This window comes from Telopea speciosissima, chromosome 1 (genome assembly GCF_018873765.1).
Source record: "Telopea speciosissima isolate NSW1024214 ecotype Mountain lineage chromosome 1, Tspe_v1, whole genome shotgun sequence".
Classification (NCBI taxonomy): domain Eukaryota; kingdom Viridiplantae; phylum Streptophyta; class Magnoliopsida; order Proteales; family Proteaceae; genus Telopea; species Telopea speciosissima.
Genome location: NC_057916.1, coordinates 68,225,430 through 68,288,839, shown reverse-complemented (window position 1 = coordinate 68,288,839; position 63,410 = coordinate 68,225,430). Strand labels below are relative to the sequence as shown.

General features: G+C 38.6%; 3 protein-coding genes across 4 annotated transcripts; 1 reads left to right on the top strand and 2 right to left on the bottom strand.

Moving 5' to 3' along the window:
* Positions 1–2,746: 2,746 nt before the first annotated feature.
* Positions 2,747–4,166, bottom strand: LOC122643435 (UDP-glycosyltransferase 91C1-like). Its single transcript, XM_043837057.1, has one exon. The coding sequence runs from the start codon at positions 4,153–4,155 to the stop codon at positions 2,752–2,754; it is 1,404 nt and encodes a 467-aa protein (XP_043692992.1). The 5' UTR covers positions 4,156–4,166; the 3' UTR covers positions 2,747–2,751.
* A 20,433-nt stretch (positions 4,167–24,599) lies between these two features.
* On the bottom strand, positions 24,600–26,484 carry LOC122668230 (transcription termination factor MTEF18, mitochondrial-like). The gene has a single exon (XM_043864823.1). The coding sequence runs from the start codon at positions 26,350–26,352 to the stop codon at positions 24,643–24,645; it is 1,710 nt and encodes a 569-aa protein (XP_043720758.1). The 5' UTR covers positions 26,353–26,484; the 3' UTR covers positions 24,600–24,642.
* Positions 26,485–26,605: 121 nt separating this feature from the next.
* LOC122668240 (flowering locus K homology domain-like) lies at positions 26,606–52,914 on the top strand. Of its 2 annotated transcripts, none has more exons than XM_043864840.1 (8): positions 26,606–26,949; positions 27,933–28,034; positions 28,706–28,921; positions 41,974–42,032; positions 42,112–42,194; positions 42,289–42,416; positions 48,082–48,144; positions 52,744–52,914. In XM_043864840.1, exons 1-8 carry the CDS (start codon positions 26,644–26,646, stop codon positions 52,813–52,815), a joined length of 1,029 nt encoding a protein of 342 aa, XP_043720775.1. In that variant the 5' UTR covers positions 26,606–26,643; the 3' UTR covers positions 52,816–52,914. The 2 variants fall into 2 exon arrangements, with proteins under 2 accessions (XP_043720775.1, XP_043720768.1); XM_043864833.1 differs by having other exon boundaries at positions 28,703–28,921.
* Positions 52,915–63,410: the final 10,496 nt, after the last annotated feature.

Here is a 63,410-nt window from a genome sequence, read left to right as displayed (position 1 = left end):
TTCAAGGCCCTACTTTGTGTGTTACTTGTGTGGGGGTTAACCAAAGGGCTTTAGCAATATTCACATTAGTTTGGAAAGATGTTCACATTGGTGAATGTAATCCCTATTTAAAATTTTCAAACAGTTGATCTTACCTTATGTAGCATTAGGGTATTCGAATCAATCAAAGGGGTGGTTTAGGATTACCTGATAATCTACAAGCGTAGATTCAATCCAGAGACCACTCAAACTTGAAGAAATTTCCTTCCACAAGCAACTATTGCTTAGAACCAGTAGCAAAAACTCTCTCCTCACAGTCTAGGGTTCAAAACCTAATTACCAAAACCCAGAGAGAGAGAGAGAGAGAGAAAGAGGGAGAATATCCTATGATGGGGATCCCCTCCTCTCTCCCTTATAGCATGTGGTGTCCAATTTTCTTGCATCTCTCAAATTATCAAGTGGTGGGATCCTATTAAGTAATCCTACCAAGGCATCATTGTATGTGTGACTCTTTCTTTATTTCCTAAACAAAGATAATTGTAGATAAAGGGCACCTAAAAATGAGATAACATAAAAGCCCTAAAGAGATAGTTTTATGATTTAGTCCCTCTATTTTATAATATCGCATAGTGGATCTACGGACATGAAATTTATTACTTTCGCCACCTCAGTCAATCACATCATCATATACAAAGAATCTAGACCTTCAATTGGGCATAAAAGTAGTATCTAAAACTTTTAGGAAATAATTAATAATAAATAATAATATTAATTTTAAGGGAAAAAGAACGATGCTTGGTCGCGTGGATTCTGCGCTCAGACACAAGAGTACGCAAAATTATTGTGTGTGCCTCTTGAAATAAAAAATCACATGCATGTTGATGCCCCTGCGCATGCTCTCATTGGTCCCTGTGCTGGTGCAGGGGTTACGCAACCGTGCAACGATCTCTTACCCTAATTTTAAATTATTTTGTAAACTATTTATAAAATATACCACCATGCCCTAGAATTTCATCCTACAATGGTTTGATATATCTCCCTGATGTGGGAATCGATGGCATGCACGTGTATGAAATACAATCTGAACCAACCCTGGACATGAGGGAGAAGAGAAACGGAGATACCTCTTTTCAAGGAACCCTACTCTTAGATTCCCATTCTTATTAACGACTGGACATCTTCTCCCACGTTTGATGTGGGATTAAACTTCTCATATAAAAAAAGCCTCTCAAAAGCAACACCAAAACCAAAAATAAGTGGGAGGGAAAATCCACAAACCACAAAAAAGATATTTTGAAACTTCTTTTAATAGAACATTTTCCAATTAACACTTGTTTTTTGGGCCCTATGGGATTTTAACGGCCTTTCAGAATCAGCCTACAAACCCATGCGATGGAATACAAAACATCCTACCCCTGCAACCAGCCTTGGTCTTCTATCTTGGTTCTCAAACGGTTTCTAAAACTTGTAAATATGGTTAAGCATGCAGTCTTGATTGGCCTTGTCCTTCTATCTTGCAATTTTTTGAACGCTGTCTGAAACTTGTAAACTTGGCCAGGCATGCCGTGTTGAATGGCCTTGACCTTATACCTTGGAATTTCAAACACTTTTTGAAACTTGTAAATATGGCCAGTCGTGCAGCAGTCTTGGACCAGATTACCTGACTGGGAAAACTCGTGGCCAGAAATTTTATTTAGGCCCAACACATTCTACACACCGATTGAAGAACCCATTAATACAACGATGCAAAAAACAAGAATGGAAACCGCAAGCAAACAATCATACATTGCACACTAGGATTTACGTGATTCGATAAAATTGCCTACGTCCACAATGAGATGAGATCTGTTTCACTATTAATGGAGAATAGGGTTACAGCCGCTAGTCCTCACACCTCTCTCAGATTGCGTTACAGAGAAAGAACCCTCACTACAAATTTATAACGAAACCTTACACATAAATTTTACCGAAATACCTATCTAGCCCTAAAAATTTTTTGTCGGCGCTACCGCCTCTGAACCCCTGCATGGACCCACTAGTTCGTTGAGGCCTCGGCAGTATAGTAGATTAACACGAAAGGTAGGTCAATTCCTTTGGACTCTTAACGGCCCTTTGGAGGCCACTAAGAGGCCAGAGTTATTAGTTTTCACAGTGCAGCCTTGAGAGGTGGACTTAATGCGTCGGGGTGCTCTACTACTGAGCTGCCTGTACTGCTGTGTGCGCCCTACACACAGCAAGGCATGAAAAGACCGTCTTACCCCCGCTCGAGCGCTTTGCCCGAGCGGGAGTAAAGCGGTCTTTTTCTCCTTACTATGTGTGGGGCACATGGCAGTAAGGGCAGTTCGGAAGTAGAGGATCCGGATCCAGACTCGGTAGGATATGTAAACTAAAATTATCGAGATCTAACTAATTTAAAGCCGCCACTCGCTCCCATTGCTCCCACCTCTTAAGGGTGGTTTTGTTCATGGATGTATAGTTTTTCTCTTGTGGCTTTCCCCAGCCTTTCTTGTAAGGGGTCCCTTTAATTTATTGTGCTTGGTTGAATATATTGATTATTCAACACCCCCCCCCCCCCCCCCCTCCCCCTTCAAAAAAAAATCTCATTTACACTAAAAACTCGAAAATGGATCACAGATTTAGAATATTTCTATCAATGGTGGAAGCTAGAACAAACTGATAGAAGAAATGATCCAACTTACAACAAATTTTATTCTTTAATGGTAGGGCAATTAGATTCAAAATCAAAGACAATGGATATATAGGAGCTGAGGATCAATTTTGTGTTGCAATCCCATTCTTCAGATACTGAACAAACTCAATTATGTAGTGCCCTTGATGCAGGGTCGGATGGTTGACAACAGCAGCAGCAGCAGCAGCTTCTGCTGCTTTGAGGCCTATCTGGTTCCCTTCTTCTGAGACCATGGCTTGCCTCAGAGACACAGCAATGGCATGCCTAGTAAACAACCCATCTTCATTTTGTTCAACTTGGACAGCCAAACCCTTGTCCACCAACAACCTTGCATTGAAAATTTGATCATAAACCATGGGCATGACAATGAGACGATGAGCATAGAGGAGATTCTCTATGAAAGAACCCCAACCAGCATGGAACAAAGATCCTCCAATGGCAGGATTGGCCAGAATCTCCACTTGAGGAGCCCATCCCCTGCACACCAAACCTCGGCCGGCTGTGTTGTTTATGAAGCTTGGAGGTAAAATGTCCTCCTGTTCATCTGGTTTGATGATGAGTGACCATAAGAATGGCAGATTAGAAAGCTCTAATCCATAAGCTATCTCATGAACTTGATCTTTGCTTAATTTACATGTACTTCCAAACCCTACAAACACAACAGATTTGGGTTTTTGTTGATCAAGCCAATTAAATGTTTTAAGCCACTCCTCACCATAATCCCTTCCCCGTGGCTGATTCGGTGGAAATAACCACCCCACAGGAATAACTGGCTTCTGCAATATCTTGCTAAGTACTTCTAAATACTCACCTTCAATTTCCTTGCAACTACGAATGGCCACGACCTTGCAACTTTTTAGGATTTTACCCACTCGTTCACCCATCCCTCCATTGAAAAATAGATAATAATAGGCATTGGCTTCAGGGCCACGCCGGACTGCAACGGATGATGGAAAATTGACCCACGGAGGTGGTGATGTCAGAGATTCCGGCGACGGACGTACCTTCTTTAAGCCATCTCCCGTCATACACTCCGGTGGTCCGTTAAAGACCATGGTGGCGGCAGAGATGACAGAAAAGCAGAAAACAGGAATATGGAAATTGTCGGCAATTTCAATCGCCCAATTAGGAAAGATATCAACGCCTATCCAATTGGGTGATTCATTGGCGATGAATTGCTTAAAGGGATGACACAAGAGATCATACGCAGCCCTTAAGTCCTTCTCTTTATCTAAAGAAATGTCGAAGGTGGCCTCGGCACCCTCCGGCAAGGAACCGCCGACCAATACTGGCATCGGAAATGCTACCAAGTTTATGAAAGTAGATAGTTCTGATGGTAGTTTGGGGAGTCTTTGGATGTTTCTAGTGGTAGAAATTAAGGAGACACGGATTCCAGCTTTGGCTAAGGCAAGAGAGAGATGGAAGAATGGAACCAAGTGGCCAAGGCCTGCATATGGAACCAGAGCTACATGCAAATCTTTAGCCATTTTGATTTTTGAGAGGACTTAATTTCCACAGCGTAATTGGTTGCTTTTATTAATGGGGTGATACACACCCCCAGGCCCCAACACAAGGGATCACAAATTATTAATTCAGAGATAAGGCTTTCTCTAAAGATAAGGTAATCAATGGCCTACTTTTTTCGTGATACATTACACACCGACATTACTCTCTCCTGAGAGATCAAGCTTTTCTCTCTGTGAGATATATGGTTAATCTTCAGTAGTCAAGCGCTATACGTCCGGGCTTCATCAGGTTGTTTTTTGAGGTTATGATCATAAGGATGTACATGGATTGAATTCGGTCAGATAGTGGCATTATCATATATGTATTCGATTATAATTGAACAGATTCGGATAGTTTTCGGATAGTGATTTTTTTAATACAGATTCTCCTAAATGCATATGACGCTGATGAATACAAATTCTCCTAAATGCATATGACGCTGATGAATACAAATTTTTGACTATACATTGACATCTTAACCGTTTTGTTGATGACGGTTAGGGCTGAGACTTGAGAGTTCAATAACTACCCTTTCTTCTACTCTTCTTTTTTTAATTTTATTTATTTATAGGTCCTACTCTATTCTATTCTAAGGGGAGCGAAGGTGTGAACCAAGAGGATTGAACCCAAGACCTCCTGGTAGCAATGGGCTTTGATTTTCTTACTTTTTTACTTTTGATTTTATCTTGTATTTATTTTAATAGATATGTGATTCCCTGCATCACATTGCATAAAACAATATATATAAACCAATAGAAAACTTGAAAAAGAATCACATTATCTTAACTTATAAAATTATAAAAATAAGAAAACAAAATCCAATAAAATAACTTAATCGGATAGACAGACACATATATATATTTCAAACATTTTATTGACATTGGATTACTAAACGAATCGGATAATAATCAGGCAGATATGGGCATTATCATATTCGTATCCGATTAGTTTTCAGATAGATTTGGATTCTCCTAAACGGATACGAATGCGGCTCGAATATGGATTTTTGAATATCCGTTGACATCCTTATATGATCCTCTCTTTTTGATGTTTGTTTGCTGGTTTCCTCTTAAGCTTGTTTAAAGAAAATCAGGTTATTTTTTGAATTGTAATCTCTAGTGTAATCTGTTGCTGCCAAGATCCACAAGGTGAACCTGCACACCATCAAGAGACAGCGGAAGATCTAACCAGAGTGGGCTTTGGGGGACTCTCCGATGTCTAAGTCAGATCTCAGAGAAACAGCAGTTGCAGAGCTAAGACGTACAAAAAGAATAGTAGACCCACAATAAAATGGTTTCACCCCTTGTCTTCTAGTTATCGCGGTTGTATTTATGTTCCCCAAGAAGGAATGTATTAAGTCCACGTAAGCTTCAGGCCCAAGTGGTTCTGGGCTTATGTTTGGCATGCCTTTCTTTAGTAGAGACTCTAACCATCTTGCAAGTGGCGTCGTGGAGAATCTCAAGTTGAGTGGCCACATGGGATGATTCGGTCATTGTGAACTTGGTTAGGGGAATCTTAGCCTTAATGGCGTCCTCGTGCTCTTAAACCGATCACAAGTGGAGTTATTCACGCGATTTGAATCCTCTACTGCCGCCTGCCTGTCTTGCGCCGTGCTGCGTAGACACAGTAATGTGTGCAATTACCGCCTTACCCTTGCCCGAGCACCTTGCCCCAAGTGGGGGTAAGGCGATAATTGTGCGCCTTGCTGTGTTTGCATCGGACGGACAATCGGCAGTAGAGTGTCTGGATCGGTTTCAAGCTGAGACTCTTGACACGTGCTTTTTTTTTGGGGGGGGGAGGGGTAAAACTACATATAGCAATTTGGAGGAAAGATTTTAGCCACGCATAGGTAATTGGTAGGACTGAAATAAGAAATCCACCTACATATATATATATATATATATATATATATATATATATATATATATATATATATATATATTTTGGGTAAGAAAGCATTCTATTCAGAAACGGGAGTACACATGGTGTTCTAGAGAAGGTCTCCACCAAGCACGGAGTGGAATTAGGCCAAACCTTTGATCCCGTAGTGGCCTTTCGGGTTAAGGAATCCGCAACAATGTTGGATTCCCTAGAAATATGCAAGAAATGGCATTCAAGAAAGTAGGAGGAGAGGCACACAATATCTGATATAATGGGCTGAGAATCAAGAGGAGCCTGAGCTGATGTAGTGATGAGCTTCACCAGATCTTGACAATCAGATTCCACAACGACATAATCTTGGTAGTGGGCAATGGCTTCCAGCATGCCCACATGCATGGCCAGAGCCTCTCCTTCAAGAATTGACTGAATGTTGGAACTCTTGAACTTAGCCACAAGAGGCATTCCTCTATGATCTCTAATGATAACGCCAAGTCCAATACGGTTTTGGGTCTTCTTCCATGAGGCATCCACGTTAATTTTGACAAAGGGAGGCTGAGGGGGGGGTCCAATTCTCCACTCTATCACCTGTAGGAGCTGGCATATTTGGGGTGATTTGTTGCACAGAGAAGGAATCCCAAAATTCTTTATGAGCTCTAGACGGTTCTGTAATGACTCCTACTGGATCCCAGTTCTTTCTGGAAAATATGGAATCGTTTCTGGCTTTCCACAAGGTCCATGCCATAAAAGCGCAATAGCTCTTGGGCTCTCTGCTACCCTTTTCCCCCAACAAGTTGAACTCCCTCCATCCTTCGATCCATTCACCTATACTGACATACACTTTTTTTTTTGGTATAACCTATATTGACAGTCTGACATACACATGGGAGGTGCCCAAGGAGAGGAATGGGGGCAATTATCCCCCTTCATAATTATTTTTGGGTCAAGGATCACGATCACTAGTCGGCACAAACATGGTAAAGGGCTTGTTTTTTGGGGGCATTTTGGACCAAAGGTTACGTGTTTGAGGGTATTTTGGACGTACAATAGGGGCTGGAGTAATGATTCCAACTATGTTGTCTCTTCCAACCAAGAAAATGATTAACTGCATTGTGTGGCTAGAATTAAAAAGCACAAAACTTGATCAGATTTTTCCTACATCATAAGGCCTTGTATGTTTGATAGAAAAGTGGGCTGGGAATAAAGGGGTGGGACCTCTGTTAGTTAAAACGCGAGTAAAACGCCATCCCTTTTTTTAACGTTTAAAACGTGAACTGCCGAACTGATCTTAAAGAGTCGGTAAAAAACGTGAATGGCTGAAGAAGAAGTTCTAAATGTGTTTAAAATGCGTGTTCTGTATTTTTCAATTAAAAAAAAGGCACTTGCAAATAACCATTCCCAAAAGCCCATCGGTTCTTACCCACTTGTCAAAAATTGAAACTCCCTCCAATACCCCATCTTGACGGACCTTGTTGCATATAGGTTGTCATTGTTGGCAACCATGAGCAGAGCAGTGATGAGATGTCCAGTGTTGAGGCTATGACAGTGTCCAGTGGCTTAGGAAATTTTGTTTGGTAGCAGTTCAGAGCATTGCAAGCATGGAAGCAGTGATACAAAGTGTTTGGAGGTGTTTGGTGGGCTATGGATTCATTCTTGTGTCCTAATCCATAGGTCACTGCAGTTGTGGTATCTTCAGGGATTTTTTCAATGGATCCCGTGGCAGAATTTGGAGGAGCTTTAAACTGGAAAAAGTTAGTTCGTCGAGTCATCTTTCCATTGGTTCAAACGGTTTGTTACTCTGATGTCAGACGAGGGAATTATGAATTTTTTGGATGAGTGCGCAGAAAAGGAGCCAACCTGAAACATATTTGAACTCAAATCATGCTCTCGGGTTCAGTCTTTTTGTCTCAGGGGTTTAATTGCAAATCATTAAGAGTTATGTCTACAATGATATACAAAGATGAGGTCAAGGGCTTGATTGTAATTCAAAAAAATTGAAGAAATAAGACCGAATGAATTTAAGGGGTTTGTTTGCAAATACCAAAAAATGATGGAATCAGATTGGCAATTCAAAAATTGCTCGGTGCATAGTCTCCCACACTGTCTTGGGCTCAGCAGAGGTTTGTACTTCGGTGTAGCGTATTACATCTTAGAGTGTCTCAAAGATTCCAAAAGAAACCTTGTAGCTTGATGAAAACATTGAGCTCATTTTTGAGATTCCAATCTAAAGACAAAGGGGCAATCTACTTTTACCAGACAAGATGAATGGAGATCCCTTATTTGAGCTATGCATTCTCAAAAGTCAAAAAAGTGATTTGCTTTTTCAAAAAGCAACTTTATGGCTCATCTTTATGTGTAGCATGTGTGTGGCGCTCTTCATTTGAGATTCTAAATAGAGCTTTGTGATTTTACTACATTTAAAGCCTTTAATCATGGATTCAGATCTAAAAGCTAATTTTGCGCCGTACGAACAATGTGGTCAGACATCATGTTTATCTCAAATCCGATGGATATTAAATGACCGACTTGCTAGATCTTCATCCAATGGTCAGAATTGGTTTCTACCTGGTACATCCTATGGTCCAATAATTCCATGCATCAGCAGTTCACCATAGACATGTGAGGAAGATTCTATTTGGAATTTTTTGATTGGCCATATCTCAGCCATCCGATATCGGTTTGAGCTCCACCATATATCAAAATCTCCAGCTCAATGAGCTCTACAATTCTCCAACTCAAGAACAGAAAAAAGGAGAATGAAAAATAGAAAAACAGAGGAAAAAGGGGTAAGAATGGAGTTTTGGTCTTGAAAAATTGTGTGAAATGCATTGAGCTTTCTTCCTCTACCTTGTGTGAGTATTCTTGAATATACAATGAAGGCCGAACATGTGAGTAGAAGTTTTTGGAGGATTTATTGATGGCTTGAGTGAGTTTGTTGAAGAAGACAAGAAGAAAGGAGCTATTGTGGTCCCCTTATGGCAGTGCTTACTTGAAAGCTCAAATCTCTCCACAAATGACAGAGTTGATACTTCTAGTGGGCTCCAGCTGATCTCAGTAAAGCTCGAACCTCCTGTGTGAGGGTTGTAAGAATTTTCATCTCTCTTAATTTATTTATGCTTCATCCCTGTTAGTGATGTATGCTAGAAATAGGTGAATATTGTTGATAGATCTATTCTGGTTTGTGCTTACTTGTAGGGCATTGCTATAAGCCCAAAACCCTATTGATTTTATACTGTATTTAGTGGGTACTAAATACTGGGAGTGGGTGCTCTCAGGTAGTGGGTGCTATCTTGTACTTGCATTATTTGCCCTCTCAGTTCTATGCTGAGAAAAATTCGGTGTGGGTGCTCCCAGCTGTAGGTGCAGTAAAGTTGAGTATTGAGCAAATGCGAAGCCCATAGTGGCATTGCTTCGTGGATGTAGGCAATTTGCCAAACCACGTATATCTTGTGTTGTGCGTGTGGAATTGTATGTTTGTTCATTCTTGCATTTGAAGTGTGTGGGCTGCAGGATGGGTGTACACACTTGGTAGAGCCTTTGAGTCTGGCTAGGGTGTGTACACGACCTTGTGAGTTGTATTCAGTTTCTGCCAGTAACTATCAGTATCAGTGGGGAAGAAATTGAAAAAACTTCAATCACTAATTCACCCCCTCTCAATGACAGCCATCGAACAACAATTGGTATAGGAGCCTGGACTCAGTTACAGTCTCATCGGCATCTGAGTGATCAGGGTCAACATGGCTACAGGTGAAGAGAGTTCAAAAGACTCAGGGAAGGTTCCAATTTTTTATGGTACTGAATATGTTTTCTGGAAGAGAAGAATGCAGATATATGTTGGGTCTCTTGGGTATGATGTATGGCAGTCAGTAGTAAATGGATATACAAAACTAACCACTCCACTTATAGATAATGAGGCCAAGAAAGCTTTTGGAAACAATCTCAGAGCATTGAATGCTACAATGTCAGGGTTGAGTAAAGATGTCATGGTTAAAGTGATGGATTGCAATACAGCAAAAGAGGTCTGGGACAGGTTGAAAAGCATCTATGAAGGAGATGTCAAAATTAAAAAGGCTAAACTGTAAATTTTTAGAGCACAATTTGAGAGTCTTAAGATGACTGAAGAAGAAGACATTGATAGTTACATTGTTAGAGTTAATGAAGTTGTGAACTCCATCAAGGGAGTTGAAGAAATTATTGACAACTCTGTGGTATGTCAAAATATTCTTAGATCTATATTGCCTAGATATGATGTCAAAGTCTCAGCTATTGAAGAAGCCAAAGACTTGAATACAATAACACTTGATGAAGTACATGGCACACTGAAGACTTATGAGATGAGAACAAAAAAGCGCAAGTCAATTGACAAACAGACAGCATTCAAGGCAATGAAAAAATTAAAGTTGAAGGAGAAATCTGAGAGTGAAGAAGAGGAAGACAGTGATGATGATAATGAGGTCATAGCCCACTTCACCAGAAAGCTGAAAAAAGAGACAGGGAAGTATAAAAACAAACTTCCATTTAAGTGTTTCAACTCTGGTAAAATTGGATACTTTGCATCCAAATGTCCTCACAAGGGTAAAATAGAAAGTGATGATGATGAGGAGGATAAAAGGAGCAAAGTCAAAGGAAAGAAGAAATCTGTTTCCCATAAGACCAAAAAATTCAAGCCCAAGAAAAGAAGCTTTATCTCGAAGAAAAGCAGTGACACATCTGAGGAAGAATCTGAGAATGATTCAGATGATGTAGATGATCATGTCATGTTCATGGTGTCTGAAGAAAAAGAGTATGGTTCACCTAGAACAAGTACAACCTCAGAAGATAAAGAAGAATGAGAGGTGGATTTTGAAGCTGAGTTGAGATCTGCTCTCAAAGAGCTCAAAAAAGAAAGAAAGAAGGTTAAACAAGTTTCACAAAATCTTAAGGAACAAGAACAATTAGTTCTTCAGTGGAAAAAGCAAGCAGATGAATCAAAAAAAAATTCTAGAAGATCTTGAAGAGAAGATATCACAGAAAACTACGGAATGCCAAAGCTTGAATCAAAAAATCTATCTCTGAAGGCTAAATTGGAAGAAGAGTCCAATATCCTAGCTGAATATTCTAATTATCAGAAGAAGATTGATGCTCTCAAGGCAAAGGTAGCAGAGTTTGAGAATGACTCAAGTATACATGACATAGAAACATCTTCACAGGTGCATCCTAGTAGCAAGAAGCTTGATGAGATCCTTAGTTCTCAGAGATCAACTCATAACAAATTTGGTCTTGGATTTGTAGGAGAATCATCAAAGAATGCCAAAGGAACAGGAAAAGGCACAGCACAGAATCCCATTACTGTGAAAGACAAGAGAGTTAAGAAAAACCAAACTCCACCCCATAAGACTAACCATGTTAGACAACAAAAAATGGTATGGCCAGGTGGGAGAGTAGAGAACTTTGGTTATTACTATCCTTCTCAACAGAAAGCTTGAAAGGTTGTTGATCACAAGGCTCAGTACAAATGGCAAAGAAAGCCAATGAGACAAAGAAAGTTCTTTCAAGGTCATTGTTTTAAGTGTAATACTTTTGGACACAAAATTTCAAATTGTAAATTCAATCTTGGTCCACTAAACTTTGTTGACAGGAATCCTTTTGCACCCTTGATGGTTGTGATGGTTGAGTGCTACAGATGTAGCAATTATGGACATATTGTCAGGGATTGCAGAACTATATTCATAGAGATCATATAACAGAGATAGATAAGGCAATGTCAGAAGTGTTAAAACAACCAAGCCTAAGAAACAGATTCCAAGAGAGAAGCAACTGCAGAAACCTCAATTAAGAAACAGAGTTTGGGTTCAGAAGAGCAATGCAGAAAAGGGCCAGTTCTATGGTTGTACAAATAGCTTTCAGAGCTCAAGGGGACTCAACACCATGGATTCTTGATAGTGGCTGCTCAAGTCACATGACAGGAGACAAGAAGAGGTTTGAGAAGTTAGAGACCTATGCAGGTGGATTAGTGAAGTTTGGGAACAATGATGGTGCCAAAATAGTTGGAAAGGGTACCATTAGTCTCAACAATGGGAAGGTGCAATCCCAAGATGTGTTGTATGTGGAAGGGCTTAAACACAACTTACCCAGTATCAGTTAAATCTGTGATAGGGGACATGAAGTGGTGTTTAACAGCCAAGGTTGTGAAATTAGAAGAACAAGCATAGGGAAGTTGATGGCTACTGGAAAGAGAACTTCAGGGAATCTTTACACTTTGACAGAGACAGTTAAAGACACTTGTATGGTAAGCATGTAGGAAGAGACATGGTATGGCACAAGAGGCTTGGACACATTGGGTTTAACAGTCTTGGAAAAATTTCTTCAAAGAAGGCTGTTAGAGATATACCTATTTTGAAAAAGCCATTAAACCATATTTGTGGTTCTTGTCAGAAAGGAAAACAAACTAGAACATCTTTCAAGTCAAAAGAGTACCATACCAGTCAACCATTGGAGTTGGTACACATTGATATATGTGGTCCTATGAGGACTCAGAGCATCACAAAAGAGAGATATTTTATCTTATTTATTGATGACCACTCCAGGATGACATGGGCATATTTCTTGAAGCACAAATCAGAAGCACTAGAAGTATTCAAAGTCTTCAGAAAGCAAGTTGAGAAACAGACAGGAAAAGTGATTAAATGTCTAAGATCTGATAGAGGAGGTGAGTACACCTGAAAAAACTTCAAAGAATATTGTTATGAAAATGGCATCAGAAGACAGACCTCAGCTACAAGAACACCTAAGCAAAATAGTGTTGCAGAAAGGAAAAACAGGACTATTCAAGAGATGGCCAGGACCATTTTGATTGAAAATGACATGGGTAATAAATTTTGGAGAGAAACTGTACACACTGTAGTATATATTCACAACAGATGTATGTTGAGAGCTCATGAGAACAAAACTCCCTATGAGATTTGGTTTGGCAAAAAAGCTATAGCAAGACATTTCAAAGTCTTTGGTAGCAAGTGCTACATAAAAAATACAAATCAAGATTTGGGGAAGTTTGATGATAGAGCTGATGAGGGCATCTTTTTAGGCTACTCCACCACAAGTAAAGCCTACAGATGCTACAACAAAAGACTTGGCAAAATTGTGGAAAGTACAGATGTCAAGGTTGATGAGAAAATAAATTTCTCTACTAGCTCAGGAGTTGATCTTATTGAAGTTGAAGACCTTACTGAGGTGAGTGAAGCAGGTGAGGATAGGCAAGAAGGAAGAGATGAACATGGGAATGAACATGACAAGCCTGACACTGAGGCAGATGAGCAGGAAAGGCAAAGCAGAACTGTTAAGAATCATCCAAAAAATCAAATTATAGGTGATCCTAGTACAGGGATGAGAACCAGGAGTGGAGGTAGGCAAACTAGAAGAGTGTACTCCAACACCTACTCTCTTCTCTCACAAGTTGAGCAAAAAACTGTTGAGGAGGCAAGTAGAGATGAGAGTTGGATGAAGGCCATGAATGAAGAGCTTGACCAGATTGAAAGAAATCACACATGGGATTTGGTTCTTAGGTCAGTTGACAAAAATGTAATTGGCACAAAATGGGTTTTTAGAAACAAACTCAATGAAGATGGTCAAGTTGTAAGAAACAAGGCTAGACTTGTATGCAAGGGATATGCTCAAGTAGAAAGTATTGATTTTGAGGAGACTTTTGCTCCAGTGGCAAGACTTGAGGCAATCAGATTGTTTCTAGCACTAGCAGTTCACAAAGGCTTCAAGGTTTATCAAATGGATGTTAAGTCTGCTTTCTTGAATGGCACACTGGATGAGGAAGTTTACATAGAGAAACCGGATGGATTCCAACTTAGTGAAGATTCTACACTTGTCTGCAGGTTGAGGAAGGTTTTATATAGGCTGAAACAAGCTCCTAGAGCTTGGTATGCTAGATTGGACACCTATTTATGTCATTTGGGTTTCAAAAAGGGTATGGTGGACAGTAATTTATATGTGAAATTGACTGTAGATAGTTAGATTGTGGTAATTGTGTATGTAGATGACATCATTTTTGGTGGCCACAAGGATGAGATGTGTAGAGACTTTGCAGAGAAGATGCAGGCATAATTTGAAATGTCTATGTTGGGTGAACTCTCATTCTTTTTGGGGCTGCAGATTAGTCACAGCTAAAAGAAGGAATTTTTATCTATCAATCCAAATATGTGAGAGAAATGTTGAAAAGATTCACCATGGAAGACTGCAAACCTGTCAGTACACCCATGATGACTGGATGCAAGTTAACTAAAGATGATGCATCCCCATCAGTTAATCACACCACGGTCAATGATTGGAAGTCTCATGTACTTGATAGCTAGTAGACCTGATATTTTGCAAGCTGTGTGTATGGTTGCAAGATTTCAAGCTGGGCCCAAAGAAACTCATGTAGCAGCTGTGAAGAAAATTTTTAGGTACTTAAAAGGTACCAGTGACTATGGCCTATGGTATCCCAAAACCAAAAACTACACACTGTTAGCTTTTTCAGATGCAGACTGGGCAAGTGACGTGGATGACAGGAAAAGCACCAGTGGTGGTGCATTTTATTTGGGTGGTAGTTTAGTGGCTTGGCAAAGTAAAAAGCAAGATTTAGTCTCTCTTTCTACTGCAGAGGTTGAGTATATAGCAGCCACATCATGTTATACACAGGTGTTATAGATGCAATAGATGATGAAGGATCTAAGTGTTGAGGTTGATAGGCCTGTGGTGATTTATTGTGATAATACAAGCACTATCAACATCTCAAAAAATCCAGTCATGCACTCCAGAACAAAGCGCATTGCAATCAGATATCACTTCTTGAGAGAGAAGGTCACAGAAGGAGTATTGAGATTGGAGTTTATCCCCACAGCAGAACAGTCAGCAGATATCTTCACAAAATCATTACCCAAGGAGTAATTTGAGTTCCTCAGACAGAAGTTGGGAGTGGTTCTTATTCCCAGGCACTGAGGTGCAATGGGGCAGGGGAAACATGCTTATTGTAGATGATTTGCTCCCATTATGGGCTTAGGGGGAGTCCTTGTACATCCCTTTGTACTTATTGTCAAAGGGGCAGAGAGAGTCCTCATCACTGTATGGGGAGAATTCTTGTCCTTAGTAGGGGGAGAAAATGCAGGTTTTGCAAGCAAGGGGAGTTTGAGTATATGTTGTGTATGATTGTAGATGCAGGCACACAGTTGATGAGAAGGTTGCCAACAACTCCAAAGGGGGAGATTGTTGCATATAGGTTGTCATTGTTGGCAACCAAGAGCAGAGCAGTGATGAGATGGCCAGTCTTGAGGCTATGGCAGTGTCCAGTGGCTTAGGAAATTTTGTTTGGTAGCAGTTCAGAGCATTGCAAGCATGGATAGCAGTGATACAAAGTGTTTGGAGGTGTTTGGTGGCCTATGGATTCATTCTTGTGTCCTAATTCATAGGTCGCTGCAGCTGTGGTATCTTCAGGGATTTTTTCAGTGGGTCCTGTGGCAGAATTTGGAAGAGCTTTGAACTGAAAAAAGTTAGTTCATCGAGTCATCTTTCCATCGGTTCAAACGGTTTGTTACTCCGATGTCAGACGAGGGAGTTATGAATTTTTTTGTATGGGTGCGTAAAAAAGGAGCCAACCTGAAACATATATGAACTCAAATCGTGCTCTCGGGTTCAGTCTTTTTGTCTTAGGGGTTTAATTACAAATCATTAAGAGTTATGTCTAAAATGGAATACAAAGATGAGGTTAAGGGCTTGATTGCAATTCAAAAAAATTGAAGAAATAAGACTGAATGAATTTAAGGGGTTTGTCTGCAAATACTAAAAAATGATGGAATTAGATTGGCAATTCAAAAATTGCTCTGTGCACAGTCTCCCACACTGTCTTGGGCTCAGTAGAGGTTTGTACTTCGGTGTAGCGCATTACATTGTAGTGTGTCTCAAAGATTCCAAAAGAAACCTTGTGGCTTGATGAAAAGATTGAGCTCATTTTTGAGATTCCAATCTAAAGACAAAGGGGCAATCTACTTTTACCAGATAAGATGAATGGAGATCCCTTATTTGAGTTGTACATTTTCAAAAGTCAAAAAGGTTATTTGCTTTTTCAAAAAACAACTTTATGGCTCGTCTTCATGTGTAGCATGTGTATGGTGCTCTTCATTTGAGATTCTAAATAGAGGCTTGTGATTTTACTACATTTAAAGCCTTTAATCATGGATTCATATCTAAAGGCTAATTTTGCGCCGTACGAACAATGTGGTCAGACATCATGTTTATCTCAAATCCGACGGATATTAAATTACCGACCTGCTAGATCTTCATCCAATGTTTAGAATTGGTTTCTACCTGGTACACCCTATGGTCCAATAATTCCATGCATCAACAGTTCACCATAGACATGCAAGGAAGATTCCATTTGGAATTTTTTGATTGGCCCAACTTTGATTGGCCATATCTCAGCCATCCGATATTGGTTTGAGCTTCACCATATATCAAAATCTTCAGCTCAACGAGCTCTACAATTCTGCAACTCAAGAACAGAAAAAAGGAGAATGAAAAATAGAAAAAATAGAGAGAAAAGGGGGAAGAATGGAGTTTTGGTCTTGAAAAATTGTGTGAAATGCATTGAGCTTTCTTTCTCTACCTTGTGTGAGTAGGGGTGTCAATAAAGCCCGGCTGGCCCGAACCCGCCCGAACCCGCCCTGAGCCCGGCCCGGGCCCGACCCTGATTTTTTGACCCTGAGGGCGGGTTTGGGTTTAGTTATAGTCTGACCCTGGCAGGGTCGGGTCGGGTCAGGGTTTAGATCCTCGGCCTAGCCCGGCCCGGCCCGACCCGACCCTGTATTAATTATAGGTATATAATATTACATATATATATATATATATTATATACTTAATATAAGTATTTTCTTGACAAAAAAAAAAAACAGAAGAGAATTGTACAGAGATAACTACTAGCTTTGTCATCATCATGAAGTGGGAACCCATAAAAAGAGTAGATCATCTACTATTTTGATCAGGACCATAAAAAGAGTCACTGACATGATTGTTATTTAGTTGTAGCCCTTATAAGCTTCCAGGCCTATTGAGGGGACACAGCATACAATCAGAGAGAGAGTTTATACACACGCCATTTTTTTCAACATATTTATTAGTTGTCCCATAGGTTGAGATCCTATGTTACAAAAACATGTTCTAATGAGACACGTGGACGGTGCCATAAATCAAGACCAACCCGACCCGGCCCGACCCTGGCAGGGTCGGGTCAGGGTTGAGAGTTTCTTGACCCTGACAGGGTCGGGTCAGGGTCAGGGTCAGGGTTAAGGCCTCTAGGGTCGGGTCAGGGTTTAGGCAGGCCCGGCCCAACCCGACCCATTGACACCCCTATGTGTGAGTGTTCTTGAATATACAATGAAGGCAGAACATGTAAGTAGAAGTTCTTGGAGGATATTATTGATGGCTTGAGTGAGTTTGTTGAAGAAGACAAGAAGAAAAGAGCTATTGTGGTCCCCTCATGGCAGTGCTTACTTGAAAGCTCAAATCTCTCCACAAAGGACAGAGTTGATACTTCTAGTGGGCTCCAGCTGATCTTAGTAAAGCTCGGTCCTCCTGTGTGAGGGTTGTAAGCATTCTCATCTCTCTTAATTTATTTATGCTTCATCCCTGTTAGTGATGTATGCTAGAAATAGGTGAAAATTGTTGATAGACCTATTTTGGTTTGTGCTTGCTTGTAGGGCATTGCTATAAGCCCAAAACCCTATTGATTTTGTACTATATTTAGTGGGTGCTAAATACTGGGAGTGGGTGCTCTCAGGTAGTGGGTGCTATTTTGTACTGGCATTATTTGCCCTCTCAGTTCTATGTTGAGAAAAATTGGGTGTGGGTGCTCGCAGCTGTAGGTGCAACAAAGTTGAGTATTGAACAAATACGAAGCTAATAGTGGCATTGCTCCGTGGATGTAGACAATTTTTCGAACCACGTATATCTTGTGTTGTGCGTGTGGAATTGTGTGTTTGTTCGTTCTTGCATTTGAAGTGTGTGGGCTGCAGGATGGGTGTACACACTTGGTAGAGCCTTTGAGTTTGGCTGGGGTGTGTACATGACCTTGTGAGTTGTATTCAGTTTTTGCCAGTAACTATTAGTATCAGTGGGGAAGAAATTGAAAAAATTTCAATAACTAATTCACCCCCCTCTTAGTGACAACCATCGAACAACAGACCTAACTCCTCAGTTCTCGGACTTCCTCCCAAAAACACTTTCAAAAACCCTAACGTCTCTCCAAATCCAATTTGGATCCTCTGCTACCGCCTGCTCCTGCGGCCGGCGTGCAGCCTCACACAGGCATGGGCGAAATGACCGCCCTACCCACTGCCTAAGCACCCTACCTGGGTGGGCACAGGTCATTTTGCCCCTGCCTATGCGAGGCTGCACGTCAGCCGCATGGGCATGCGGCAGTAGAGGATCACGATCCCTACAAGTCTCCTTCACTCTCAACGGCAAAGCAACCTATGGAGCTCGAACGTCGAAGGGGGGCTAGCAGCCGGGAACCTGCAGCGCTCGAAGGTATGTTCCGATTGCTGCTCCTGCACTCTTGCTGCTCCACTCTAAGTTCTCTCTGCCCTCTTTCACTCCCAACGACACTTGAATGGCTTGAATGTGCTTGATATATGTTCATTCTTGTTTGCAACTGTTACCCACCACACATTTGTTACCATCATAAGCTTGGTTGTTAGATTTGTTTGATTACTTACCCTATTCTTGGGTCTTCTTGACCCTCTTCCATGGCTATCAATTAGTTTCAGAATCAGAATCAACCTCCAAAATGGGGGGGGGGGGGGGGAATTCATACAAATAAAATTAAAGGGTTTTTGAGAGATTTTCAAACTTTGGTTTTAGATTGTCCATTTCAAAACGGAATCAGTGGCACCTGATTCTGATTCTGATTCAAGGTTAGGAGGTTTGAAAAAAGATGTCTTTGGAGTTTGGAATCTGCATATTTGTTTGTGAGACTTTTGGATATAGTTTTTATTTTAAAAGATTATTTTGATTGTATAGTTTTGTTTTGTTTTGTTCTCTGCTTTGGATTTATTTTCATTGGGGAATGGGGTGGGGAACTTGAATGGAGTTCTCTGCCTTTATGGAGTCTCACAGGTTTAATTGAGTTAATTCCTGAGTAGACTACATGCAAATAAATATCCTAGTCACTTCTTCTGAAGTTGGCTAGAGATGTACTCCTAAATTTAACTGACCCTCTTAAGCCTAATTGTGACAATTTCAAGTCCAAGCTTGATGCTTTGTATATTCCTCTCTTTAGCTTAATATATTTCTTTTTAACATCAAAAAACCAAAAAAAAGTCCAAGCTTGTGCATTGGTGAGAGATTGTATACCCATTATGTTAGGCTATCAACTTCTGCTTTTTCCACACAGATGAAATGGAATCCACACTTTTCCAACAACAAGGGTTAATATATATTTGGCAGAATGTTCTCTGTGCTACAGCGCAGGCTGCGTCCAGGCACATGGGCCGGGTGGTCATTGCGCCCACCCCCATGTGCCTGGGCGCAGCCTGCACTGCAGCACAGAGAACAGCACCCGAATATATTTATATGATTCTTTCTACCTTCCAAAAATCACAAATTTAACCACGTCTGTTTCAGCATGAATGGATACATCACCACCACCAACCAATATGAGAACCTCATGAACATCCATAACTGATACTCTTGATGCAATTTACAATTATTTCCTGCAATCTACAGTAGTCACCCCTTCAAACTTGTTTTGAACTACATTAAATAATCCCATTTTGTGGAAATAGATGCAAATAATACTGTACTGAATGATGAGAGAAGAAAGGGACGAGTAGGGTTATACACTTATACGTATATTTGGCCATATTATTTCTGTTTTCTCTCCTCGATCATCTGTGCCTCTACTTGTAAGTAGCTTTAGTGGAGGGCCAGTTTCAAGGAGCTGGTTACCATGAAACTAGCTTCACTTTTGTGGGATTCACTAAAGCATGGTTTGGCACTGTTATGCGGATCACAAGGAACTTTCATAAGTTAGGGGCTAACATGGCCTTGACATCTATAAGAAGCCCACCATGAGCAAGGATACCAAAAACAGAACTAAAACCTTCCCAACCTTCCCTACCAAAAGAAAAGGTAACAATTCTAACAAGAGAAACCATGCATGGAGTGGATCCAAGTTGATTAGATAACCTTTTCTTATGCAAAAAAAAGGCCAGAACCTTATGAAATTTCAAAAGAAAGAAGAAACAAATAAAAAGAGGGAAAATGTTCTCTGAGCTGCTAGTGAAGGTTAAGCTAGCACCCTCTCTCTCTATGTCTTTCTTTCTTATATGAAATGACCTTGATTAGTGACTATTCTCTGTCTTTACTCTCTACTTTTTTTTCTTTGTTCTGCATTAGATTCGTAGAAAACCCATGAGGTTCCTTATCTGGGTATTCTACAGAAGAGGCTCTGTTTGCTAAATTATGTGTTCTGCTCCTGCATTTATCAACTATAGACTCTAAAGATTAACATCTAAATAAATAAACCACCAGGAAGTTAAATACAGAAGGAGAGAAAACATGCTCATCTGCTCTTATTTTATTCACATTTGTTTATGACCTTTAATCCTTTTTTGTTTTCTGATTACTCAGCTATTAGATTTCCTCTTTTTTTTATTTTTTGGTTTCCTGTATGAATAAACTATTTTATTAGAAAAGAGGAGAAACAAGGAAGATCACACATTATCTAATGGAGAACAATAAAACACCTAGTTTATGCGACAGATCAATCAATTCAATGAAATCAACAATAATAAAGGAGCAACAACGAATGGAACGAATATTAGGTGAGGCTAGAACCCATAACCTTAGAGATCTTTATATTAGGTGAAATCCTCTAGTGATATAACGATGAAATGACAATCAAACAAAGTCTAAGTATGGAACGTGAAAAAGAAGAAGAAGAAGAAAAGGAAAGAGATGACAGCAGTGGGGAAACCTAGGGTTTTTTTTTTCCACTCATTGAAATCGATTTATTCTATTTAGATTTAAATCAGAAAAATACAAATGATCTATACCTGATTAGAGCAGAGTTGTTCAACTTATCTTGCTCAGAGCAGCTTCCGAGCTTCTCAAAGACAGAAATAAAGCTGCTAAGATTTTTGATATTTCAATCCAGAGAACATGACTTGATTTTACTTCCAATTTTGGTCGGGAAATAAAAAATGCAATATCTATTTGCATGGGAAATTTATTCTCCATGTAAAATAGATGTCACTGAAGACCAATTAAAAAAATTCCCCTTATGAAATAAATTTCACTTTACCTCGAAAATTTGCATTCCCTGACAACCAAACAAAACTTAAGGTTTGAATAATGGGGCTGGTCTCTTCCCTAGCCACACCTTGTACTCTTGAGTGGGATAGGGAAGAAGAGACAAGTCCAGGAAATTGATTCGAGATCACCAGCATCTCTTTTTATGGCTAAAAGTAAGCAATGAAATAAAATCTAATTGTACACCTTAATCATGTTTTCAAATCTTAGATTGATCCTGAAAGTTTAATGTCTGGCAAATAAAACTTTAAAAGAATCTGATTTTCTAAAGCTTCAGAACTTGGAAAGTATTTTTCTAACTGAAAAAAGGAATACGACTGAGCAGCTATGAACTTCACAGTTTTTCTGATCATTTTAAAGTTTACCATTTCACTGATGACTTTTCTCATGAAAGGGTGGGCGTTCACGCTCCACACTACTACCAACTGTGCTAGGTAGTTGTTCTCGTGATTTATTATTGTTCAAGTAACATGATCTTATTATTTTGTTTGGGGGGGGGGGGGGGGAAGTTGGGGGTACGAGATTAGCTAAACCAAGCTTGCTGCCAAGGATGCAATATCTGGAATTGCAAGAAAGTATCCATGGGTTGGATTTTTTAAGTATTAAGAGGAAACGATTACATAATGTACAGAATTATCAAAAGTAGGTATCCCCTTCAATAAAGCCTTAACAGCTCACCCCTTAATCCACTTAACAACATTATGACAAGAATATACACAAGAACAACTAGCCCTAAACAATTCCATCAAAAAAAAAAAAAAAAAAAAAACAACTAGCCCTAAACAAGCAAAAAATCTGCCAAAAGATATAAAACAATTCCCATGGCCAAACAGTAGATTTCGGAACCAGCACCATAGCCTGCAAAACCTTAGAATTAGTCCAAAATTCAGCAATCTGCTACTCCCTATTAGCTGCCTTTGTTAGTCCCTGAAGGAGACCGTGAGCCTCTGCTTCAACTTCATGGTCTGTCACAACAGAACCCGTACCTATCAAAACAAAATGGTCTTGGAACAGAACCCCATACGCCCAACCTGCTTTGTTCAAGATGTCATTAGTAGTTCCTGCGCATATCAAAATGGGATAGTTCAAATTGGGTGTTAATTGGTTAGATCTTATAGCATGAAAGATTTGATCTTTCTCTAAATTTCATTCCACTTGAAGGTATCAGAAAGCTCCCCTAGGGCTCAAATCCTAAGCTAACCTTTCTCTAGGCCACTTTCTCAGTATGACTTGTATCTATAATGCTGTAACTACTAACTAGATCAACTCTGCATGCATTTTATAGTTGGTTGGCTGAAAGATATGTGACCTGTCCAATACAACTTGTTTCTGGTCCAGCAGCTACTGCTTGCAGTGAAATCAATAATCTAATTATCAGTGGCAACCGTGTAGCTACTTCTACCTCATCTGTTATAAGACCATCATGGAGGTGAAGGATCTTGTTGATTGGTAAAGCCTCAAGATTGTCACCCTAGAGGGCTGAGGCATGAGTTTGAATCCTGCCTTCATCAGTTCATCCTCCTCACAACCCCCATGTTACTGAACATGCTGACCAAAAATTGGCTAGAACTTGATGACTTGCTCTTCTGACGCTACCAAGGGGCCTCTAGTAGACAGTGGTACCCTTTTTCTGTTGGTTGGCAAAAGGTTTAAACCTCATTGATCAAGTCTCTCCAGCAAAGGTGACTGCTCAAGCTTTGAGAATATTAATAAAGAGTGACTGTACATGCAATCAGTGGAAAGACTTGTTCAGGCTCTTCTGTTTTAGGTAAAACCCATGTAGAAGGAAATTTTCAGGTTATGTGAAAAACTATTGATGCGCTTGTATGGACATCCAAGTGGTTGCATCCAACAAGACACTCTCTGATGTAAAAAACCATGGTTCTGTCTCGAACAGCAAACTAACCAACTAAAAGTATTGATGATTCTGAGAGTATAAAAGCGTCTGCAAGTTGAACATTTTATTTATTTATTTTTTTGGATAAGTGTCTGAAAGGTGAACTTGGTCTGTTGGGAAGTAATGTCTTGGAGTTCCTATGGGTGTAGCTTGACAGACTACTGTCAGGATCCTCTACGGATTCCTTATCTCATGGAAGAAAGCATGCTGATTGGCTCTATGTGATTATTTCTTTATTTTCCCAAATCCCCTAATACCCAAGTTAAATACACCAATGTGAGGGTGTTCTGGATGTTTCTGTGAGTATACATCTGTGCAATGTTCAGTATCGATTGCAATGGATGTAGTTCCATCAATACAAACATCGTTGAGAAGCTAGACCCTCAACTCTGCTTAAGTGCTTATATAACAATTGTAAACAACATACTGATTGGAAATTGTAGTTGACAAGGATAACATGCAAAGAGAAGGGAGTGAAGGGACATACATCTCTAATCAAACTCATTTACAAAAAAAGAATGCCTGTTTTGAGCATGAAAATCTTTTAAATGACTGTAGCAGATCAGAGATAAATGTGGCTGCAAGAACCAGTAAGACATAATTCTTTTTGAACCAATGTTGCATTGATGCCCTGAGATCATTTTGAGGTTTCTCAGTGACAGATCAATAAAAATTCTACAAATGCAGAGCTAGCAATTGTAAACAACATAGTGATTGGAAATTGTAGTTGAGAAGGATAACATGCAAAGAGAAGGGACATACTAATCAAACTCATTTACACATAAAGAATGCCTATTTTGAGCATGAAAGTCTATTAAATGAATGTAGCAGATCAGACGTAAATGTGGCTGCAGTGGGGCTGCAAGAACCAGTGAGACCTAATTCTTCATGAATCAATGTTGCATTGATGTCCTGAGACCATTTTGAGGTTTCTCAGTGACAGATCAATAGAAATTCTACAAGTGCAGAGCTAGCATGAAGCTAGAATCAATAAACAATCAATTGGTACAGGACTCTTAGCCTTCCCCCCATCCAAAAAAAGGAAAAAAAGTGACTCATGAAGTACAAGCATACCTCTTGGATCGTCCAGATAATTGAATGTGGGGAATCACGGATTGTTACACAAATCTGACTAAGCGTGTATACTTCAAGTAAGCCTATTTTGTCTTGATCCAGAAGTTCTTTGGAAATATACCATGTAACCTTCACCCTGTAATGGTTCTAAACGACCCTAACTGAGACTCCTAAAGAAAGTGTTGGTTCTCATACAAAGTTTAGTATATGGAATCATTGGAAAAATAAGCTAAAAAACGAGTCTGCAGTTAATCAACGATGAACTGCAAATAGTCTGGGATTGCATAATCTATGTCTCTTGATCACTGTCAGATGTTTTTTCAGAAGAAAAACACTCCAAGAACTGTTTTGGAGCAGCTGGGTGAACTTTGTGAAGACGAGCAAGGAAATTCTTTTCAGAAGTAGCGACCATGCTTGCAACTGAATAGTCACTTTCAGCCAAACCCTTATCTGTAAGCCACATATAGAATCTAATTCTAGGCTTGATCCTGTTCTCTAAATCGAAGCACAGGTAAGATGGGAAAACATCAAGGTATTCTAGAGAGCTCCCACAGTCCTTGCAGAGGAAGGTGACCTTCTGTTCAAGCATGTCTGGATTCTGGTTGAGGATACTAGGCCTCGAGCTAACCATCTTACAGAGATTGGAGAATTTAATACCTAGTTGCAGAAGGCATTCAAACCTCTCCTGCAATTCGAAGCTTGAGCCATGCAATGAAGAAAAGGCCTTCATGGTGGAAACATTCTCCCCAAATCCAATTCCAAGTAAGAAGTCCAACTTCCCTATCATGTATCTGTGATTCCGAGCAGATTGAATTCTCTCCAAGTGATGTTTAAACTCATTATCCAAATAGGTATCAGGACTACTAAAAACAAAATTAGTTAACAGGTGGTGTTCCCCATTCATGATCTTTTTGAAGAACCACTGGTGAAGATCCATTGCTCTCATCACATGAGGCAAATTACCCAACTTGTTCCTGCCCAAAGCATAAGGGTACTGGTGAGAAACAGAATTCAGTTGCTCTTCGCTCAGTCCAATATATTTCAGAAAATCTAAAACTGAAATCATAGGGCTCTCCAAGTCATAATTCAGAATCTCGGGGTACTGGAGAAGCAACAAAGCCACATCAGCTTTCTTTACACCAAATCTACAAAAGTATTCCACCTTTTGCACCAGAAACTCTTCTGAGTACTGAAGAAAAACGTCCTGTCCCATGCCAAACAGTTCTCCCATCTTCCCCTTCTCACATCCCAGATCATAGAAAACCCTAATTTTTCTGCAAATCTCATACCATGAATCCGCATTCCACTCTACATGGCTCGCCAAACCAAAATTAAAACAAGCCCTTCTCAAATCATCAAATAACGCATCAATTTGCCCAACCAATTCATCGTTCCCATTCAGTACGAAAGGGAAAGCCAAACATATACCAGCCACAGAAACATTATCAAACCCAAACTCTCTCAAACGATTAAGCCTAGCAATCAAAGCACCTGGGGTCTCACCAAAAATTGAAAAAATTTCCTCCTTGTACAGATGTCCTAGCCTGTTCCATGGGAATCCAAAAGCAGAAAGCACATGAGCTACCTTCAAAATATTCCCGTCTTCGGATAGGAAGAATTCATGGCGCGACAAGAAACCGTTAATTTCGGAAGGAGGTATACCGATACTCTCGAAGAAGAACTCAATTTCGTTGATGGGATGGTAGCTGAGGAACTTCTGGAAATTCCTGAAGAAGTTGGAGGTCGAGAATTCAACCCTTGAAATGAGATCAGAAAGGGAAACCACGGAATTCTTACTTATGTGCTCAGCATGGGTGAAGGATAAGGATCTGGTGGTATGAAGATACTCAGTTAGAGCTTGCTGGGCTTGTTGGATAGCTCGAGCTCGATACTTGAATGGGATTTTCCGAAGCTTTGGGAACTCAGAGAGCGTAATTGAAGAACTGAAATGCCGCGAGATGAAGCTGCAGAGCGAGACAGAGATGGGAACGAAACGCATAATGATAATGAGTTTCAGTAGCGTTTAAGTCTGAGGGTTCTCAAGGAACCGAGTAGGAGCTCTCATGGAGTTCTGGGCTTCTGGCAAGAACACATCCTGAGATGCTCGAGCTTCGAACTGCCACATTGAAATTCCATCTGCAATGGTAGATTGGATTCGTAAGGACAAAAGGGTAAGGAAAGGTACAAGTAAGGGCATATTTGTAATTTAAAAGATGAAAAACCCTTCTTCCGTTTACCTATTAGAGCCTTCCTCTCTGTCCCTCGGAGGTCGGAACGCGGCTTTGCGACGATGGCACTAGAAGGGGAAGTGCAGATAATCTCCTCTACACTTCTTACGGAGGAGAGAGAAGGTGAAATAGATAGAGGAACGAAGCGTCGCCGGGAGGATGAACCGAATGCTGGTCTCGGCGGAGCTCCTCCAGATTCGACGGCGGATCACCAGTCACCGAAGCGTGTGGCGAAACCTCAGGATGTGTTGTTCAGGATAGTCCTCCCCTCGAGGCAGATAGGGAAAATTATTGGTAAAGGTGGTTGTCGAATCCAAAAGATCAGAGAAGAGACTCGAGCCATGATTAAGATTGCAGATGCTATTGCGGTGAGTTGAATTTCTCCTCTTCTTTTCACCCTAAATGGTTTAGCTTGCAAATTAGGCTCTTTTTTTGGTTTGGGGGTGGGGTTGGAAAGCTTATTAGTCTTAAAGGACGGTTTATGTACATGGGTCTGTGGTACGAACTCAGCTGAGTTTATCATGTTAACAAGCTCGCTTCTTCGAAAAAGATTTCACCTTACGTAGACTTGTTTATGTTCGTTTGCTTCATTTTTCTCTTTTCTGGGTTTGTGCTTGGAATTTGGTTCTTCCCTGTTTGAAGTAATTTAGTTTGTTTAGACTTGGATGTAGAGTTAGTTGGGAAACGAGAGTGCTGATTGAACAGAAAGTTGTTTTAAGGTTGAGATGACAGCATAAATAGAAGCTACTCTTTTACTATACCGCTTTTTAAACTAATGCTTCGGTAGTACTGGAAATATATACCCTTTGAGGGAACTTAGGAGTAGCATCAATGGTTGGGAAATAAATGGCATGTAGGGCAAATTGGATGTTGTGGTGAAAGAACAAGTGAAGGCCAAAGATGTTCTAGGTTGGATTGTTGAGAAAGGGCGTGAATGCCTATGAATTAATGGTTGCTATGGCTCTAAATAGAGTGGAAACATGGAACATGATTTGTCTAACTAATCCCAATTAGTAGGGAAGTGGCGAAGTTGAGTTATTTAGAAAAGGCTATCTAACGTAAGCACTAGAGATAATGTTCCTAATTCCTTGACTATTGTCTGCCTTTTAGTTGTTACTATGTCCTTTCTTTTGTTGTTTAATATTTTAATGAAATCAAAATATAATAAAAAACTATTTTTCTCATGCCTTGGAGAGCCATATTGGAATCTGAAAACAAGTTTTTGGAGGTCATCCTGTTTGTCTGTTTGGGAGCCCATCTAATAAGAAAGTCTCTAGGTGACAAATATGCTAGATTGTAATATGTTAATCTAAAGTAGTGGTATCGCTGACTTTGCTTTCCCATTTTGCAGCCATATGAAGAGCGTGTAATTATTATCAGTTCTGTGGACAATGATAGCAAGGTTTCTGATGCAGAAAATGCACTTCTTCTTATAGGCACGATTCTTCTCATGGTAATGTGATCGTCAGTAAAGGTTAATTACAGAGAAATTGTGTTCTCATAGTTACTTTGTTTTTATGTTGTCAGTGGTATGTCACTTTCTCTTAAAAAGAATGTTTTGCTGCTAGAAATGTCACTTCTCTTTCCCTTTATGTTATTTTAACTTGAGAATATTCCTGCTCATTAATGTTAAATCATTTTCCAATAAATCTTGGTGTTTCCTGCAAGAACGTGTTTTTTTATTTTCTTAATTGGGAAAAGAGAAGGATATATTAAAGAATAATAAAGAAAGAGATACAAAGCATGGTCAAATGAACACACCCATAGAATGATAAGAGAAGCAGAAACCTCTGCTGGAAATTTGTATATGCTCATTAGAATTTAGATATAGACTTGTTGATTTTGGTTTCTGATGTGGAAATTTTGAAAATGAAGTACCCTTATCAGAAGACTGGAATGAACATGACAGCATCTCTTTGGGGTATCATCTGGTTAATATGTTGTTGGTTGTCTTGCTCAGGCATATTCTTAGGTAATGAGGTCAAAATCTTGTTGAAATTGTATTTAGTAGGCTTCAAGCTTTAATTTATGAGGACAAAAATGAGTCTCTGGGGCTGGGTTTTTTCTTGTAAGGTGACATACTGATGGGGTTATTACTTTTTCCCCCCTCCAACTTGACAGGATGATGATGCCAATGTTGTTGCATCAGTTGGTGTTGGACAGGTGACTGTCAAAATGATTCGGTTGCTGATTTCAGGATCACAAGCAGGATCTTTGATTGGGATGTCTGGCCAGAATATCGAGAAATTAAGAGTTTTATCAGGTGCCAATATCATGATATTGGCTCAAAATCAGTTTCCTTTGTGTGCTTCTGCTCATGAATCCGATCGCATGGTGCAGGTGATCCTGTCTCTGCTGGAGTTACAATTTGTGGATAATTTTTTCCCAGTTTCCTTCATTGTATATTAAAGCTTGTTTTATAGATCATGATCTTCTTATTCATCTTTACCATCTGTTTCTGTCTTTGTATTTGCTTTTTTCTTAGTTGTTATTGTTGTTGTTTCTATTGTTAAACTTAACTAAGCAGTGGAGAGTTTGAACCTCGATTACAGGTGGTGTACAATTCTGTGATGAATTCTCCTTAAAAAGTGATGGGTTTCTAGAATCCTAAGGACGTGTTTGGTTGGAGGTGTCGTAGGAGCCGGATTCTTAAATTGGATCGGATTCTTAAGAATCTGGTTCATGTGGATTTGGATCCTGATAAAAAACCTGTTTGGTTACCCAAAATCTGTCAGGTGGAATCCAGTTGAAAAACTGTTTGGTTGCTCTGGTTCTGTCAAGTGGAATCCAGCTGAATCCATATATAAGACTGTTTGGTTACCCTGAGTCTGACAGTTGGATTCTTCCTGAATCCATATTCAAAATTGTTTGGTTACCCATGAATCCATTAGTTGGATTCTACTTGAAATAACTTTTAATTTAAAATTTATTTTTTTTATATACAACATATGCATAAATTTAATGATAATTTATTAAAAAAAAAGATAAAAAAATTGTAAGTGGTGACATGACACTTCAATATGTGATCTTTCCCAAATTTTTTTGTATCCATATTAATATAAAAATCTGTAGTAAGTGGTGATATGGTATTTCAAGTCCACAAAACGCATGGATAATAAGTCATAGCCAAATATGGAATACATTGTATTGAATTGAAGTACATACATATGAGAGTTCATCTTCTCAAAATACATCACTTGTTAAGATCTAATGTTTTTACAGCATCAAGTATCTCCTCCAACGTCTTTGTATGCTGCTCACATAATCTTGTTTGTTGTTTTGAATCTTTAATTTTACTAGTAAGGATTCTCTCCAGATTTTCTTTGGATTGACTTGAAGTCGGTAGGATGGTTGGTTCATGTTTGTCAGTATTCCTCGCTTGGTTGTCTGAGGAGGATGTTTGTCCATCATTTATAAATTTAAAGAATCCACAACCAATATATTTCCCCTGCTAGAAAATGAAAACAAAATTTTTTATGAAAAATGAATAAGAATGAATTATTACAATGACAATAATATTAAAGAGGAAAATTGTATGATAGTCATACTGCAGTGGAATTGGGGCAACACCAAAAATCTCGCCCTATGTCTGATCCTCTTGTGCACCTACGGACCTTGCACTGACCTTTTCCACAGTCACACATTCTCAAGTGATCCACCCACATAAAAAAAGACATGTGAACAGGGCATTTGAAGAATTTTCTTCCTGGATTATTCGTCGTAGTTGATGTAAATACGTTACATCTACTTTGACAAATTTCACATCTATCAATAATGTCTATCTGGGTACATTGAAAATTGAAGAACATAAGTAGATAACAAACGATCCAATGGCTGATTATAGGGTGAGAACTAAAAAATCAGAATCTGAGATCACATCTAAAATTTGAGGAGATTTTTCAAAGCCCCAGATAATAAAGGTCGAAGGACCTTCTTTGGAAGGGCAATAATGCGTCAATATATTAGGAAAATAATAAAAATTATCACCTCCATGTCAAGCATAAAACAATGACAGAAACAGAAATGAAATCAACACATTGAGTTGTTCATAAAATCAAACAAACAGTACCATTTGATAAAATTGTTCCAAGATACCATTCTAAAGACAACCACCACAGAAATATAAACTCTAAGTCATAAGTTCATAAACACAAAATCACAAAACATCCATGTCAACTGTTTAATATCTCAGAAACAGAAAGTCATAAGTTCATAACCAAGTCTTTCACCCAAAGCATCAAATAAAATTGCCCTTCTACTCCATCATTTGAAGATAATAGTCAATCATTTCAGGCCTCTCTTCAGAAGGAGCAGTCAAGAATAGAGTAGCCTTATCCTTCTTCTCCATCAAATACTCTTTGATAACCATTTTCTTGTGAAAGTCAATCCCTGGAATGGCACCAATTGCTTCATGTAACTTAGTTGCAAAATCAGTCTCCTTGGTTGATATGGCAGACATTGCCTTGGCTATCATTTTTAATGGACTGGCAACCTTATCAACACCTGCTTTCTTTTTCTTTGATTGTGCTTGATTTTTGCTAGATGTAGAAGCCCTTTTCTTTGAACGGTTTGTACTCTGATTGAGAGTGGTACCTTCTCCTTCAAGATCCATGTCTTCACTCTCAAGGTTGATATTATCAAATGCCCTTTCATTGGCGACAAATCAATGTCCGCATCATGGGCTCCATCGCAGGTGTGAGGTCGCCCCTGTGCTATTTCATTGCCTAGCCAAATAGCAACTTCAACATGAATTGGTAGAACATTATGATCTATCCAATATCGTTGCTCCTTCTTCTGCCAAACATTCAAATACATTATTATTCTAGCTTACCATATACATAAATTTATAAACATTGAAATGATCACCAATATTACCTTGAATTCATTCCAAACATGTTGGCCTGCATCAAACCTATTTTCTTGAGCATTCCAACCCATGCCACTATTTTTCTGCATATCACTAAGCGCTTTGAATCTTGCCTTCCAAATCTTGAAATGGTTTCGACATTGTTCCCAATCGTATGTCATCCCATACTTCTCATTCAACCTTTTAGATATGTCAAGCCATACCTCCTTCCTTAACCCATTGTCGCCACTCTTTCCAGTTTTATGTTGTGTGACGCATAATTCCAACATATGATGAGATACTTCAAGTGGCCAACTTGCTTGTGATCTAGACTGGGTTCTCTCTTATGTGGCCATTGTTTATGCCCAGTGTGACTAGTAATAAAAATAATATACAAAAATTATTGAACTATCTTCATACACAAAATCAATAATTGCATGACAATTTGTATTAATACAATCATTTATCATTAAAATCTAATCATCCATTCAACATTGAGATCATGAAACATAATAAACTTAAAACTTAACACAACATGACATAAGTCCATAAACCAAATATAAAGGAAACATGTCAAGTTTAAACACCAATTCAACACAAAAATCAAGATTTAAGTTTATAATCCAATACATTAAACTATCAATTACATTAACCATCAGTAGAAGGAGAAGGTTCTTCATCATCCATATCGCCTGTCATCTAGTCAGCCCACATGTTGTCAGCTATTTCTTCTCTGAGTTGATCAGCATTAAGGGCTTCACCACTGTAATCATCATCATCATCATCTGCAGCTCTCTCATCTGCATCTAACCACTCATCTTCTTCTTCAATACTGTGCTGTATAAGGATTTGGTTATGAAGTAGAACACATGCTTGAACAATTTTTACTTGAGTCCTAAATGGGTATTCCGGTTGAGCCTTCAATATCTTGAACCTTAACTTCAAATTAGAGAATGCCCGTTCAATAACGCTTCGTAGCTTAGAATGTCGCAGATTAAACAATTCCTGTTTATTTGTTGGTGACAAGTTTGAATTCTTCCACTCCTTTAAATGGTACCTAACATTACGATACGGTCTCAAGAATCCAGTTCTGTTGGCAAACCCAGCATCAACTAGATAAAATTTATCTGTAGGTACCAGTAACTTGCTGTCACCCTGTCTATGAATGGCATCCTTTAATATTCTAGAATTTGATGCAGATCCTTCCCAACCAGATAGTATGTATGTAAACCTTCTACCATGATCGCATGCAACTAAAATATTTTGAGATATAAGTCCTTTCCTATCACGAAACTTGCAATGATCAGCAACTGGAACCCAAGCTGGTACATGTGACCCATCTATGGCTCCAATGCAATCCTGAAGTAGGGGTAGTAGCTTCTTGGGTTATTCAATATTTTTTCATGGGTTGTGGTACTTGGAGGGGTCAGTAACACTGGGTACAGTTTAAGAATTGCATGTAATACTTTGTTTAAATACCGACTTACTGTCTCACCAGAGTGTCCAAAATGCAGCTTCATAACTCGATTCTTAACATTGTGGGCAATTGTAAATAAAAACATGACCACTTGTTCTTCCATTCGAACTGAGTTCGTGTGAAACAGAAGGCCACCATCTTGTAGCCTTTGACATAAGGTAAAAAAACACCTTCTACTCATTCTTATTATATCTCTACAAGTCCTGTCGGAAGCACCAATTATTCTCTCTGTCTCAATCCATCCACGATTACCCTCAAGTCGATAAGGTTGTTTTTTGAGGAACAGTTTGTGATACTTTTCTACTGCTATAACAACAGCGGTAAGTACCCAAAACAATATCATCTCTTCATCATCGGGGTCAATATCCATCTAGTACAAAAACAAAAATTACAAAATATGATGACATCAATTACGACATATGTTAACCATATGAAGTACTAAAGCAAAATTTTCATATACAATCTTTACACAACAACTTTATATACACAGTTCAAGCCATGATTCAAACATTCAATAAAACAACAGGCTTTTCACCCAAGCAATTCCCCTGAAGCTCTAGCTTTCTAATCCCTGTTTTGTCCCCTTATTTTTATAATCCCCTCTTTGTCAACTTCAGTCTTTCTCTCTCAGATATCTCTTTGATCTCCTGCAGTCAATAATTTACCTATCTCCTTATACACCACTCACTAAATATAGATTGGCAAAGAAATTTCTTTGACAATCTCATTGGATTCCTTCTTCACCTCCTTCGAGATGTGTGCAAGGGCAGCTGCCTCTTCTTTACCTCCTTTGAGATGTGTGCAAGGGCCGCTGCCTAAGTATACAAACTGGTGTTTTAAAAACACCATAGTTGGACTTGCTCAACCAATGAATGACTCAACCAAGGTAACAGTAATTGGTTACAATCTTCCTATCATTTGTGGAATTATTAATCACAAGAACCCAAAGTGCAACATTTCAGATGAGTGAATACCAAAATTGTGAATAGTTCTGGCAATGATATTGCTTCCTTTATAACTTAGTCCAAAATAGTTAAAGATCACGAAATGTGAGCAACACTGTTCAAGATTATAATCTCAAACTGAACTACATAGTTGCCATGGCTACTAGGTGAGGCCAAGGAGCCCTAGGGGAGCACCATATTCCAGGAAGATTTGCCTAATTACAGGGTATGCTTCCATATTCAACCTGCCTTGTTTCCATGGCATTGCCTACATGATGCCTTGACAAGTGACAGTTTCAACCGAAAGAAACAAGTTACGTAGTTGGATCACTAGCTGAATACAAGAAGAAGCTTGAAGGAGGCCAAATTGCAACTTATACTTGTTTACTCATAATCAACAGTAAATGAAACATTCAAGCCATCATATTGTTCATATACTCATTTTAGTTAGAAAGAAACGAGGATATTTGCTACAGATGGAAATAAAGAGCAAAATAACTGGTCATTATTAAGGGTAGAAAACAGAGATGCACGTTATGGAAAAAAAATTAAGAAGAAAACCCTTTTAAGGAACAGAGGATAAGGACAGTGCATTTAATTCATCCCACTCCTTGAATATGACCCTACTGTCTACCCGTAACCAATTCCAAAGTTTCAAAATTCTTTCCTTGTTCACTAAAGCTAGAAGTAACAACCCCTTAATTAACTTACCATAACCCTAGAACCCCACAGAGGAGACTAGAGAGAGAAGATAAATGATTTCAATGTTAAATGACCCCCATGCAAAGCATACAAAGATTCCAAATGCTTCAAAAAGATATTTAAGATTAGATACTGAACAACAGAACCCACCTTCAAGGTCAAATCCAACAGGATTTTAGATTTAGAATTTGTCCAATTTAAAATTCAGTTTAACTCAAGCATATTCTTAACACTGGTTTTCTCAGAGTGGGTTCTCAAACAACTGATTTCAAGGATCGAGTGGAACGGCCTGCAACCATAGCTTAAGAAAATATGATGATACTGTGTTATAGTGGTGATTCATGGTAAGTTATTTGATGGGAAGACATGTGAACCAGCTGAAACTTAGATTTTGTGCTGGAATCAAAAGAATTAGAAGTAAAAATTGAGGTGGTCCCCATTTATTTTTTCCCTCGTTAGAGTAAGGTGGCCTTGGATGATGGATCAAAGAATGTAAAATAATCCATCCTTGTGTGTAAAGCTGGATTTTGCTAGTCTGAACTGCTATCAATGAGTAAAAATTTTGATCTTTGTTAACTCTTGAGATTTTGAAGCCAGCCAAGCTTATGTTATCAGAAATCTGAGTGATAACTGATGACCATTGGTCCACATTGGGTGTGCAATATTTTATTGAACAAGGATACTTGTGTTATGGTCTTGTAAAGTGATGGGTGCACCTTATTCAGCATAGCTTAATATAGTGGGTCCTATTGTTTTATGTGGAAGCAATACACTGTCTGGGATGGATTCAGAATCCTCGTAACTCCTTCATGGCATGAAGCCTACCCTTCTCATTTGCATAATCATATTCAGAGAATTTTGATAGTTAGGGAATATAAGTGATACAAGTATTCAGCTTGAGTTATACTATGTTCTTGCTGTGTGTTTTTGATGGCATTGTGACCATTGATGCTAAAATCCCAGAATTGTTTGACAATCAGCTCGGTGTGGTATAGGATTGGGAACAAAAGTGGTATCCCTACTGAGTAGAGGTTGTCTAATGATATTTTCTGTTCTTGTTTACCGATTTATTAGTTATTACCTAAATACGACTCTCCTAGATCTACTAGGATTGTCCCATGTGGCTTGGATTATTCTTTGATTTAAAGATATTGTCTATTGGCTACTGTTTCGAGTCTTTCAAATACAATACTACATTAGAAGGGGTAGAACAGGATAACAGTAAAGAGAGCAGGTAAGGAAGAAGAGGAACAAAGAAAGATGAAGGGAAATCATACCAAGGGAAAAAAGGAAGAAGAAAAAAAGAATGGAGGAGAGATAGAAGTTTCTCACGCCACAGCCATAACACAGTAGTAACTCAAAAACTCTTTCACTTCATTTTAATCTTCCATTGTATTACATCAATATATACAAAAACATTTTGACATGATAATAGAAACTCAAATAAAATGGAAACTAAACAATGTAGGCAATATATCAAATATGCTCTCAAGTCGCCCCCAAATCATCTACTTAACCTATGTATTTTTTAAAAATCCATAACTATAATGCAGCTGTCTCAGAGAAGGGAGAGAGTGAAGAAATGTGGCATACCTGTGTTAATCCAAGATGTTCCTTCCACCACAGATTTTCAAAACAACCCTCACTGCAATCGAACCTGAAATGGAGAGGAAAATCGGTTAGCAATCAAATAATTCCATTTAAAAAAAAAAAAAACAAACCCTAACTACAATCGGAGAATGATAAAGGGAGAGACAGGGAGATACATAGACACAGAGAGAGAGACAGAGATAATGTGAGAGAGACAGAGACAACGATAGAGATAGAGAGCGATAGACAGAGAAACAAAGAGAGAGAGAGAGAGAGAGAGAGAGAGAGAGAGAGAGAGATAAATGGAGTAGTAAAGAACCTTTGTAGACGAAAAGGAGAAGGCTGAGAGAAACCCTAGTATTGACTTCCTTTGTCTTCGGTTTGGAGAAAAAACGAGATGGCAAGACCAGAGTTGCCGAGACGACTTCGGCTTTGGTTTGGAGAAGAAATGAGAAGGATGCAAGAAACCCTAGTCTCGATTTCCTTTGTCTTCGGTTTGGAGAAGAAACGAGATGGCAAGACGAGAGTTGCAGAGACGACTTCGTCTTTGTTTTGGAGAAGAAACGAGAAGGCTGAGAGAAACCCTATCGACTTCCTTCGTTTCGATCTCGATAAAATTGGAGTCCACAAGATTCCACCGTATTTATTTGAGGGCTTGGAATCCTGAATTCTATTTGGAATTCACCCCCTTGGACGAATTCTGGTGGATTCCAAAATTTAGCCTAAAAAGTAGATTTTTATGGATTCTTGGAATCCAATACGGATCTGGGTTCCGAGAAACCAAACACCCAAAAAATGACGGAATCCGGATTCCGTCGAATCCAACTCCGAAGATACCTCCAACCAAACACGTCCTAAGGGATTAGGTTCGGAAACTCTGTTGAAAACCAGAATCGCTATGAATGGGAGAAGAGGCTGTGATGCAGATAAGTCACTTAAATGGCTTATTTTATTGGAAATAGGCTTTGGTTTGGGTTATGTGTGTTGGGCCTTTGATCCCATGTGTTTTCATTGTAATGGGCCTAAAATATGGGTAGAAGGTAGGCATTCGGGATTAGGCGTAGTCAGTTCGTTCTTTTTAATTTCAGATGTTTAATAGGCTTTGGATTCCCTCACCTTGCGTGAGAAGGATTCCTTTTATTAATTTGCTTCTTATTTTTGTTGCTTGGTAATAAGATTTGCTTTTCCTAGTTAGATTATGATTCTGAATTTAGTTAACTATATAAAGCTTGTAAGAACCATTGGCTCACAGATGATTTGATGAATAGAAATTTAAATCTCAGAAATGGAGTGCTGTGCGAATCAGTAAGAGGTTGAGATATCCTTGGAGGGCAGTGAGATTCTGTACCTTGTTTGGTGGGAAGCCATAATTATCATTCTTCTTTCTTATTTAGGAAATGTCCATAACTTGATATCAGAAATTAGATGGATGTAAAACTCTGGTTAAAGGTCTGATTTATGAAGGGGAACAACTTCCCAAAGTTTGGCTCAGATCCAATGGTCTGATCTGAAGTTACGTTAATATCGTACTAGAGATGGGATACTAAAATAGGGTTCCAGAATAGAATATTGACCTTAGCTTATGATAGAATCGAAACAGTATTAAAGGAATGATCAAACAACAATGGGATCAAGTATTAACAGTAAAATATCAAGCTGAAACAAAATCAATGATCAAACAACAATGGGACCAAGTATTAACAGTAAAATATCAAGCTGAAACAAAATCAATGATCAAACAACAATGGAAGAAATATAGATGGATATGTACCAAGCATCTCACCTGGAACTAGACTGAAATCCCATCAGCCCTGGCCTTAGCTTCTCACCAAGGGTTGCATTACATCCCACAACATTATTTGGAATCTCACAGAACATAAAGAGGTAAAAGCCAACTTTATTCAACTAGCAATAACTTTGGGGCTTATGAAGCCTTACAATTCTTTAAATAAAAACTGAAGTATGTTTATAATAGGAAAAAAGTAAAGTAAACATAGGAAAGCCTATCCAAATTGGTATAGGTGTCCCAAAGAGAACATAGCTTGTCTCACCTCTTTAGAGTTCACCTCTTGGGTCAGATCAAGAGCTTGTTGATCATCTAACTTCCTTTCAAAGTTGATGAAATTTACCACATCTGCACTCAAAGGGGGTGAGATATTTGGGCTGATTTTTTACTACAACAGGGAAATGCACCAGGTGTCATAGCTAATCGAGTAGCCCTAGAAGCGTGTTTACAAGCTTGTAATGAATGATGTGATCTTGCTCTTAGAGCATTTCCACTAGTCGTATTTGTGAGAAACGAGACTTGAGATCAAACTTACTGAAAATTCTAGCTCCTGTAATCCTGAGTAGAAGCGTCTGACGGTTAGGAACAGGATATCTGATCCATTGAAGATCACCATTGGGAGGCTTATAATTGATAACTAGCCTCAGAACACCATGTTCCTACTCATTTTGATTATTGACGTCGAGCACTGTGCCCTTACTCTATTTGGGGGCTCTTACTGGGTTGAATAAGCCCTTTTTGAATGTCCTCAACTTCCTGTTGCCACATTTATTCTGGCATTTGAATGGTTTGAGCTTTCGTTGGGATCTTCTTTTCAACGAAATCAGAACAGAGGCCCAACTTCCCAATAGCGTCTCTCCCAAAATTTCTTGGTGTCAAGGGAGTAGTATGTTTTAAGATTAGCATTTCAAACTTGTCCTTATTTTTTTTAATTTGAGCAACCAATGGTGGTTCCTTCAGCTGCTTGGAGATTCTTTAGTGAACAATCTCTTGTTGTAGCAGGGCAATAGTCTTTGTAAGACGCAAAAGCCCTATCTACAACGTCTATTCGAGCTGGCTGGAATCGTAATAACACAGGTTCTTTGTAGATGTAAAGGGATTGATGGTGGAGAGGAATGAACTGTCGAGGAGGAGGAGATCATAAGCGAGATTGTCTAGGAGAACAAAATCGAAAAGCAGGCTAAGGCATTGATAGGACACATGAACTTTTTGAACTTGGAGTGAAACATCGAGTCTTTGTCCACTGACACTTTTAGCTTCTTCTTTGGATTTTCGCTACAACTTGACCGGAACTAGATCCTTTTCGATGCAGTTAAGATTAGAACCAGAGTCGAGGTCTGTAGCATGGGGAAACTGCATACCACGTATTTGGATAGTTATGGATATAACCTGTAGTTTTTGTAATGGTATGGGCTCATGCTCATGACTCTTTTGGAATATCTGAACCCTGCGAGCTTCAGTTTTGGTCAGTCGAAGCTGACACCACAGATCAGAGAGCATAAGAGGTTGTAAGGGCACCTTTGATGATGTAATACTGTGAATGCAGAGGCATTAACCCTTCTTTTAAAATTCAACATTGTTCTCTCGATCCAGTGGTCGATGCTTTAGCCTGGTATGATATATTAGAAATGGATCTACTGATCTTAGACTAGTAACTTTCTCATTCTTTGGGATGGAAATTGCCGATATGCACTGGCATAAGCTATTGAGTTTGTTGTCTATATGTGCTACATCTGGTTGATCCTCAGGATCACCGATCACTGGTAATTAGTTCCAATAGTACAAGACAAAAACTCTATCTTATCTAGAATAGGTGACCCACTAGATTAAAACTCTATGCAATGTATAGGAACAGGAGTTTTAAACTTTTAATCAGACAAGACTCTATATAATAAACACTTAAATAACGAAATAAAACAACCCAAACTAAACTAAGAAAGTAAATCCTGTATTCCAACCTTCTACCCATGTTTTAGGCCAATTAAAGTGACCTATTACAAAGAAGACCCATTGGACTAAATCCCAAGACATTACACATATATAACCCAACCCAAGGCTTATTTACTCTAAAATAAGCTCACATCTGTGGTTTATCTGCATCAGAAACGGTAAGGGATCACCCACCACATGTGCCATGTGTTACTGGTCTCCATTGACAATGAAGGCAATGACAGAAATCCTGTGTTTCTAATGTAGCTCTAGATAGGAGACAAAATCCCACAAGAGGCCAAGCAATAGGATCTAATAAGGCTGCTGGTTTGGCTGGGCAGAATTAGGGTTTTTAGGTTAAATTCTAGGGTTAGGTATGGGGGAATGGGGTAATGTATATCTGATTTTAAATAGGCAGGCTTTGGGAAGCTATTCAAACGAATTTTAACAAGTTTTGAATCAAAATTCAATTTCCAGAATTTTTAGGGTTAGGGTTAGGGTTTGGGTTTTCGGTTTTAGAAAATAGGTTGAATTTAGGGTTTGTAGTTGGAGATTGGAGTAGGGCTTTTGGTCGAGTATTAGAGGAGCTAGGGGGAAGGTTCGGTTGCAGCAGGGGGGTTTCTGATGGCTGGTTATGCCTAAACAGGAATTTAGGGTTTTGGGTTTATGGGGGATGAGGGGATTTTAGGGTTTTGAACTAAGGATGGGGGCAGCAGTCTGGACCGAGTGTAGACTGATGGAGGGGAAACTGTGATCAGAATTTGGTAAGATTCTGATAAGGGGTTGTTGCTGGATAGGGCTTAGATGATCTAGGGTTTTAAAATTTCAAACAGAAAATAAGAGGGATCGAATGGGGGAAAGAAGAATGGATGGAACAGAAAATTAAGCTTCAAACTTACAGCAGGAATCCACCGGCAGCAGCTTGAAAATTGAAGGAACCTCCCGATCTTCTCGATGCAAGGAGTCGCAGGAATCCACGCACCCTATCCACCTTGAGATCCACAAGGATATACACTCACAAAGGAGCAGGAACAGCAGCAGCCGACAGCAGCAAACAGTCTTTTTTTATTCAAAATTCAATGTGGGGGAGCCTCCACGATTTACTTTATTTATAATATGGCTTTATGCCAAATCCTAATACAAGTTAAAGACTTCTCCTTCACAAAATCATGGAAGGGAAGGAATTAAAACTAAACTAATAACTTAAAACAGTAAAAGACCTATTTAACCCTAACTTAAAACAACTAATTTAAAAGAAGATTCCATATTAGCCAATAGGATTTAAGGACCTATTAACCAATAGGAACACTTCACTTAAATTAGACTAATTGAACCAATTGGGTGCAACTAATTCTAAACCGGTTCAATATAAAAACAGGAAAATAAACTAAGTATGGAAAATAATAATCCTAATCTATGGCTCCCTAATCAAGCCCTAAGTTCAGGACTTTTTCTTCTTCTTCTTCTTCTTCTTCCTACTTGGAGCTGCATCAGTTTCCTTTAATATTCCTCCAAATTTTATTGCACTACTTACTGTACACGTGGAGGGGGGTCTTGAATTTCTGTTTTTCATAACTGCTTTTTATGTCAAAGTGCAAATTATAGATTCTAAGATGCAAGTCACAATGCAAAAATGATAAACCTCCATCCACAAGAAAAAACGACATTAACCATAGGGAAGCTATAATTCATTAAGATAGGAGATGCATATGCTATCCGTACTGAAGCTCATAGGAGTAGGAAATCCATTCGTTTCTTCCCAATGCCGCCTTGTGTAGGAAGAAGGGAAACAATTTCCTCCACCAGTCTTTAACCATGTCCATGCTTCGGTTATTGTAAGACTTGATAGCTGATTGAGCCACCTCAGCTTTTGGTAAAGGAAAAGAGATACAAGGAAATCTTTCATATTATTTTATTCAGCATGTGATGTTGAAGGTTAAGATTGTGAATGCAGAGGGCAATTCAAAGCTTCATGTGCATGAAGAAATGTTAAATAGTTTCTGGTAGTTTGGATGGTGGGGTCTTCTTCTTGACTGCTTGAAGGCTTTGAGAGATTGTGCCTCTTCTTGACCTTATTTGGAATTATTATTATTATTATTAACTCTTGTATAAAAGCAGATATCAGGTGATGGTCCAGGAGTACTGAAAGCCTTGGAGGATATTGGTACTCTATTGAGGTCAGTCAAACTCTATTTATCAATTAGTTGATGTTTATCAGCTTGCTTTGTTTTTTTATCGGAATTCCTTATTTTACAGGGAAAATCCACCAAGAAAAGTAGTTTCCGTCAAACCAGCGTACAATTTTAACCCAAATCAACCTTATATGGCCCCAACTTCAGGTTATTCAGCGCTACTCAGATCGAAACAACCGTACTATCTATCTGCACCATTCTGCAAGTGCAACATTTTGTCTTATAACAACATCATCTATAGGACTCCCATTTGCAGCTGATTATGTAACACTGGATATGATGGTTCCGGAGACAATGGTTGGTGGTTTCATCGGCAAGTGTGGCTGCAACATTTCAAAGATCAGAACTGAGTCTGGAGCGACAGTCAAGGTATGCAGTTCAGAAGTTTCAATTGGTACATTTGCCATTTTTCTTTCCCAACTTGTGGAAAGAAATAGTTGTTAATTACGCACGCAGGCCCAAACAACCATGAAGAAAAGAACCAAAACAAAATTTTCTCATTAGGATGGATTGATGGGAAGAACCTGCTTTATGTGTAAATGTAGCTCAAGTCGCAACTGGCCTGGTTTTCCTTGTCGTTGGATTTAATACTCTCTGGCTCAAACAGAAGAATGCAACTATTCCATTTAACCTTTTTTCTATGTTGTCTGGTTTAATTTTTTTCTTTTGCATCTGAAAGGATTGTAAAAATGAAGTCACCCATGAAAGATGGGGCCCCAGTAAGGAACACTAAGAGTTGATTTAGTTTTACGATAAAAATTGAATTTGATATTGTGATATGCTGGCATAATAACTCTGTTTTCTTGTGGTGGCACTAGTTTTTTTTTAACTATTTGTTCTAGTTTTGATATATTACTATTGCTTTAGGTATTCTCTAGGTCACTTCATTGATTCATTAGTATCATATATTCATACCTTTTCCTTTTAACTTTACTCAAAGTCAGTGATGCAGTACATGTCCATCTTGTGGGCTTCACAATTGGTTCATACTTGGCCCGTGTTATGGGTTTAATTAAATTAATCGAGCCAGCATGCATTTAGCCCATATTCTGGGTTTGTTCAAGCCCATCGAGCCAGCATATAGTCTGCCCCAGTTTAGCTATCGACCAACAGCTTGAAGGTAGATTTTTCCAGATTTCGAGTGGGCCTCATGGTGAATACGTGGGGTAGGCTTGGAAGATCTTTTTCCAGCTTGCATGGTCCTATATTTTAGGGAAGATATAGTCCCTTGCGTGGGGTGCTTTATTAGTTTAAGGTTAGTTTCTATTTTATAGGTTGTTTTATGTATTTAATAGTTTCCTTTTCTGGGAGACTTTAGTTTGTTAATTAGATTGGGATACCTTGTAAGTAGTTTCTTTTTAGGATAAAGTTCAATTTGTGAGGGATTCCTTTCCACGCAAGGAAGTCCCCTTTGATGTAATCGATTTGAAGTTTATAAATAAAGAGCAAAAGCTGAAACAGCCAAGTCGATTTTGAGGGGGGGGGGAAAGAGCTGAGTTTGGTTTGAAACCATTAATGGCTGTTAGATGCCTATTCTGTGAGAGGGTGAGAGGTCCAAGGGAAGAGTGAGAGATTCAACCCATCCTATCTTCTTCGATCTTCTATTTTTTTTGTTTTGTTTTGTTTTCAACCAATTTCTGTGTGAGATGATATTCTGAAACTTGAACCATAGTTGTCAAGGCGACCCAAGGCAATGGAGGGGTGCCTAAGCGCTTAGGAGACAAGGTGCTCAAGTGTTATTTTTTATTTCCCTTCTTTTCTAACATTATTTAGTATGTTACAATGTATACCTTATATCATCAAAAATCAACACTAAGCCACATAGAGCCACATCAAGTCATCAAAAATCAACATAGAACTAACAGACAACAAAACTGAAGAAGCAAGCTATTGGAAGTTTGAAACAATCAAAACATACAGTTGGTTCATACTGTTCTTGGAATTGCATTGTCATGGTATACCTAGTCTCACATTTGGTTCATATTGTTTTTAGAAAATATGATCTTATCTATAAGTAATTAAACTGCTCTCGATTTAGAAAAATTTCTTGTTCTCTAAAATGTTTGACTGGTCAAATCAAGGTTCTAAATCTTGATTTCGATCTGGTAGCAACCGAGAAAATCTCAGTTTCGATCATATCTCAGTTGAAACCTGGTACTTTCTCCAAGCTAACTCAAACCTTGGTTTTGAGGCCCAGAAGTTGCTTTTTTGCCTTGATTATTAATGTGTTGCCTATTTTTGACATTTGGAACCCAATCCATGCATTAGTTTCACATAGAGAGCGCTCAAAATGATACTTCTGGTTTTGACCCAAGTTTGATAGTGTATATTGTTCATGGACGTGGTATTGAAAAAGGTTTGACCGGAACATAACACCTTCAATATAAATCAGATTTAAGCAATCTTGGATTTGTTTGAAAGCTTTGCAACAAATCTTTTAAACAAATTCAAGATTGCTTAAATTTGATTTATATTGAAGTAGTTATGTTCTGGTCAAACTTAATTTGGTATGCGTGAATGCTGTTTAAAATCGCTAAATGGAAATAAATTTTTAGACATCAAAGCAAATGAATATTTTACCACTCATTTGGTTTTTAGCAATGTTTTATCATATTAAGATTTGTAGAATTTTTAGAATTGAGAAAACCTCCATCATTTAAAAGCTGAAAATTCCACCTATCGCCGAAAACCCAGTTTTTGTTATTGAACTGGGGGTTTGACATTTTATCTTTTATAAGTTGTTTTTTAATTATTTTATTGGATTCAAATAGGGGGTATTTCCTTATTTATGTATAGGGTTGATGTTCTCTGTGCAGCAGCGCAAGCTATGCCCAGACACATGGGCTGGCCATTCAGGGGGTGGGGTGGTCATTTTGCCCACCCCCATGTGTCTGGGTGCAGCCTGCGCCCCCGGCACAGAGAACATTTGGCCTTATGTATAATATCTTAAGTACATGAAAATCATGTACTTAAATGATATTTGGCATAAATAAGTGTCTATCCTGGTTTTGAGCTAGGTTTCCTCAAGTTTCGATGGGGATAAGTGAATTAATATAGGTGTTCAGGTCGAAAATTGCGAAGTTACCGAAATATGGTTGAAAATGGGTCAAAACATTGCATTTTTTAACTCCCCCTTCAACTCGTCTCGATCAGCTGCGAAATCGAAATTTCTCGGTCGAAACTGCATAGTTCTATATGTCAAATGATTTTAATTACGTGAGACTTTTTGTATTAGGTAGACCACAAAATCAGTTTTCCAACAAATCCAAGATTGCTTAAATCTGATTTATATTAAAGAAGTTATGTTACCTTATTTGGTGTACGCGAATGCTTTCAAATTGAATGAAAATATTTTTTTTAGATATCAAAACAAATTGATATTTTACCGCTCTTTCGGTTTTTAAAAATGTTTTACCATATTAAGATTTATGAAATTTTTATATTTGAGAAAAACCCTAGCATTAGAAAGTTGAAAATTTCAACTACCGACGAAAATCCAGTTTTTGTTCTTGAACTTGGGGGAGGGGGGAGAGGGTTGACTTTATATCCTTTTTGAATTTGATTGTTTAACTATTTTTATTGGATTCAAATAGGGGGGGTTGATGCAAGTTTATCACCAAACCGGGCTTCTTTCCCTAGAAATAAGTCTAGGGTTGGGTTATAGACATGTTGGGCCTTTGGTCCCATGGGTTTTCTATGTAATAGGCCACTTTTATGGGCCTAAAGTTGGGGTGCATAAGTTGCATATGGGATTAGCCCTATACTTAGTTTATTTTCATGTTTTAGTGTTTTAAATTGAACCGGTTGAACCACTAGTCCAATTTAAGTGATTTTAGAATATTCTTTTAGGATAGAATCTTCTTAATTTAAGTTTTATTTTAGGGTCCACACTTCTACACAAATTTTAGAGAGTGGGTGTTTTGTATTTAGATTCATCCTAAGGATTAGGGATTTCCTATTCCTAGGCAGCATAGGAATTTAGGCTTTTGGTCATTGTAAATAAAGGCAAACCATGGGGCTCCTTTTTATCTCACTGTTTATGAAATTTCTCTCTTGCAAGCTACTGCAGCTGTTGTTCTACTGAAGTTTTGCTTTGTGTGTGATCAAAGCTGGTGGGATGGGTGTTTGATCCAATCGACACCTTGCGGTGTGAAGCCACTGAAGTCATGGGAAGACGGGAAGAAAAGGAAAAAGAGAGAATTAGATGGAACAAAAATTAAAACGATTAATCAGGTGAATAAAAAAAGGGAATTGCTAGTGAGTCATGGTTCACAAGGATGTCTGTGGGGGGGGGGGGGGGGGAGGAGGAGGAGTGTGACACCCAGCCCTAATCAATTGCTATCGCGGAAAGCATAAAATTTAATTAAACTATTCAAAAACAACCCATGATCAAGAAAACACATTTAAGGCTAGTTTAGATCATACAGACGTAGCTTCAGCACATACAAAATAATATTACCTTCAAAACACACAAAATACTTGTCTCCAAGTCTAAGATTCTTAAATCAAATCAACACCCACCAAAAAGGAGTTTTTGCAGAGCCAAAAAATCTAAGTACTCCCAAAGGCTCTAACCACCAATCTGAAAAAAATTCATTGACAATGGGAGTGAGCGAAATTAGCTCGTAACTAACCATAATCCATAAAAGAACATATGTGCTTATGTACTATAATATCAAGTTTGGAAGATTTTAAGCTCAAATTCAATGGGTTAATTGCAAAATCAGAAATTCAACAAGGAAATGATCTAAAACATGTACATATATTTCAAAAAATTGACAGTATTGAGTATTCACAAACATTCAATGAGGTCTAAATATACCACTTGGCCAAAGGTCCAAACATACCCTGCTGATGAGTCACAGATGGGATCCAAATATACCCTCAACTGTAAATCAACTGAGGTCCAGGAACACCCTCACTGATGACTCAGCTGAGGTCGAAATACACCACTTGGCCAGAGGTCCGAATATACCACCAACCAATAAATCGGCTGTGGTCCAAACATATCCTTATTGAGATTCTTATATTTCAAAAAAAGAAAAAAAATCCCAAACAAATGCAATGTCGAAGTTCACAAATAGCATGTAACTTCAATCTTCATGGTTTGCACAAGTCATTCTCTTGAACTTGTATCTTAAATATATAATCTAAGTAATTTTTAGAACCTAAATTTATAGAACAAAGCATTGTCCTTCATAATCTGAATTTCTTAACACAGACTAGTTACTCAAAAAGAAATTTATGGAACGTGAATTAGGTACTTACCTGTCATTAAACAATCTCTAATTGGAATTTGGAAACTCAAGCCACATGTGCACAAAACAGGGAAGAAACAGAGAAGGGAAGAAGAAGAAAAGGGGAAAAAAGAAGCAGCAGCACAAACTAGGGAATAGGGAAGAAGATGAACCAGAAGAAAAAAGAAGAATGCCAGAGTCGGAGTTGCCGGAATAGCAGAATGAAGGGCGGGGAAGGGTTGACATTGTGAGGGTTTCAGAACTATGGAAGCCTGAAGATGATGTTGAGGCCCCCCCTCCTTTTCTCCTCTTTTCAATATCACATGTTATCCCGCATATCGTGTTGCATCATAATCCTGTACACCCACCAATGTGATGCCTAACCGATGCCCAGGTTACCATGATGGTCGCCTTTCCTGCATCTAGTAGGCGACAACACACCTTGATCAATGAAATGCGCCTGGATGCCTAGGTGCCAACTATGAAGGGGAAGGCATATGGTAAAGTACCTAGAGGGATCATCTTATCGGTTTTAAAAAAGGAATAATATTTGTAGTGGTTGTAAACTTGTAATGATGTAATTAGTGATTTGTACTAGGCTGTTGAGATGGATGGGGAACATGAGCTATCTTTCTGTCAATGGTTTTGCTTCTCACCCATCTGGCTTTTAATTTTTTTGTATGGGTATCGTCATGTTCTTTGTTTCTCTTAAAAATTACTAACTTATAATTTTTCCATAAAGAAACATATAGTTCTAAGTTCTGTTGTTTTTTATTTTTACCTTTCTGCTGTTACAGGTTGCTGGTGCTAGGGGTGAACAAACTCAGAGGTTAATCCATCTTGCTGGCAGCGCACAACAGGTAATTCTTCCTATATAGTTAATTGCAGTTGATGATGAGTAATAATTGGTCCGAGGAAATGGAAACTGTTGGAATTTAGTCACCTTGATGTTTAGTAGTTTTGGTGATCCTTACCAGTACATGGTGCTGTTTATTATTTATGGTGGTACATTGTGCTGTTTATTGTTCATGGTGATGTTTAAACCATGTAGCTTAGTGGTAGTATCATGGGGTTCATTATTACCTAAATTGCATTCAGTCTTAATAAGGAGTCATTCTTTATTTAATATATATGCCCTGCTCACAATAGAATACACTCGACCGAGAGCTAGGGTTTCTTCTAGTTCTCTCTCTCCCCTTCTTTTCTTCTTCTTTAATGATCCTGGTTATCAAGGTTAGGTTTTGTCACATGGTATCAGAGCAAGGTTTAGTTGGATTTACAATCTTATTGAATCTATTTTAAGAGTCTCTGAAGGAATTGAATAATATCTGCAGCAATGGTGCTATGATGCTATTGTATCTTGAGTCGAAAGAAGATTGACCCATATATGGAACAATTAGATCTTTGTTGTGCTTATTCCTTAAAGTTTCTTGGAGATTCTTTAAGGATTTCTACAGTTCTTGGAAATCCTTGGATCCGAGAATCAAATCATCAGATTGTTATTAACTTTTGCAAGGCTGTTCGCCCTATATAAACCTTGCTTCTACAAGAAAATCTCTCTGATCAGATCCTTTAATAATCTGAATCTGGTATCCCTCTTGCAGTTAGATCTTACTCATCAGATTTCAGGTTCTCCTTTATTCAATTCGACATCAGGTGCTGCCCTTCAATATGAGTTATTGCTATTTGATTTGAAGAGCCTTTCTATTCATGCGATAGTTCTTCCCTGTTGCTGGATTTTCTACTATTTGATTTGAATATCTGCTGTGCTGCGAAACTTGTGCCTGCCTGCCTGCGATCCATATATCTACCTACTGATTTGAAGCTTGTATTCTGCCACGAATGGTGGCAGTGAAAAGCAGGGAGCACCTTTGAGGAAGCTGACAATGACATGGGCTCCTGTTGTTTATGATCCACCTGTTACGTCTCCATTGCACAGTGAAAAGCTACAACCAGCAACATGATGTTCCAAGCTGCTACAATCACTGCAATCTACTGCTAGTTTTCTGCCTTGGTTCACGGATGAGAGGTTGAAGACAACCTCTTACTGTGAGTTTTAATTGCTTTCTTATTTTTTCGTATTACCTATACTACCCTCCCTTCTACCTTTTCTGATTCTAGCTTTATTTTGTGTTAATGCCAAGTCTGCCCTTAGTTTTAAATTCCAATTTTCTTCTTATATTCCAACACCTATTTATCTACCAAGTACCCCCCTTGAAAAATCTGGTTAATTGCCAGTACTGCCATTATCCTTGTAAAACTTGAAATATTTAAAGCATTGCTATTGTTTTCAACTTTTGGCTACTTTGCATTTGGGTGGGTCCCATAAGCAATCCCATGGTAGCAGGGTTTTAGTAATCGGTTTCGGTCTCTACCATTACCGATCCGTATTGGTCTGGATCTGTCAGGTTTACCCTTAGTAAATATGTGTATCCGTACGTTTCAATAAAAAAATGTATTTAACCATATATATGCACTTATATGACTAAAAACACATTTTTTTATTTTATCGAATACCGTATTATACACGTATAATACCCATATTAAATGTATAATACACTTAAGTTTTTAATATTATTAAAAAAAAACGAAAAAAATACAACTCACAGATCCTCGCCCTTCCCGATTCCCATTTTCCTAGTGTTTCTTCTCTCCTTGCAAGAACAAAATCCAAATGCTTGAAACCCTACCTGCCGCCCCCTTCATCTTTGTGTCTGTTTTCATTTCAGTTTAATGGCGGCTGGCGAGTCATCTTCTAAGTCTCAATACCCTGCTCCCTTCCTCTTCTCCGTCTCCGATTAGTTGCAATGGCGAAAAATAGTATATCAAGATAGTGCACTCTGTTACCCTTCTTCTGTCTCCATTCATCTAGCGATTGCAGTGGCGGAAAAACGATATTCAAAGGCGATTGCAGTGGTGAACACACTTTGTTTCTCTTCTTCTTCTCCGTCTCCGTTCGGCCAGCGATTGTAGCGGCGAATCTCTCTCTTCTCCGTCTCCATCTGTAAGTTTTTTTCTCAGAGAATGCCAAGATATACATTGATTTGTCTCTATTTGCTTGTATTTTATTTTTTGGGTTCAAGATTGTTGTGCTTTTTTTTCTCATGGGGTTGGGGGCTTGTGAAGACCAATGGAGTACTCTTTCCCATTTGAAGAAGAATGGTTTTGAGTCAAAGTTTGGTATTCCAATGCGGGTTCTTCCAGATTTCTTTAAGATTTTCTTTCCTTAATCTTTCCCGAAGGAGTTCTATGCTTGTCTGATGAGTCCAGGCATTAGATTCCAAGATTTAACTATCTGTGCATATTTTACAGAAAAGATGCATTTGAGATGAAAAGAAACCCAACAAGCTTTACCTATGTACAACACAGGCACATTTAGCTTACATCACAATTGTTTCTGGGAAACAATTTTAGATTAACATAGGGATGGTTTGATTGTAGCTGTCAGGTTTGAAATCAATCCAGACCCATATCTTAGTATGGATGCCTCCCATGAATCTCAGTCCTATTTTTCGATGAGAATCCCAGTCCTACTAGTTTAAAGGTTTGATAACATTTGTAAAGGGGTATGGATGCCTCCCCTGAATCATTGTTTACATGGTATTATTTTGTTTATTAGGTGGTAAATGTCTGTTATATAGTAAATATATGCCCGTATTTATGCTTATAGAGCAGCCGTAGTAAACACGTATTATACACGTATAGTATCATTGCCGTATGCATTTTATTGCGCCAGATTTCTGAAAAGTATTATTGCCTTCTGACCCGTTTAATTGCCATACGTAGTCGTACCCATTTTATTGCCACATTCCCAAACTTACTAAGGGTTTACCCTTGTTTTCTTCAAAAAACGTAATTTCTTTTTACATTTTTACCCTTGTCCGTACCAATCCACTGATATGGGATCGGCTAGAAATCAGCCGATCCAATACCGATTCCTCAAACCATGCATGGTAGAGTGTCAAAACTGGGATTGCATGAAGTAATTACAGGTTTTCCATTCTCTTGTTACTCTTGACTATTATTGGATTGGGTAACTCATTGGATGTCAACTGGAGTACTTTTTCTCCGAGAATGATGTCTATAGTTAAATCTGGGATTTATATATCTAAATGGTGGTCTAAAAGATCTGATTTGGTTGGAAGAATGCATATTTGCTACGGTTGTTCTTGGTTATGTGGTTTATTTGCTGCTGATGTTGGTTGTTATTGCAAAATGATGATGGCTTATCCTTTGTTCTCTCGCCTGCATTCATTGTTTGTCCATGTGTAGTGCTACACGTGAGGGGGGGGGGATTGGAGATATTGAAAAACTGCATATTTGTTTTTGGCTTTTTGCCCGTGTCTCCTTCGTGGAGATTATTACCTGTCTCCTTCGTGGATATTATTACTTCTGTCTCCTTTGTGGAGATTATTGCCAGTGTCTTCTTCGTGAAGAAAGATTTTCCTGTCTTCTTCATGAAGGTTATTGCCAGTGTCTTGGTGAGATTTTTATTTGTCGTCTTATTGAAGATTTTAGCCTGCAATGATGCTTTATTCATCTTCCGCTGCTGCTATCTTTTGGTTTGTTATCACTGTTGTTGCTATTGTAGTGTTTATAACCTGCAGTGCTGATTTGCTCATCTGCCCCTGCTGCAAATTCTTGGCATTTATTGTTGTTATTGCTGCTGCTATGGTATTCTGGACTGCAGTTGGCATTCTGTCGCTTGTTTTGTTCGTTTAGATTTATTTGACACAGATTTTTCTCTACTGCTGTGTTGATGGCTGATGTGCTTATGTTGGTGTTGGAAGTGGAAGGAATTTTTCTTTTGGTTCTGTTATTGCTGGCTGCTAGTTACTGGCTACTGGTTTTGCTGGTTATGTCTGTCCTTGTTGTTCTAAGCTGGAACATAGGATATATATGCTCCACCTTGAGGAGGAGCATTGGAATTCTAGTCATGGTGATGTTTAATAGCTTCGGTGATCCTTAACAGTACATGGTGCTGGTTATTATTCATGGTGATACATTGTGTTGTTTATTGTTCATGGTGATGTTCAAGCCATATAGCTTAGTGGTAGCATCTAGGGGTTTATTATTGTGTGTGTTGTATTTAATTACAACTCTAAGGGGTCATGCTTTATTTAATATGGGCAAGATATCGCTGTCTGGTCATGTAGCGACTGCACCATTGTGGGGGCCAATGTGATCTCTCTCTCTCTCTCTCTCTCTCTTCTTCTCTACTGATCATAGTTATCAAGATTAGGTTTTGTCACATAAACTGTGGTCTAGTCTCACAAGTGACTCATGTTGTTGAAACAGTTCGTCGGATTTGAGTTTATAGATACTAACATCTATTAATTTTGATTGATCTTGGTAAATTACCCAAAAAATAAAGAAAAAAAAAATTGATCTGTTACTTGTTCCTTTGTGTTGTTTCATTCGAAGATCTCAGGTGTTGAAATTTGTCTGTACAAAAACAGGTAGCATGGGCGAAGAAGTTGGTCGATGAATACATCTACTCACAAGCAATATTACAGCAGAGACGTCAATAACGCATTTATTTTGTCCCGATTTGCTGCTCACTAATTACTTTCATGTTTTTGTGTTGTAGCTTATAAGTTGTAACCGGATCACACTACACCAAAAACATTAGGAATGGCGGTTGAAAAGGTTTTCTAGTACATCTGTAATTCGGCATACAAACAGATGTTATGACAAAGTGTTCCTTGAGAACTTGTTTGTTGCTGATTGTAAATATTTTTCCAATTTTCATTGTTCTTACTGTTTTTTAAGTTGTAAATTTGTTGGCTACTAGAATGTGTCCGTGTGTGGGTTCTGACCTGGCTTATGTTGGGCAAGTAAGTTCCAATCTATGATCTTAAATTGTTCTCAATTCATCGTGTTTACACTTCCTGAATGCAGGCTCTTCCTTTTATAAGCTTGTAGTCAACTTACGATCTGGAGTTTTTACACACCATTGGGACAAACAGAAGATAGCTGGATGACAATTGATTCTAGAATTTTCAATGTTCGATAAAAAATTAAAAGGGAAAATTACTTGATTAGTTACTATTTGGTTTGTTTTTACAAAACTAATCACGCCCTCTTTACTTCCAACTTCAACGAATTTGAACAAAAGAAGTGTGTATTACGAACATAGCAGCAAGAACAGTGGTTTCTGTACTCTTGACCTCGTATGTCATAAAGTTCAATTCTACCTTCAATGGTCTGAATCTGTGATCACATAATATAGATCGGACAGTGGATTTCCGAGAAAGAATAATGGGGGTTACACCATTAAGACGAGTACGACCAATATTCTACTGAAATCTCCTGAATAATGCAGGGAGAAGACCTGCAAGTCGTTGAAACTGTTTTGACCTAGTCTCTGTTCGACTTCGATTCATCCAAAGAGAAAGATAATTGCACCCAATATTGAACATTTTAGCAGCATGAGTGGTTTTGTCTGGATTGAACACATCTTAATTTCTGTAGAACTGAGGTCTATTTCGCTGAACTCTAGCTAAGGGTTGTGATGGTAGTGTGAGGTAAACAGTGGTTATTTCCAAGTTTTTTTTTTTTTTTTTTCTTTTTCACTACATCCAGAATCAAATCTTTGTGCTGTTCCGTTCGTTCTTCAAATTACATACTCTTCCTCTATACACGCGGAAGATACTGGTTAGTTAACTGATTCTTCATAACATTTTCCTTTCTTATTCTTTTTAGGTTGATGAGTTCACTGCAACTCATTTATTCATATTCTGATTCTGTATATTGATCCTTGTATTTTTGTCTTTGGTCCTTTTACTTTGCTTTTGTGGATTCTTATTCTGGCATATTCAATGCACTGCTTTTCAACCTAAAAACAAATTAAAGAAATAATGTGTATTTGATTCTAGTGTTGTTGATTACTTGTAATGTAGGTGTTTGATGTAATGCCCCAATGGAATCAAGGGAACATGAGCCTTTATATAATGCAATGCCTTTTGTCCTTGTTTTGTAGCCCTATAAGTGAAGCCAATGCCACCTTTGGTTGGATGGGACATTTCATTAATTTGTAACCACAAAGATATGTGACACATAGAGCTCTGTAAAATAACTGCTTTTCAACTTTTCCCAGTCTCTAGGAGAAAATATCTTCTCTCACTGTTAAAATCCAAACAAGAATGAGTCTCTCTTCTCTATCAAACACATAGATCCAGAAGAGAAAAAAAAAGAAGAAGAAGAAAGAAAAAGTCCTCTCTATGATTGCTCCATAAATCTATTCCTATCGTTACTTTAATGGGTCTAATTTGTCTGGTCCAAGGAGTACATGAAGGAAGAACATGGGTGTGAAGATAATCGGTGAAGAGAACCCAAATGGTCTAATTTACTTAGAAATATAAGCTGTTCATATTAGTTGGAAGGATACTTGATATGTCACTAACAGCAGGAGTACATGAAGGAAGAACATGGGTGTGAAGATAATCGGTGAAGAGAACCCAAATGGTCTAATTTACTTAGAAATATAAGCTGTTCATATTAGTTGGAAGGATACTTGATATGTTCACTAACAGCAGACCCTGTAGAGGGGGTGATTTGAGTTTTTTCAAAAACTAGGGAGTGATCTGAGTTTCATTTGAAAATCAGGGGGTGACGTGTAATTTACCCTTATTATTATATTCATTTTTTTCTTTGATATTATATAATCTTTATCATGATCTGTTGATCAGTTGATGTAAGTAGTTTGTAAGCTTCATGTGATGGTATGATCCCAATGAACGAACTTGGCATTCATTTCCATGTTTCTTACCTCCCCCCACTTCTTTTAGCTACTGCGATGGATTTTGCCTTCAATAGGTTATCAAGGAAGAGATGTTACACGAAATTTCACTTGATTTTCTTAACTTCTGAAAGAAAAAATCTAAAAATCTTCAATAGAATTCTTTAAAGCAAATTAACCAATTCACCCAATAACACACTTTAGCAAGGATTGATGCTATATAATTATTTATTTAATTAATTTATCAAATCTTTTGTTGAGTTTTCCAAAAACTAGGATAGGTGGACCAATGATCTGTTTGTTGATCATTCCTTCTGATTATAATCTGTACTTTGTGCTCTGTGTTCTATGACAAAATAACTCATGGATATTACCCCATTTTTTGTAACTTGCAGTACCCTTTAAATGAACTTGTTGGTTAGTCAAATGAGAAACCTCCATGAATTTGTTGCTTACTTGAAGCTGTTGAAATCTCTCTTCAATCCCATCTTCTGAAGGATATATAACATCTCTCAGTTGTCATTCCTTTTGATTATAGTCTATGCTCTGTGCTCTGTTGTTCTGTGGCAAAACAACTCATGGATCCAAGTCCACATTTTTTATTACTTGTAGTACCCTTGAATTACTATCATGTGCAAAGGCTAGTTCTGTGGTTATTAGGTTGATAAAGCTTTCACATTCAGGAGAAAAATGTATCTGAAGAAGTGAGAAGAACCCACTTAAAAGTACTTAGCAATTAGCATGAAAAACATACTGATTGTTATGATTTCTTCTTCATTGGTTTTTTTAAAGAAGTGTGCCCAGTGGTTCTGATGAGAGATTTTCAGCAAGATTAAAAGAGGAAATGTTGGTAGATTTTAATATCTCTAGACATTGAAATTTGAAATTTGAATTGTCTTTTGCCTCTATTTGTTCTTTACATCATTCCATATTGAGTGATTCGTTAAATTTTTATCATAGACCTTAACTAACACGGTTTATGCAGATAGTTGAGTCATTAGCTACAAAAGGATGAGCACTAAGGTTTGTTCCCAGGAGATGATGGTTCGAACCCATCAGCACTCATACAATCTTTTTATTTGGAATTTAATAATTTAGTAGTTTTTTTGTGTTTTGTAAAAGTTTCTTGTATAGTTTGTTATAAATGGTTGACTTGTTATGGCTTAACAAGTGATCACATATCACCTGAGAATCATAACCAGTCAAAAAATCTGTAAGCAAAAGATTGCACCATTTTCATATCTAATAAAAGTTATGAGGCAAGTTAATGCTTAAAAGAAAATGAAAAAAAGACATGATTAATTAACAAATGAAATCAAAAGAAATGAGCATACTTTGCTACACTAGTTAGCCCACAAGTCGTCGTATCTGCCAATAGGCCGGCCCTTGCCCATAAGGCCAAATTACATGGCAAAGCCTATGAGCTCCCTATTAAAAGCCAAGTTCAATCCACTGATGGAGTGCAAGGAGGGTTTGAGTATTGTTGTTGAGAAAGGAAAAAAAGAACAAAGAAATGTAGAGAGTCGTTGGCATGTTATGGTTAAATTATTAGCCTTGATGAACATGGATTATCACACATTTAGGCTCAAGTATATTCTTCTTAATTTGTGCCATACCAATAAAACTCACCCTTCACGAGATGAGGACATACAGAATTTCATCGATTATCCGTTTGAGTCTAGGATTGCGAATGTCTTCATTTTTAAGGAAGATGCATTTATGCATGGGTCATCACAAGTGGCGAGAAAATTTCAATATACTTTTGTTTTTCAATTGAGGTATAGACAATTCATTACTAATATAGGTAGAGATAAATTCCTTAACAAAAGACAAATACTTTTGTTTTGTAAATACAATACATCATGAAAAAAATTGGGTCAAAAGGATGAAATTGTGCAAAGGTCATCGATTATGGTGAGATCTTACCAAGTCCATAAGATGGCTTCATTTTGGTCCAATGTGCTTGAAAGTGGTGGTCAGTTTTTTGATAGTGCAGCTGATTTCAAGAAAGTCATTGCTAAGTATGCTATTGCCCATAAATTTGGATATCGTATAAAACGGATTGACCCAAACATGGTAAAGGTAGTGTGTGAATTGTGGTTGGTATGTTTATGCAAATGTTATTTCGCAATACATGTTATTTGACTCAATCAAGACATGCATTGCAATATGAGGTTGGAGTTGAACTAGTTTTCATATCTAATTGGCACACTGGTATTGTACATAGCTTACAACACATCTTTCCTAGTCCTCCTCATGCACATTGCCTACAACAATTAAAGGAAAACTTTAAAAAGTAACTAAAAAAATCAGTTGTTTAAGGCAACTATAGAAGCACAATTGGATAAGATTGCTTATTTTCGCACTGGGCGTGATTATGAGAAAAATATGGAGGTCATGTATAGGATGAATCGTTCTGCTCAAGAGTGGATGATCCGAGCACAATAGTAAAATTATGTGATTCCTTTATTCAAAGGAAACCGATATGATAAGTAAAATTCAAATTGGATTAAACTTATAATGCATGGATAAAGGATGCTTGTGAGTTGCCTGCATATCACCTTATGGACACAATTCGGTTACAAACAATGGAATTCATGATTGATAGGAGGACTGAGTGCGACAATTGGCAAGATGTTGTCAGCCTTAGGATTGCGAAGAGGTTGAACGAACTGGTAAACTCTTGTCATAAGTTCTTAACCTTTCATTTGGATGAAATGTTTGTTAAAATTCATGAGTATAATTAATATTGGCATTTTGACCTTGGACCTCGGACATGCTCATGCAATGCATATAGCACGAGTTTGATAGTATGTGTAAATGCTTGTGCTTGTATTTGGACCTTTAGATTTGACATGTGTATGTTTGTTGAGGATCACCATACAACTTTCTATAAGGTCATATATAGTCATGGAATTAACCCAATGGACACAAGAGATTGACCCATGGATACAAGAGTTGGTTAGTCAAGGTGAGGGCAACAATGCTGTGCATATGGGCGAAGTTAGGGAGGCGGATATTAACCCATGCACCTCATACTAGAAAACCACCCGGTAGACCTTATAAGAAACGTATAGAGTTCCAAGTGGTCTCTTGACGTACCACCCACTGCAGTTGGTGCTTTGAGGTTGTTCAAAATGAGCAGTGCAATATAAACTCCTCAGTGGTGTGTTTTGAATACTTATAATTTTTTTTTTTCTCATTCCTTATTAATTTACTAGAATACTGATGAATTTGTAATTTTTATTGACATATAACATGTTTTATCACCCAAGTTGTGGATGAAATTCTGAGTTCTTTCGACCACCATTACCATGGGAGATATGACCACGAGAACCACGGCCTTTAGAGGAGCCGCGGGGCAGTACCAAGGGATGTGTGAGCAAGTTTCACAAATTAAGGCAGCATTTGAGGAGACAACAACGATGTTGAGTGTGGAGAGGTGATTACTGATTAGAAACTCATGGTTCAACAACATTCCATGCAATTCAGGCCATGGCAGCAGCAAACTCATCAACAATGGACTTGGCGCATTGAAGAAAAATAGAAATTGATTCAACAGGCTTGTGAGTTAAAGCCTCAAGGGTCATGTGCAACGATATGAAGCGAGTGGTGGATGGAGAGGCGAATGCATGCCTGAGAGATTCCCAAAACGCCTGGCTTGTGGACTTCCCAATGGCAAGAGGGAGAGTCATGAGAGAGAGAGAGAGAGAGAGAGAGGAGTCCATGCATGCATGAGTAGAGGAATCTGGATTCGTTCCAATAATACACTCTTCAATACCTTGCCTACCCCTCACTACTATCCCCTTCCCCAACATCGTCTACCCCTTTGCAAAACTCCACCTACAAACCCCCGTCTGCAACTCCTCCCTTCGCCCAACCGCATTCCCCTTTGAAATTACCCACCCCCATCCCTCAACATTAATTTCCATGCTCCCTGACCCCACCCCTAACCTCCTCACCCTCTAAAGCTCTCCTTCTCTATCTAAGCTTTCACCCCTAGTCTCACTTCTCTATGTTGGAAATATATATATTAGTCTAAATATTGAGTGATCAAACTTAAATGAGGAGAAAGTCACTTTTACAATAGGAGCTTTCAAACAATTACTTACACTGTCTCTTTTAAAAACCTGTAACAAAAATTATGTTAGAAAAACTGATGAGCTGAGTCGTGTCATTTGACCTTGCCCTTTAGTCCGTGGGCGATAGTGCAACCGAGAATATTACGAATCAGCCTCCAAGATAAAACAACCTATTGGCTCCCCTAGTAATCGTGCATTCGACTATTAGAGACCCCTTCGAGTACTGATTGTATCTGAACTAAAAGGAAAACACCCACAATAACATCACTTTCAAAACCCAAAAACAAGGAAGAACAAGGATAACACCACATACATACGAATGATTCAAGATGGACTTACAAATAATCTCAAGAGAAATTTTTTAATCTTAAAAGAACTTGATTCATCTTAAGAGGGATTAATTAATCTCAGGAGGACTTGATTCATCTTACAAATGATTTCTTACAAATGATTTCATTAATCTCGAGAGAGCCTTGATCCGTAAAGGGCTAGAGGTTCCCTCAATTTATAGAGGAAGAAAGGCATTTAAGAGGAGATATTAAGGACCTCCCAAAACTGAAGAAACAATGTATTAAGAAGGTTCATAAAGAGACATATATTTCTCCAAAAAACTGAATTGACAAATTAATGAAGAGGTAAAGTGTTAATGAAATTTATTTTATATTTAAAAAAAGGAAAAAAGAATGCTACTAGGGTACGTACAGTGTGTTGCCCCTACGCCTAGACACAAGGGCGTGTAAAAATGACCACCGTGCCCCCATGGAAAACTAGAAATTCCTGAGGGCGTGATGGTCATTTCATGTACTATTGTGTCTGGGGCACATGGCAATGCACCGCTTGTGCCTAGATTTCATTCTCTTTCCCTTAAACAAATATTTAAACCTATTTTGAATCTTAATTTGTTTTAGGGAGAAAGAACGCCACCTGATTGCTTAACGCACACCGTCGCTGCGCCTTAACACAGGGGTGCGCAAAATGACCACCACACCCCTTAAAACCCTGGAAAGGAATAGGGGTGCAGCTGTCATTTCGCACGCCCCTGTGGCAGGGCACAGGAGCGGTGTGTGTTGCTCGACCGGGTGGCGTTCTCTTTCCCTTTGTTTTATAGCTCATTTAAAACTAGCGTTTAATAATGCTAATCGATCGCGCACTAGGTGTGACTCCAACTCCTACATACAATAATCACCTTGAAAATGACCACCTTGCCCCATGAAAAAACGGAAATCCCATGGTGCAAAGGGTCATTTCCAAAACAATTAGGCGGTTATGTGTCTGTGTCTAGGCATGGGAGCCACTCCTAGAACACAACTTTTGCCTTAGAACTAACACTCTACCCTCTCTTCCTCTGTACTTCACCATCTAATAAACCACAAAACTCCTCTCAAAATGGGAATTCGCATGTGATTTTCTCAAACATTCAGCATAGGTTTTAGAGACAGTAGATAATAATAGTCTCTACTGATGCGATGGTAATTTATTACCGTGTTTAATGTTTTGAAACGCTTTTAATGACTCTTACCAAAATAGAAATGCTTTTAAAAACGGTAGATAACCCATATAATGCCTGAGAATTAGAGGTAATTTGTAACCGCTACCAATGCTATATCATTACAGATATATGGTAACGTCGCTAAACGATTTTCTGAATGGTTTCTAGGACGTTTACCCAGGCCGCAGAGGTTCTGAATAGTTTTAAGGACGTTTAACAACACCCCCCCCCCCCCCCAAAAAAAAAAAAAAGGGCACAAGTAAGCCATCTTAAATATAGTTGGAAAACTGGATTTTGACTTTTGACTAGGATGTGTCACCCGAGTCGAGTCAAAATTTTGGAAAACTTGGTCAAGAGTCCTGTAGACTAGGTTAGGGTAAAAAGTGATGAGATTGAATCATAAATCGTTCGAGTCAAATAAGACTCGGTGTTTTTACCCGAGTCATGACAAACTCGACAAGTTTAGTCGTTTTCTAAAAAACCTTAAAATCGGTTCACTTAGAAACTGAGTTGAGTAAATAGTAAATCCATATTCTAAAACAGTAAGAAATCCTCAACTCCTCGACTCCCTTCTCTTGTTCAATGATATAAACTCAAAAATGCATTGATATGTGGTTCTTTGATTTTTTTTTTCCTGGTTTTTCCAAATTTTCTGTATTTTTTTAATTTTTTTTACTAATTTATATATATTTATTGCATTAAAAAAATTAAAACACATGACTCACCTTGACCGGATTTGACAAGACCGAGTTACCAGGTTTTTCTAAAAGACGAGTCGAGTAAAAAACTTGGTATTCCAACTATGATCATAAAAACTGATTTTCTTTTGTCGTAAAATCAATATATTTTCCACTTCCACTCCCAACCTTAGTTAGTAAGTTCAGGAACGGCAATTGAATGGGAACGGATACGTTCGACAATTAAACAGACTAGATGGAAATAATACTTTTCAAAAATCCGGTGTAATAAAACTCATACGGCAATAATACAATTCGTGTTTAATACGGCCGCTCTTTAAGCAAAAATATGGGCATATATTCACTATGTAATAGACATGCACTACCTAATAAACAAAATAATAGCATGTAGACAATGATTTATCAGAAAGAAACCTCACAACTAAAATAAATACAATATAATATCCCCTATTACATCTCATAAGATTATCATTTAACAAATCAAAATATCAATAAAAGTTATCTCTTCCGACATAAGAAAAAAAAAGAAAAAGGCATAATGTATTCTATAACTCATCTCTAAGATGAGGTTACATCAATGAACTCATCTCTAAGATGATCTAACATCACCAATGGAAGTTCATTTACCTCAGCAATCACCAATTTACCTAGCTGCAATTAACCGGCCACCTGAACTAAAATGAGAACGGAGATGAAGATTCCAGATGCAATGGGTGACCTAAAATCACTCATTTTTCTCAACTTGTCAGGAAATAGCCTCATGGGTCAAATTCCATCTTCGTTGGGAAATCTAAGATAACTGGAGGCATTGGCTTGGATTTTTCAAGAAACATTCTCTCAGGACAAATCCTGAACCAACTGACATGTTCTGAGAAGCGGGGACTGGGTGCCTTCTCTACAGGAAACTAATTTAATTGATGGTTTATTGGTAAATTAGACGATAATTGCATATGGTGAGTGGAAGGCTGGCGGCGGTGTTTCAATCGAAAAAGGAGCTTTTTGGTGATGCGGATGAGGATGAAGAGTCGGATCATGGTGGTGACAGGGTTGGGGCCAGGGGTGTCTCGGCTGTTGACCCCACTAGAGAGGCCACGGTTGAGGCCAATCTGTTGCAGTCGCAGAAGGGAAGAGGTAAGTTTTTTGCCGAGGCTGTGGGGACCTCATCGCTCCCTGACGTGGAAGGTTTGCCCTCTCCGGTCCATGAGGGAGGAATGATGCAGGTTAAGATTCCGCAAGGAACTTATGAAGCTCAGATCAAGAAGTTCAAGAATGCGTTGATTGGAAGACTAAATACTCAACAGGTTCCGCTCTCCCGGTTGAGAACTGTTATTAAGGATTCTTGGTATCTCAAGGGGTCGGTGGAATTAACCCCCGATAGGAAGGGGTTTTGTGATCTTTCTCTTCTCTCTGGAATCGGATATGTCCATGATCTGGAGGAGAAGCCCTATCAAGGTTGGAAATCAGTTTATCCGTTTCCAACGGTGGTGCCCCGACTTCAACGTGAACAACAATCAACTTACTCGCAAGTTGGTATGGGTTTGCTTTCTTGACCTACCCTTGGAGTATTGGCATCCTGAGATCCTCTTGTCGCTAGCAAAGGCTTTGGGCTCTCCCGTTGCCCTCAATAAGAGAACAAGGGAAGGTTCTGCAGGGCAGTTTGCCCGGGTTTTGGTTGATCTTGAACTAGCGGCTCCTCGGCTTGATGAGATTATGGTTGAGAGGCAGAATCCAGGCTCCTCGGTGCATTTCTAGTTCAAACAACAGGTGGTTTATGAGGATAATCTGCTCCACTATGGATTTTGTAAGAGAGTGGGGCACGCTTTTAGTGTGTGCAAGGCGTGGCTAGCGCATGAGTCCAAGCATGCGAGGAATGAAGGTGAAGTTCCAACAGGGATTGGTGATATGGATGGCATGGGGGGTGGTGCGTCTAGACCCCTCTCGGCTCACTCTGATGATGAGGTTGGTCTGCGTGTGGATCGGCTTGATCGTTAGGTTGCTCCGGTGGAGAGTCAGCGTGATGTTGCGATTGAGGGTGGTGGTGCCTCCCCTGTGGGTGGCGGATCCTTGGTTGCAGGGGGTGGTTCTCCGGTTAGGGGAAGTGGTGCTTCAAATATGG

Coding starts and splice junctions, on each gene's coding strand:
- LOC122643435 (XM_043837057.1), bottom strand. CDS start 4,155: ATGGCTAAAGATTTGCATGTAGCTCTGGTTCCATATGCAGGCCTTGGC.
- LOC122668240 (XM_043864833.1), top strand. CDS start 26,644: ATGGCACTAGAAGGGGAAGTGCAGATAATCTCCTCTACACTTCTTACG. Junction 28,035..28,702: donor TAGGCACGATTCTTCTCATG/GTAATGTGATCG, acceptor CCAACTTGACAG/GATGATGATGCCAATGTTGT. Junction 42,033..42,111: donor GATATTGGTACTCTATTGAG/GTCAGTCAAACT, acceptor CTTATTTTACAG/GGAAAATCCACCAAGAAAAG.
- LOC122668230 (XM_043864823.1), bottom strand. CDS start 26,352: ATGCGTTTCGTTCCCATCTCTGTCTCGCTCTGCAGCTTCATCTCGCGG.